This window comes from Vigna unguiculata, chromosome 1 (genome assembly GCF_037176805.1).
Source record: "Vigna unguiculata cultivar grain cowpea cultivar isolate G323 ecotype 2 chromosome 1, ASM3717680v1, whole genome shotgun sequence".
NCBI classification, from domain to species: Eukaryota; Viridiplantae; Streptophyta; class Magnoliopsida; order Fabales; family Fabaceae; genus Vigna; species Vigna unguiculata.
Window position 1 is genome coordinate 14,562,719 of NC_140792.1, and position 72,089 is coordinate 14,634,807.

Consider the following 72,089-nt stretch of genomic DNA (forward strand, 5'->3'; position numbering starts at 1 on the left):
CATATTTGTTTTCTATTTTTAATTTTAGTGAAAAATTTAAAAAAAAATTCAAAAATGTGTTTTTGTTTTTAGTTTTTATAAAAATAAAAATGTAAAAATAAAAAAAATGGTATAAGCTCATTTGTACTTTGTAGAATTAAAGAAAATAAATTTTGACATATGGCCAGATTGAGCCAGAAGTCACAAATTTTTTCATTTCCTCCCCAAAATAAGACAGTCAAGGACATTTTTTCGAAATAAGTGTGGGGGAGACAAATTGTAGGTAGGATTTTTCTTTTTTCTGTTTTTCAATTTTTTGTTTTTGTTTTCATTTAAAAAGAAAATTGTGAAAGTATTAACTTTATACTAAGTGATACTTTTAAACAATATGTATCATAATAAATCCACTAAAAATATTTCCCTACTTTCAATAAAACATATTGACAATGGATATCAGGATTTGATTCAATAATTGGGATGATCATAATTCTGGAAAAATAAAAGTCATGTTGATATGAGTGGATTGTTTCTATGATTTGCTAATTGAGTTGATTTGAGAATTTCTTGATTAAATCTTTTGTGAAAGAGTTTGACCTTGTGAGTCTTGAGCCTTAATACAAAGGATAGACTGCCATGTGCCAATCCTATTTTTTCTTGAGTGACTTGCTCATGTTTGTTTATACTCAAATGTTTAGCTTGACTCTTTTGTTTTGCATCTTAGGTGAATATGCATGATTTGATATGACTGAGGAATTTCTTGTTTTTAGTAACTTGGCCAAATAAGCCCACCTTGATATTAATCCATTGGTAGCCCCTTTTAGCTTTAAACCTTTTTTTCTTGCTTTAAGCCTATTGCATAACCTTGAAAAGAAAAAGACCATGTTCTAACTTAGGAAGAAAGAAGGGGCTAATGGATTGTGTTCAAGAATGGTTGAGGAATAAAGTGTGTGGGTGAGTACCTCACCCACAAATTAATAAAAATGGCAAAAGGAAAAATTGTTGATGAAAAAGTATTGAAACTATGCTCCATTTGTGAAAAATAGAATCTTTCCGTTTGTTTATGGATGGTAACTTGATTTCTAGAATATTGATTTGTCTCAAGTAAGGTTCATTCCTTTGATCCACTGTTGATGTGAAATAAAATACCTCAGAACAAGTTTTGAAATTACCCAAGAGTGCAAAAGGATAAGTGTGTGGTTATGATGAGTGCGTATTTTTGCCCTCATTTAATGTTTAATTTTGGGTATTTAATTGAATTTTTGTACTTAAAGATTGATTTAATTGGGATTTCCTATAATTGGGTTTATTGAGCATGAGATACAAAAACATGTTAAAAATAGCTTTTTAGTTGCATAAATGTTCTTTGGATATTTTGAGGTGTGCTAGTGCAGCTGCAGATAAGTTGAACTCATAGAGGTGTGGAAATAAATTGCTTAAAGCTTCATGACACCTTAAAGATAAATCCAAGAATAAGAAATTATCAAAATCACAAAAATCCAAGCCAAGCATTCCATGAAGACGACAAGAAAAGCTTGAAAAAGTGAAAAAGTTTGGCTAAGCCAAGAAGAGAGTAACAAAAAATTGGACCTTGCAGTTTTCTTTATCTTTATGATAGAAGATAATTTGGGAAAAATATATCTTAGATATTATATTTGATATTTTTAAATAATTATCTTGTTTAATTATATCATAAAATATTAAAAAATAATAACTACCAAATCTTTTTAAATGTGACAAGATCTTCTTGAATCTTTTTAGTTCCACAACAAACAAATATATCTTGAAAATATTGGATTATTTAGAAGATAATTTAAGGAGATTGCAAAGGGTTGATTTGGAAAAATTAATACAATATTAATTCGTGATAATTTATCATATATCTTTAATTAGTTAATTTAATTATATTAGATATTGATATTATCAACCAACTATATTTGTCAAATAGTCTATATCTCACCAAATATTTTTAAAAATTTATCTTTATCTTTATATTAAAATATATTTGAGAGGTTTTAGCAACAGAAAAGCCTAGTCCAAGTCAAAGGAATTTAGGAACCCTTAGGGGGCCTAATTTCTTTCTCTCTCCTTTCTTCTTCTATTTTTATTTTATTTTGTGTTTCATGGAGTGATAAACTTCTTGGGTTGATTCTACTGTAATTTCATTATGGATTCTAAGGTTAGAATGAAATAATTTCTTTGTTCTTTTTATTATTTTTGAGGTTTTCATTCATCTATGTCTTTTATCTTTGAATCATGTAAAAAGTAATGATTTTAAATGTATATGCATGTTGATCATATGAGTTCAAGGGTTTCTAAATTTAATTGAGACTTTACTTTGATTTTATTTAGAAACTTTCATGTGATTCAATGAGTTTTTACCAATAATTGAGACTTTACTTTGATTAAAGGTATTTAATCTAACTAAAATTAATTGAGACTTTACTTTGATTAATTAAGCTTTTTATTTGGTGAGAAGATAAAAGAATAGACATGATTAGACATAGTAAAATTTGATTGGGACTGTACTTTGATTGAATTTACTGTGGATAATCTAAAAGTTCTCACTTTTAATTGAAACTTTACTTTGGTTAAAAGTGAGAACGCCAACAAATTAATTGAGACTCTACATTGATTAATTTCCAATTCTACAACAATAATTAATTGAGCAATAATCATTAGATAACCGATGATAAATCTATTTTGAAAAAGCAAATGAATCAATCTATTTTCTTTACTATTGTTTTTATCTCTTTTTATCTTTTCTATTTTTTTCTTTTTTATCTCAATCCTCCCATATTTTTATTATTTTATTTGACTAACTGTTTTGTATAGATTTTATAAGAACTAATTTGTTAAAAATCAATTTCGTGTTCATTGGGAGACGAGTTTGGGTTACTTTACACTTTCTATTTTGTTGACTACTTTCTTAACAATACTGAAGTTGTAATAGATAAGTAGTATTAATTTGATCACATCAACGATAGCATTATCCAGGATGCTTCGCTGAATTGTTTTTGGTGACTTTTGGGTTGCCATAATTTCAGTTACAATCATCCATTAAGTAGTAGGATCGTTAATAGTTTTAAATGGGATGTAATTTCAATGTATGTGTCTTTTGTAATTCCAGTGGTTAAAGCTTCAATATAAGCTGAACCATTTGAACCAATGAAACAAGTAGAGTGTTTCAGAAAATATGGTTTTATCTCTTCTATTTTAGTGAGAGTGATTCTCCTAAGTTCTTGAGTTATTCAAGAATCCCTGAATTTTATCAAAGGTCTTTTTTTCCCTTTGTGTGTTTAAAATCTTAAGCTTATGTTCCATTCTTGGAAGTGTGACGTCTATAAATTTCCATTACACCTTCTTTTCTATTTCCATTTTCTCGTTTTAAATAATTTCCAAAATTTCTTGCTTATTAGTATTCCAACCTAGATAGATCCATAAAATGAATTCACTCCTCTGAATTCACATCGTTCGGTATTCAGAGCCTAGCTCACTAGATTTGGAATAGCAATGGAAGTTTATCATACAAGCTGTTTGATCGAAGGCAACCCATGTTTAGTTGCATTCGATTATAGAACCGACAACAATGTTGTGAGCCAAAGATTGGTGGAGAAACTCAAGTTACCAACAAGCTTTCATCCAAATCGAGCATGGATCAAATTCAGTACAGGGCAATGTGTGAAAGAAGTATTATGTGATATTGCTCCCATGGACTCTTCCCATCGTCTTTTGCGATAGGCATGGCTTCGTTTTAAAACGCTCAATCTTGATGAACGTTCCATTTATTTGAGGCATGAGGGAAATAAAATGAAGTTGAAATTTATGACACCAAGACAAGTCAGTAAGGATCAACATAGGCTGAAGGAGAAAATAGAAAAAGAAAGAATAGAAAAAAAAAAAGAAACTGTAGGAGCAAGGGAAAATGAAGAAAAGAAAAGGAAGTAGAGAAAAAGATGATGGAAAATTCATTTGTCAATGATTTTTCTTCAACAGTTTGTGATGTCATTTTTCAGGAACAAAAGGATAATCAAATGAATGAAACACACCAGCTTCCTTGTTTGAAAAGCAAGCTTGTTCACAATGCTTTATTATGCATTTGGTCTGCTGATGATAAGAAAAATAGTCCAACACAACGAATGGAATTATTTATTGTTACATATCAAGGGGGTAGTGTTGGCAAGAGAGGTGCTCCACGGATTGCGACCACTAGAAAGCAACAAATATGAATATATTAAAGTTGAATTTGATCCTGGAGCAAGAAAATTAGTTTCAAGTTGTTGAAAAGTAAAGTTCTTCACAAGATCATAAGAAACTTATATTAAAACTAGATAAAAAAATAAATCCTTAATATTCGGGATGAATCTTCTCGAAGAAGGAGAGTATGATATGAATCGCATCATAGCTCAAATGGAGAAGGACTAATGCACGACTTTGCTGTAGTTATTTTTTTTTTAAAGTAATTAGTTTTTTTTAAATATGTTCCAATTCATTGTAAAATTGGCCTACCAAATTATGTTTTCGTTTAATCAATTCATGGGCTCTTAGTTTTATTTCAATTAGTAATGATGAACCAATTGCAACTTAGTCATCAACCTTTGGGAGACTAAGAAGATGCTTGGCTGAACTGTTTTTGGTGACTTTTGGGTTGCCATAATTTCAGTTGCAATCAACCATTAAGTAGTAAGATCATTAATAGTTTTAAGTGGGACGTAATTTAAATTTATGTGTCATTTGTAATTTCAGTGGATAAAGCTTTTATATGAGCTAAACCATTTTGATCAATGAAACAGGGTGAGTTTTATTCAAAAAATATTAGAATTTTATCTCTTTTATCTTAGTGAGAGTGATGCTCCTAAGTTCTTGAGTGATTGAAGAATCCCTGAGTTTTAGCAAAGGTCATTTTGCCTTTGTGTGTTTCAACTCTTAGGCTTATCTTCCATTCTTGGAAGTGTGACATCTATGAATTTCCACTACATCTTCTTTTCTATTTCCATTTTCTCGTTTTAAATAATTTCTCAAATTTCTTGCTTATTAGCATTCCAACCTAGATAGATCCATAAAACGAATTCACCTTTTTGGATTCACATCATTTGGTATTCAGAGCCTAGCTCACCAGATTTGGAATAACAATAGAAATTTATTATACAAGGTGTTTAATCGAAGGTAAGCCATGTTTAGTTGCATTCGATTACATAAGCGACAACAATGTTGTGAGCCAAAAATTGATGGAGAAACTTAAGTTACCAACAAGCTTTCATCCGAACAGAGCATGGATCATTCAGTACAGGCCAATGTGTGAAAGAAGTATTATGTGATATTGCTCCCATGGACTCTTCCCATCGTCTTTTGGGGTGGGCATGACTTCGTTTTAAAATGCTCAATTTTGATGAACGTTCCCTTTATTTGAGGCATGAGGGACATAAAATGAAGTTGAAATTTATGACACCAAGACAATTCAGTAAGGATCAACATAGGCTGAAGGAGAAAATAGAAAAAAGAAAGAATAGAAAAAGAAGCAATAAAAACTACAGAAGGAAGCGAAAATGAAGAAAAAGAAAAGGAAGTAGAGAAAAAGATGATGGAAAATTTATTTGTCAATATTTTCTCTTCTACAGTTTGTGATGTCATTTTACTGGAATAAAATGATAAGCAAGTGAATGAAACATACTAGCTTCCATGTTTGAAAAGGAAGCTTGTTCACATTGCTTTTATTATGCATTTGGTCTGCTGATGAGAAGCAAATTTTTCAAACACAACGCATGGAATTATTTATTGTTAAATTTCAAGGTGGGGTAGTGTTGGCAAGATAAGTGCTCCACAGATTGCAACCACTGGAAAGGAACAAATATGAATATATTAAAGTTGAATTTGATTTTGGAGGAAGAGAATTAGTTTCAAGTTGTGGAAAAATAAAGTCCTTCACAATATCATAATAAATTTATATTAAAACTAGTAGAAAAATAAACCCTTAAGATTTAGGACGAATCTTCTCGAAGTAGGAGGGTATGATATGAATCGCATCATAGCTTAAATAGAGAAAGATTTTTATTTTTACTTTTTAACGTTATTAGTTTATTTAAATATGGTCCAATTCATTGTAAAATTGGCTTACCAAATTATGTTTTGGTTTAATCAATTAATGGTTTGTGGTTTAGTTTTATTTCAAGTTGTAATGATAACCCAATTGCAACTTAGTCATCAGCCTTTGGGAGACCATGAGGATGCTTGGCTGAATTGTTTTTGGTGACTTTTGGGATGCAATAATTTTAGTTACAATCAGCCATTAAGTAGTACGATAATTAATAGTTTTAAGTGGGATGTAATTTGAATTTATCTGTCTTTTCTAATTCCAGTGGTTAAAGGTTTTATAGAAGCTGAACCATTTTAATCAATGAAACAAGTTGGGTTTTATTCAGAAAATATTAGAGTTTTATCTCTTCTATCTTAGTGAGAGTGATTCTCCTAAGTTCTTTAGTGCTTCAAGAATCCCTGAATTTTATCAAAGGTCATTTTTTCCTTTGTGCCTTTAAACTCTTAGGCTCATATATTTCCATTTTCTCGTTTTAAATAATTTCTCACATATCTTGCTTATGAGCATTCCAACCTAGATAGATCTATAAAATGAATTCACCCCTCTAGATTCACATCACTTTGTATTCAGAGGAAAGCTCACGAGATTTGGAATTGCAATGGAGGTTTATTATACAAGGTGTTTAATCGAAGGCAACCTATGTTTATTTGCATTCGATTACAGAAGCGACAACAATGTTGTGAGCCAAAGATTGGTGGAGAAACTAAAGTTACCAAAAAGCTTTCAGCCGAATAAAGCATGGATCAATTTCAAAACAGGGCAATGTGTAAAAGACGTATTATGTAATATTGCTCCCATGGACTCTTTCCATCTTCTTTTGGGATGGACTTGGCTTCGTTTTAAAATACTCAATCTTGATGAACTCTCCATTTATTTGAGGTATGAGGGACATAAAATGAGGTTGAAATTTATGACACGAAGACAAGTCAGTAAAGATCAACATAGGCTGAAGGAGAAAATAGAAAAAGAAAGAATAGAAAAAGAAGAAATAGAAACTGAAGAAGGAATGGAAAATGAGGAAAAAGAAAAGGAAGTGGAGAAAAAGATGATGGAAAATTTATTTGCCAATGTTTGTTTTTCTGCGGTTTGTGATGTCATTTTGCAGGATCAAAAGGATAAGCAAATGGATGAAACACACCAGCTTCCATGTTTGAAGAGGAAGCTTGTTCACATTGCTTTTATTAAGCGTTTGGTCCACTGATAAGAAGCAAATTTGTCAAACACAACGCATGGAATTATTTATTGTTACAAATCGAGGTGGGGTAGTGTTGGCAAGATAGGTGCTCCATGGATTGCAACCACTAGAAAGGAACAAATATGAATATATTCAAGTTGAATTTGATCCTGGAGGAAGAGAATTAGTTTCAAGTTCTAGAAAAATAAAGTCATTCACAAGATCATAACAAACTTATATTAAAACTAGTATAAAAATAAAACGCTAAGATTCGGGACAAATCTTCTCAAAGAAGGAGGGTATCATATGAATCGCATTATAGCTCAAATGGAGCAGGACTAATGCACTAGTTTGCTGCAGTTATTTTTATTTTTATTTTTTAAAGTTATTAGTTTGTTTAAATATGGTCCAATTCATTATAAAATTGGCTTACCAAATTATGTTTTGGTTTAATCAATTAATGGGCTGTGGTTTAGTTTTATTTCAAGTTGTAATGATAACCCAATTGCAACTTAGTCATCAGCCTTTGGGATACCATGAGGATGCTTGGCTAAATTGTTTTTTCTAACTTTTGGGTTCCCATAATTTCAGTTACAATCAGCCATTAAGTAGTACGATCATAATAACTTTAAGTGGGATGTAATTTCAACATATGTGTCTTTTCTAATTCCAGTGGTGAAAGCTTTTATATAAGCTGAACCATTTTAATCAATGAAACAGGTTGGGTTTCATTCAGAAATTATTAGAGTTTTATCTCTTCTATCTTTGTGAAGAATCCCTAAGTTTTATCAAAGGTCTTTTTTCCCTTTGTGTGTTTAAATTCATAGGCTTGTCTTCCATTCTTGGAAGTGTGACGTCAATCAATTTCAACTACATCTTCTTATCTATTTCCATTTTCTCGTTTTAAATAATTTCTCACAAATCTTGCTTATTAGCATTCCAACCTAGATAGATCCATAAAACGAATCCACCCCTCTGGATTTACATCACTTTGTATTCAGGGCCAAGCTCACGAGATTTGGAATAGCAATGGAAGTTTATTATACAAGGTGTTTAATCGAAGGCAACCCATGTTTATTTGCATTCGATTACGGAAGCGACATCAATGTTGTGAGCCAAAGATTGGTGGAGAAACTAAAGTTACCAACAAGCTTTCATCTAAATTAAGCATGGATCAATTTCAATACAAGGCAATGTGTGAAAGAAGTATTATGTAATATTGCTCCAGTGGACTCTTTCCATCTTCTTTTGGGATGGGCATGGCTTCGTTTTAAAATACTCAATCTTGATGAACGTTCCCTTTATTTGAGGCATGAGGGACATAAAATGAAGTTGAAATTTATGACACCAAGACAAGTGATGAGTGCACATTTTTGCCCTCATTCAGTGTTTAATTTTGGGTATTTAATTGAATTTATGTGCTTAAAGAGTGATTTAATTGATAATTCTAATAGTTAGGCTATTTGAACTTGTGCGATTAAAATGTGCTAAAAAGTGATTTTTAGTTGCATAAATTATTTCTTAGATATTTTAATGTTTGTTGATGCATCTGAAGTTAAGATTAAGCTCATTCAAGGTGGGAAAATAAATTGATTGAAGTTACAAACCACCTTTAAAAGGCTGAAATTAGCAAGTTCTGAAAAAATTACTTCTGCACCCCTAGTTTTTACTTATACACTCCATTCTTTCTAAATTGGTCTCACCAAAAACATATTATGCACCCCCTAATATGTCTATTTACACCCCTCCTACCACTTAAACTAGATGCAACCAGATATTGCCATGTGGCAATCCTTAACTTTTAAAATTGGCCAACCAGAACAAACCACGTGGCATTAATCCTTGCAAACACCTATGCACTAATTAGACACTGCCATGTCATCATCTTCCTCCATCTCACACGTGAAACCCTAACCCTAATTTTTCTCTTCTCCCACCATCACCATGCCGGCAGTAGTAGCCGTCGCCCTTCCACCATCAGTCACATCGTCGGCCACCGTGAGTTCTTCTTCCTCGCGAACCATCATCGTTTGCGGGACCACTGAGAACTCCATCGTTTGGTCATCGTCAACCATGGATGCGCATCCTTCACGCACCTGCGCCTGTTCGAAGCATCCCACTGCCGTAAGCCACGCACTACGCCGTCAATGTCGAAACAGCACACCACCGTGACCAGTCACGACCATAACAGATCTGCGTCAGCCACCATAGTTTCATCTCCATCGTAGTAACCAATTCGGCCACGACAACCACCATCTTCATTGCTACAGATTTGCGCAAACTCCATTGCAGCACCGGTGACTCCAACCATGTCCACCATTGATGCACACAACAGCAGCGGAAGTGCCTCCACACCTTGCAGCACAACAGATCTGCATCTTCACGCTGCCACCACCATTAAAGCGAGCACGAACGATGGCAACACCGTGACAGCGAATCCACGAACCTGCACCAATCCCCGTCATGCAACACCGCTGGCAGGCACCACTTCATCTCCACGGTGCAAGCAGCCCTCTCACAGATCTGCACGAAGCACGAGCACCGTGAAGCCTCCACGCTGCGAAGTAACTCCACCTTCACCGGAAAACGCATCTGACCAACTTCCATGCCGTCACGCGCAGCCAAGGGAGGAAGGAGAAAGAGGAGTGAAACCCTAATTCTGGAGAGAGAAAATAACTTCCACATGTCAGCATCTGATAGGGCAGTCAATTTTATGAATAGGTCAACTGGTCAATGGAGTAGTCAACTCTAGTCAAATTCTGGTCAAAACTTCAAAAAATGGTCAAACAAGAGGGGCAGAATTAGAAATTGGACAGAAATTAAGTTGCTAATTAGTTAAATAAAAATAAAAGATTTTAGCAACCGACAAATAAAGCCCAAAGTCCAGTAGAAGCCTATATAAAGAGACCAAAGGGGAATCAGAGGAACAAGCTCGGGATTTCGGAGTTTTGGAACCCTTAGGGGTGCCTAATTTTGTTTCCTTTCTCTCTCTTTTCTTCTCTCTATTCTTCTTTTATTCTTATTTTGTATTCCATGGATTGTTAAACTTTTCTTGGGTTGATTCCATTGTAATTTCTTAATTGGATTCTGAGGTTAGATCAATTAATTTCTTTGTTCTTTTTATTGTTGAGGTTTTCATTCATCTATGTCTTTTATCTTTAAATCACGTAAAAAGTAATGATTTTAAATCTATATGCATGTTGGTCATACCAGTCCAAGGGTTTTTAAATTGAATTGAGACTTTACTTTGATTTTATTTAGAAACTTTCATATGATTAAATGAGTTTTTACCAATAATTGAGACTTTACTTTGGTTAAAGGTATTTACTCTAACTACAATTAATTGAGACTTTACTTTGATTAATTAAGCTTTTTATTTGGTGAAGAGATAAAAGAATAGAGATGATTAGGCATAGTAAAATTTGATTGAGACTGTACTTTTGTTGAATTTACTGTGGATAATCTAAAAGTTCTCACTTTTAATTAAGACTGTACTTTGATTAAAAGTGAGAACGCCAACAAATTAATTGAGACTTTACATTGATTAATTTGTAAATCTACAACAATAATTAATTGAGCAATAATCTTTAGATAACCGATGATGAATCTAGTTTGAAAAAGTAGTGGAATCAATCTATTTTCTTTACTATTGTTTCTATCTTATGTATCTTTTTATCTTAATCCTCCCATATTTTTATTATTTTATTTGATTAAGTCTTTTGTATAGTTTTATAAAAACTAATTTGTTAGAAACCAATTCCGTATTCGTTGGGAGACGACTTAGGGTTGACTTAACCCATACTAATCTTTTGACTACTTTCTTAACAATACTGAAGTTGTTATAGATAAGTAGTATTAATTTGATCGCTTGACGACAACGTTACCAACAAGTCAGTAACGATCAACATAGGCTGAAGGAAAAAATATAAAAAGATAGAATAGAAATAGAAGTAATAGAAACTGCAGAAGGAAGGGAAAATGAAGAAAAAGAAAAGGAAGGTGAGAAAAAGATGATGGAAAATTTATTTGTCAATGTTTTCTCTTCTACAGTTTGTGATGTAATTTTATAGGAACAAAAGGATAAGCAAGTGAATGACCCTCACCAGCTTACATGTTTGAAGAGGAAGCTTGTTCACAATGCTTTTGTTATGCATTTGGTTGCTGATGAGAAGCAAATTTGTCAAACACAACGCATGGAATTATTTATTATAACAAATCGAGGTGGGGTAGTGTTGGCTAGAGGTGTGCTCCATGGATTGCAACCACTGGAAAGGAACAAATATGAATATATTTAAGTTGAATTTGATCCTGGAGGAAGAGAATTAATTTCAAGTTGTGGAAAAATAAAGTCCTTCACAAGATCATAACAAACTTATATTAAAACTAGTAGAAAAATAAACCCTTAAGATTCGGGACGAATCTTCTCGAAGAAGGAGGGTATGATATGAATTGCATCATAGGTCAAATGGAGAAGGACTAATGCACCAGTTTGCTGCTGTTATTTTTATTTTTCTTTTTTAAAGTTATTAGTTTGTTTAAATATGGTCCAATTAATTGTAAAATTGGCTTAGCAAATTATGTTTTGGTTTAATCAATTAATGGGCTCCGCTTTAGTTTTATTTCAATTTGTAATGATAACCCAATTGCAAATTAGTCATCAGCCTTTGGGAGACCAAGAGGATTCTTGGCTGAATTGTTTTTGGTGACTTTTGGGTTCCCATAATTTCAGTTACAATCAGCCATTAAGTAGTACGATCATTAATAGCTTTAAGTGGGATGTAGTTTCAACATATGTGTCTTTTCTAATTCCAGTGGTGAAAGCTTATACATAAGCTGAACCATTTTAAACAATGAAACAAGTTGGGTTTCATTTAGAAAATATTAGAGTTTTATCTCTTCTATCTTTGTGAGAGTGATTCTCCTAAGTTCTTAAGTGATTCAAGAATCCCTGAGTTTTATCAAAGGTCTTTTTTCCCTTTGTGTGTTTAAATTCTTAGGCTTGTCTTCCATTCTTGGAAGTGTGACGTGAATTTCAACTGTATCTTCTTATCTATTTCGATTTTCTCATTTTAAATAATTTCTCACAAATCTTGCTTATTAGCATTCCAACCTAGATAGATGCATAAAACGAATCCACCCCTCTTGATTCACATTACTTGGATTTTGGGTGATATTGGCAAATTACTTCCATGCTTTAACTTGGTTATGATCTTTCTTGGTGTATGCATATTTTTAGGTATAATCTTGGCTTGTTCAAATGCTTTCCATAGAGTCTTTAAAAGTTTTTTTCATTGCTTTAGTCTTGTTCAAGTTTTGTCTTTAAATCAAAATTCCCTTAGAAGTTAAACTTTCTTATTTTTGTACTTTTCTTGCTTGTCACTAGGTGTTCTTTGTTGTGTCTTAGTAGTTTTCTTTTCTTAAAAATCTTGGGATGTTGTGGCCGAATCACTTGTCCTGCATTTGAAAGGTTTTGAACAAGTTTTTAAAAGTGTTTGCTTCACTCCTTTGGTGGATTTTGAGATCTAGCCTTGCCTTGTTACTTTGGGAGAGTGATATAAACACTTGGGTTACAATTTGGGTTGAATTTGGTCTCGGTTTTCATGTTGTCTAACCTCTAATCCATTTATTTTGTCTCGGATTTGAGTGTTTTTGTTGTAGGAATCATGGCAAGTTCATCAAATGCACCTACACCAAACAAAAACAATACATTGATGAGATTGCTTCGGGATTTGGAGTTGTCTAGGAAGGAGGCCTTTGAACAATTGAGAAAAGACAAGGAGCAAAGTGACCTAAGAATCCAAGAGCACATTCAAAGGCTTGAAGCTAAAGAGCAAGAAAGAGAGGCTAGGAAAAGAGGGCATTCTAGGCGCAACCCAACACAAGAGAAGCAAACTCCAAAGATTCCTAAGTTCTATGGTGGAAGTGATCCCAAAATCTTCCTTGATTGGGAAGCTAAAGTTGATCAAATTTTCAATGAAAATCATGTAAATGATCAAGCACAAGTTGATCTAGTTGTTTTAGGATTTTTGGAGTATGCCAATACTTGGTGGCATAAAGTTTGTAAGAATTATGACCAAGGGCCACTCGCGGCTTCTTGGATGGACATTAAAACTCTTGTGCGCGCTAGATTTGTTCCTCCCTCTTATAGGAAGGAACTTCTTTTGAAGCTCCAAAGGCTTCACTAAGGTCCTATGAGTGTGAGTGAGTACTTTAAACAATTAGAGTCTCAAATGCGTAGGGTTGAAATAAAAGAAACTAATAAAGAGAAAATAAAAAGATTTGTGAGTGGTCTTAGAAGAGACATAAAAGACCAAGTATAGTTGTATGAGTACTCCACTCTTGAAAATGTTTTCACACTTGCCCTTGGGATTGAAATTCAATTGAAAAGAAAAAGAAGGGCAAAGAAGAGTTACTCACCCAACCACTACTTTAGTCACTCATGGAAGGGAAAGGATAAAAAGAAACATGATAAGTTCCCTTCTAACTTTAATCAAGAACCACCAAGTAAAAGTAAGTCTCCAAGTGATCACATTCACCATTCCACTTCTTCAAGATCAAGTTCCATTAAATGTTTTAAATGTTTGGGTTATAATCACATTGCTTTAAATTGCCCAACCAAAAGGACCATGATCTTAAAGAAGAGTAATGATGTTGAAAGTGAACACTCATCTCCCCATGCTCTTTCAAAAGAATCTTCTTCCTCTAGTAAAACTAAAATTTTTGAGAAAGACCCAATGTTTTTAAGGTGCATGATAGGTCAAGATCAAAGTGAGCTTGCGCCAACTCAAAGAGAAAACATTTTTCAATCTAGATGCAAAATTAGAAAATGGGTTTGCTCTCTAATTATTGATGGAGGAAGTAGTACCAATGTAGCTAGCACAAGGTTGGTGGAAAAGCTTAGCTTAGAGAGCATTCCTCATGCTAAGCCCTACAAGCTTGCTTGGATAAGTAAAGAGGGAGAAATAGATGTCAATAAACAAGTCCTAATTAACTTCTCTATAGGAAGCTACAAAGATGAGGTGTTATGTGATGTTGTTCCCATTGAAGTCACACATATCTTACTAGGTAGGCCATGGCAATTTGATAAACAACCAATACATTTTCTTCATAAATGGGAAAAAGACAACTTTACAACCTTTATCACCTCAAGAAGTTAATAAGGATAGAAATATAATAAGAAAAGATAAAGAAGAAAAAGAAAAGGGGCAAGCTCTCACTAAGGTGACTTGCCTACAACAAAATTCTTCCAAAGCAAGATGTGCATCACCCTTCCTTCTCTTCTCAAGCCAAAAAGGAAGGCCCAAAGCACAAGCAAGAGAGGAAGAATACTCTAGAAAATAAAGATGGCCTAACCAACGCTAGGGGTAATATCCTTAGAAAGGATGGAACAAGAGCTCATAAAAGTGAGGCGCAAATCCTCCCCCAAATCAAGTCAAGCTCCATCTACAAAGGCTTAAAGAATTTGTGGTTAAATTCTCTCCAAGGAGGGGAGGATGATGAAGGATTGACCCCAACCAAGGATGGAGGCACATGCTTAAGAAGACTAAGCATGTTTAGAAAGGAAGTTCACTAATCCTTCATTCCTTTCATTTGTGTTTGTTATTTTTGATTCCCTAAGTTGACTTAGTTGAATCAACTTTAGTTGACTTGTTGACCTTTGACTAGGTTTGACTTGTTGACTATAGTTGACTTGACTTAAGCCAACATGCTAATCTATGTTTATTTGCTTTGTAGGTTAATTAGGAGTAAGAAAGAAATGCTAGGTGGCACATGGTGATTCGGGAGCAGAAATGATGTGGAGGAGAGAGTAAAGCAAAGGGCATAAAGCATAAAGTAAAAGGCATGAAGCAAGTGTACCTATGTACCTTTGGTCTCCTTTGTTTTTAGCACACTTTGGCCACTTTTTAGAGACATATGAGACACATTCTTTGTCTCCTTTTGTGCTAGAACGAAATCAGCCTTGCACACACCATAGTTGGCTCTTTTGTCTCTCATTTTTGTAACCTTATTTGACCTAGTTTCTAGAAGCTAGGGTTAGGTTTTTGTAGAGACATCCTTAGGTATCTTTTATTTGCTTAGAGGCCCCTAAACTCTTCTATATAAGGGGTGTTCCTAGACATGTAAAAGGGTTGACCATTTTGAAGTAAAAACACTCTTGTGTCTCAACCATTTGTGAGAGTTTCCTCCCTTGGGAGTGAATACTTTTAAGCCTTATCTTGCATAGCAAGTGGCGGCACACATCCACTCATCTTCAAGGTTGCCATGGCTTCTAGCCTAGCCTTGTAGTGGCGTGCTTCTCACATTTTTACCATTTCTTTCCTTTCCATTTTATGTTTTCTTCTTCCTTTAATTGTTCTTGGTTTTCTATGATTTATGTGCTTTCCATTTCCATTTCCTTTTTTCTATGATTTAATTGTTCAACTCACACCATATTCAATAATCTTAAAAAGAAACAAGATAATCCTTCATCACCCTGAGTTTTACCAAAGGTCTTTTTTCCCTTTTTGTGTTTAAATTCTAAGGCTTTTCTTCCATTCTTGGAAGTGTGACGTCAATCAATTTCAACTACATCTTCTTAGCTATTTCCATTTTCTAGTTTTAAATAATTTCTCACATATCTTGCTTATTAGCATTCCAACCTAGATAGATCCATAAAACGAATCCACCCATCTAGATTCACATCACTTTGTATTCAGAACCAAGCTCACGAGATTTGGAATAGCAATGGAAGTTTATTATACGAGGTGTTTAATCGAAGGCAACCCATGTTTATTTGCATTCGATTACGGAAGCGACAACAATGTTGTGAGCCAAAGATTGGCGGAGAAACTAAAGTTACCAATAAGCTTTCATCCGAATAAAGCATGGATGGATCAATTTCCATATAGGGAAATGTGTGAAAGAAGTATTATGTAATATTGCTCCCATGGTCTCTTTCCATTTTCTTTTGGGATGGGCATGACTTCGTTTTAAAATACTCAATGTTGATGAACGTTCCCTTTATTTGAGGCATGAGGGACATAAAATGAAGTTGAAATTTATGACACCAAGACAAGTCAGTAACGATCAACATGGGTTGAAGTAGAAAATGGAAAAAGAAAGAATAGAAAAAAAAAGAAATAGAAACTACAAAAGGAAGGGAAAATGAACAAAAAGAAAAGGAAGTGAAGAAAAAGATGATGGAAAATTTATTTCTCAATGTTTTCTCTTCTAAAGTTTGTGATGTAATTTTACGAGAACAAAAGGATAAGCAAGTGAATGAAACACACCAGCTTCAATGTTTGAAGAGGAAGCTTGTTCATAATGCTTTTATTATGCATTTGGTCCGCTGATGAGAAGCAAATTTGTCAAACACAACGCATGGAATTATTTATTGTTACAAATCGAGGTGGGGTAGTGATGGCAAGAGAGGTGCTCAATGGATTGCAACCACTGGAAAGGAACAAATATGAATATATTCAAGTTGAATTTGATCCTGGAGGAAGTGAATTAGTTTCAAGTTGTGGAAAATTAAAGTCCTTCACAAGATCATAACAAACTTATATTAAAATTAATAGAAATATAAACCCTTAAGATTCGGGACGAATCTTCTCGAAGAAGGAGGGTAGGATATGAATCGCATCATAGCTCAAATGGAGAAGGGCTAATGCACCAGTTTGCTGCAGTTATTTTTATTTTTTAAAGTTATTAGTTTGTTTAAATATGGTCCAATTCATTGTAAAATTGGCTTACCAAATTATGTTTTAGTTTAATCAATTAATGGGCTGTGGTTTAGTTTTATTTCAAGTTGTAATGATAACCCAATTGCAACTTAGTCATCAACCTTTGGGAGACCAAGAGGATGCTTGGCTGAATCTTTTTTTCTAACTTTTGGCTTCCCATAATTTCAGTTACAATCAGCCATTAAGTAGTACGATCATTAATAGTTTTTAGTGGGATGTAATTTCAACATATGTGTCTTTTCTAATTCCAGTGGTTAAAGCTTCTATATAAGCTGAACCATTTTAATCAATGAAATAGGTTGGGTTTCATTCAGAACATATTAGAGTTTTATCTCTTCTATCTTTGTGAGAGTGATTCTCCTAAGTTCTTAAGTGATTCAAGAATCCCTGAGTTTTATCAAAGGTCTTTTTTCCCTTTGTGGGTTTAAATTCTTAGGCTTGTCTTCCATTCTTGGAAGTGTGACGTCAATTAATTTCAACTACATCTTCTTATCTATTTCCATTTTCTCGTTTTAAATAATTTCTCACATATCTTGCTTATTAGCATTCCAGCCTAGATCCATAAAACGAATCCACCCCTCTGGATTCACATCACTTTGTATTCAAAGCCGAGCTCACGAGATTTGGAATAGCAATGGAAGTTTATTATACGTGGTGTTTAATCGAAGGCAACCCATGTTTATTTGCATTCGATTACGGAAGCGACAACAACGTTGTGAGCCAAAGATCGGTGGAGAGACTAAAGTTACCCACAAGCTTTCATCTGAATTAAGCATGGATCAATTTCAATACAGGGCAATGTGTGAAAGAAGTATTATGTAATATTGCTCCCATGGACTCGTTCCATCTTCATTTGGGATGGGCATGACTTCGTTTTAAAATACTCAATCTTGGTGAACATTCGCTTTATTTGAGGCATGAGTGATATAAAATGAAGTTGAAATTTATGAAACCAAGACAAGTTAGTAACGATCAACATAGGCTGAAGGAGAAAATAGAAAAATAAAGAATAGAAAAAGAAGAAATAGAAACTGCAAAAGGAAGGGAATGAAGAAAAAGAAAAGGAAGTGGAGAAAAAGATGATGCAAAATTTATTTGTCAATGTTTTCTCTTCTACAGTTTGTGATGTAATTTTACAGGAACAAAAGGATAAGCAAGTGAATGAAACACACCTGCTTCCATGTTTGAAGACGAAGCTTGTTGACAATGCTTTGTTGTGCATTTGGTCCACTGATGAGAAACAAATTCGGCAAACACAACACATGGAATTATTTATTGTTACATATCAAGGTGGGGTAGTGTTGGCAAGAGAGGTGCTGCACGGATTGCACCCACTGAAAATGAAAAAAATATTAATATATTCAAATTGACTTTGATCCTAGAGGAAGAGAATTAGTTTCAAGTTGTGGGAAAATAAAGTCCTAACAAGATCATAATAAACATAAATTATAACTAGTAGAAAAATAAAGCGTTAAAATTCAGGACGAATCTTCTCAGAGAAGGAGGGTATGATATGAATCGCATCATAACTTAAATGGAGAACGAATAAAGCACAACTTTGCCGCAATTATTTTTATTTTTATTTTTTAAAGGTATTAGTTTGTTTAAATATGGTTCAATTCATTGTAAAATTGGCTTACCAAATTATGTTTTGGTTTAATAAATAAATGGGCTCTAGTTTAGTTTTATTTCTAGTTGTAATGATGACCCAATTGTAACTTAGTCATCAACCTTTGGGAGACCGAGAGGATGCTTGGCTGACTTGTTTTTGGTAACTTTTGGGTTCCTATAATTTCAGTTACAATTATTCATTAAGTAGTTGGATCATTAATAGTTTTAAGTTAGATGTAATTTCAACATATGAGTCTTTTGTAATTCTAGTGATTAAAGCTTCTTTATAAGCTTAACCATTTTAGCCATTGAAACAGGTTGGGTTTCATTCAGAAAATATGAGTTTTATCTCATCTATCTTAGTGAGAGTGATTCTCCTAAGTTCTGGAGTGATTTAAGAATCTTGAGTTTTTATCAAAGCTCTTTTTTCCCTTTGTGTGTTTTTATTCTTAGGCTTGTCTTCCATTCTTGGAAGTGTGATGAGTACGTATTTTTGCCCTCATTTAATGTTTAATTCTGGGTATTTAATTGAATTTGTGTGCCTAAAGAGTGATTTAATTGATAATTCTGATAATTAGGTTGTTTGAGCTTGTGTGATAAAAATGTCTTAAAAAGTGATTTTTAGCTGCATAAATTATTTTTGGATATTTTAACGTTTGTTGATGCAGCTGAAGTTAAGTTTTAAGCTCATTTAGAGGTGTGGAAATAAATTGATTAAAGCTTCATGACACCTTAAAGATAAATCAAAGAATAAGAAATTATCAAAAGCACAAAAATTCAGGCCAAGCATTACATGAAGACGGCAAGAAAAGCTTGAAAAAGTGAAGAAGTTTGGCTAAACCAAGAAGAGAGGAAAGAAAAATTGGACCTTGCGGTTTTCTTTATCTTTATGATAGAAGATAATTTGGGAAAATATATCTTTAGATATTTTATTTGATATTTTTAAATAATTATCTTATTTAATTATATCATAAAATATTAAAAGATAATAACTACCAAATCTTTTTAAATATGACAAGATCTTCTTGAATCTTTTTAGTTCCACAACAAACAAATATATCTTGAAGATATTGGATTATTTAGAAGATAATTTAAGGAGATTACAAAGGGTTGATTTGGAAAATTAATACAAATATTAATTGGTGATAATTTATCATATATCTTTAAGTAATTAATTAATTTAATTATATTAGATATTGATATTATCAACCAATTATATTTGTCAAATAGTCTATATCTCTCCAAGTATTTTTAAATATTTATATTTATCTTTATTTCAAAAGATATTTGAGAGATTTTAGCAACAGAAAAGCCCAGTCCAATTCCTATATAAAGAGACCAAGGGAGAAGTAGAAAACAAGCTGGGGACTTCGAAGTTTTGGAACCCTTAGGGGTGCCTAATTTCGTTTCCTTTCTCTCTCTTTTCTTCTCTCTATTCTTCTTTTGTATTCCATGGATTGCTAAACTTCTTGGGTTGATTCCATTGTAATTTCATTATGGATTCTGAGGTTAGAATGAAATAATTTCTTTGTTCTTTTTATTATTGTTGAGGTTTTAATTTATCTATGTTTTTTATCTTTGAATCACATAAAAAGTAATGATTTTAAATCTATATGCATATTGATCATATGAGTCAAGGGTTTTTAAATTTAATTGAGACTTTACTTTGATTTTATTTAGAAACTTTCACATGATTAAATGAGTTTTTACCAATAATTGAGACTTTACTTTGGTTAAAGGTATTTACTCTAATGAAAATTAATCGAGACTTTACTTTGATTAATTAAGCTTTTTATTTGGTGAGGAGATAAAAGAATAGACATGATTAGACATAGTAAAATTTGATTGAGACTGTACTTTGATTGAATTTACTATGGATAATCTAAAAGTTCTCACTTTTAATTGAGACTGTACTTTGGTTAAAAGTGAGAACGCCAACAAATTAATTGAGACTTTACATTGATTAATTTGCAAATCTACAACAATAATTAATTGAGCAATAATCTTTAGATAACCGATGATGAATCTATTTTGAAAAAGCAATGGAATCAATCTATTTTCTTTACTATTGTTTATATCTTATTTTATCTTTTTATCTTTATCCCTCCTATTTTTATAATTTTATTTGACTAACACTTGTATAGTTTTATAAGAACTAATTTGTTAAAAATCAATTCCGTGTTCGTTGGGAGACGACTTTGGGTTACTTTACCATTACTATTTTGTTGACTACTTTCTTAACAATACTGAAGTTGTTATAAGATAAGTAGTATTAATTTGATCGCGTCAACGACAGCGTTATCAAAGTGTGACGTCAATCAATTTCAACTACATCTTTTTATCTATTTCCATTTTCTCGTTTTAAATAATTTCTCACATATCTTGCTTATTTGCATTCCAACCTAGATAGATCCATAAAACGAATCCAGCCCTATGGATTTTACATCACTTTGTATTCAGAGCCAAGCTCACGAGATTTGGAATAGCAATGGAAGTTTATTATACAAGGTGTTTAATCGAAGGCAACCCATGTTTATTTGCATTCGATTACGGAAGCGACAACAATGTTGTGAGCCAAAGAGTGGTGAAGAAACTAAAATTAGCAACAAGCTTTCATTCGAATTAAGCATTGATCAATTTCAATACAGGGCAATGTGTGAAAGAAGTATTATGTAATATTGCTCCCATGGAATCTTTCCATCTTCTTTTGGGATGGGCATGACTTCATTTTAAAATACTCATTCTTGATGAACGTTCCCTTTGTTTGAGGCATGAGGGACATAAAATGAAGTTGAAATTTATGACACCAAGACAAGTCAGTAACGATCAACATAGGCTGAAGGAGAAAATAGAAAAAGAAAGAATAGAAAAAGAAGAAATAGAAACTGCAGAAGGAAGGGAAAATGAAGAAAAAGAAAAGGAAGTGTAGAAACAGGTTATGGAAAATTTATTTGTCAAAGTTTTCTGTAACGTCCCAATTAAAAAAAAACCAAAAATAATAAAACATCGCATACTTAAGAAATTCAGTGTATACAGAGTCTGTGATGTGGGGCATATGGCACCCTATGCCCATTCATACCAAGAGGAAAGAGGCCACACTCGACCATAACAATAGTACAATAGCTAAAAGTAGCATAAAGTCCAATTCAACACAAGAGAATCTTAATCTAAAAATACTCCATCCGCCATGGGCTCCATAGTGAGCCCACTATCCTTCCATACCATCAAACTGCAACATTTCCATTACCGTTACCACTGCTAGGGGCTCTCACATCTGCTCACAGCAATAAGAATTGATGATCATCACAATGGAGGAAACCACACACAATCATACAAACAAGCAAAAGGGGTAAGTTAGAGTAAAAAGATTCTTAGATCATAATACTCATCATACAGTTCAAGGTCAAGCATAATTAGCACGCATCCACACAAATAATACCATACCACGTAAGACACAAAGACTTGACTATCCGGATACGCATAATGAGGCACCACCACACGATAGTGGAATTATGTTCTAGCAATAAGGCGTCACCACGAGGCCTTCACGGAATTATACCCTTACAAGAGGCGCAACCACGTGGCCTTCGTGAAATTACGTCCTGGCCTTGAGGCACCACCACGTTACCCTCATGGAATTACGTCCTGATCTTGACGCACCACCATTAACTCCCACCTCGAGGTTCATGGAATTAGGTCCAATAGTTGAGGCACCACCGTGGACTCCCCTTAAGAGGGCCCATGGAATTATGTCCATATGATGAGGCACCACCACAAGCCCCTACTACAAGGGTCATGGGATTACGTCCTACTCATACCCTGTTTATGCTTCATCAAATAATCAGATAATTTCCATGCATATCAATCTCATGCCACTATTGATGCAAACGACCAACTATTCAAGCATACATCATATTAATCTCATACCACGCACATCAACTTTCAGCCCTAATATAACATATGAAATATTAATAACGTCATAACCTGGACTGTCCAAAACACCCATCAACCAATCATATAAAACATACGCATATGCACTCAACTCTGCCAAACTCGCCTAGGCTAGAGAGCGTTCGCTCAGGCGAGGGATCATCTCGCTTAGGCGAGCCTCTCCTCGCCTAGGCGAGAACTCGAGTATTGGAACAGTGACTGATAATGTTGTCGTTGACGCGATCAAATTAATACTACTTATCTTTAACAACTTCAGTATTGTTAAGAAAGTAGTCAACAAAATAGAAAGGGTAAAGTAACCCAAAGTCGTCTCCCAATGAACACGGAATTGATTTTTAACAAGTTAGTTCTTATAAAACTATACAAATGAGTTAGTCAAATAAAATAAAAAAATATAGGGGATTAAGATGAACAAAGATAGAAATAGAAAAGATAACAAGAGATAAAAATATATGTAAAGAAAATAGATTGATTCCATTGCTTTTTCAAAATAGATTCATCATCGGTTATCTAAAGATTATTGCTCAATTAACTATTGTTGTAGATTTAGAAATTAATCAATGTAAAGTCTCAATTAATTTGTTGGCGTTCTCACTTTTAACCAAAGTACAGTCTCAATTAAAAGTGAGAACTTTTAGATTATCCATAGTAAATTCAACCAAAGTACAATCTCAATCAAATTTTACTATGCCCAATCATGTTTATTCTTTTATCTTCTCACCAAATAAAAAGCTTAATTAATCAAATTAAAGTCTCGATTAATTTTCGTTAGAGTAAATACCTTTAACCAAAGTAAAGTCTCAATTATTGGTAAAAACTCATTCAATCACATGAAAGTTTCTAAACAAAATCAAAGTAAAGTCTCAATTAGATTTAAAAACCCTTGAACTCATATGATCAACATGCATATAGATTTAAAATCATTACTTTTTACATGATTCAAAGATAAAAGACATAGATGAATTAAAACCTCAACAATAATAAAAAGAACAAAGAAATTAATTAATCTAACCTCAGAATCCAAATAAGAAATTACAATGGAATCAACCCAAGAAGTTTAGCAATCCATGGAATACAAAATAAAAATAAAAGAAGAATAGAGAGAAGAAAAGAGAGAGAAAGGAAACGAAATTAAGCCCCCCTAAGGGTTCCAAAACTCCGAAGTCCCGAGCTTGTTCTCTACTTCTCCCTTGGTCTCTTTATATAGGAATTAGACTAGGCTTTTCTGTTGCTAAAATCTCTCAAATATCTTTTAAAATAAAGATAAATATAAATATTTAAAAATATTTGGAGAGATATAGACTATTTGACAAATATAATTGGTTGATAATATCAATATCTAATATAATTAAATTAATTAATTAATTAAAGATATATGATAAATTATCACCAATTAGTATTTGTATTAATTTTCCAAATCAACGCTTTGCAATCACCTTAAATTATCTTCTAAATAATCCAATATCTTCAAGATATATTTGTTTGTTGTGGAACTAAAAAGATTCAAGAAGATCTTGTCATATTTGAAAAGATTTGGTAGTTATTATCTTTTAATATTTTATGATATAATTAAATAAGATAATTATTTAAAAATATCAAATAAAATATCAAAAGATATATTTTTCCCAAATTATCTTCTATCATAAAGATAAAGAAAATCGCAAGGTCCAATTTTTTTGTTCCTCTCTTCTTGGTTTAGCCAAACTTCTTCACTTTTTCAAGTTTTTCTTACCGTCTTCATGCAATGCTTGGCTTGAATTGTTGTGCTTTTGATAATTTCTTATTCTTGGATTTATCTTTAAGGTGTCATAAAGCTTTAATCAATTTATTTCCACACCTCCATAAGCTCAACTTAGCTGCAGCTGCACTAACACACTTCAAAATATCCAAAGAACATTTATGCAACTAAAAAACTACTTTTAACATGTTTTTGTATCTCATGCTCAATAAACCCAATAATAGGAAATCCCAATTAAATCAATATTTAAGCACACAAATTCAATTAAATACCTAGAATTAAACATTAAATGAGGGCAAAAATACACACTCATTAGTGACCTCTGCGGATTCTCGCTCAGGCGAGTTCCTTCTCGCCTAGGCGAGATCACACCTCGCTCAAAAACAAAAGTTAGTCGCCTTGGCGACATTTGTGTAGAAAGTCTTGGGCGAGCCCCTGTTTGCCTTGCCTAGACGAGACAAACTCGCTTGGGCGAGAAAACTAGTGCCCCCGACTGTTCTCGTGCGCAACAAATAAGCATTCAGGCCAAAAAGACATTCAAATGGTTTCCAATCAATTAAATCATCAATCAAGTCAAGGCATCATTAAATGAAAACAGAACAAGCAACAAATCAAACAATACAAGCAAACCCTAGCCTTCCTTACCTGGAATGAGCTAGCAAAAATACTTTGACACCTAAGCCACCACTGCAGCAGCTCCACAAGCAGATTTAAGAGCTGAAGATAGTGGCATAGAAAGAAGATTAGGTTTTCTACAGTGAACCCCAACATAGAACACGAAAACAACTTGGAAAGGGTTTAAGGTTAGGGAACAAACTTACGTGCAGGAGTTACGGGGTTGAACTAACTAGGACGGGACGGAGGAGCAAACCCTAGCAGAGCCTCTATGGAGAAAGAAAGAGAGAAAGAGAAGGAACTATTTGCCAATGAGAGCTGAATGAAGGCTCTTGGCTGCTTTAGGGGTCTTGATACCCTGTGGGCCAACCCTTAGGCCCAAATAGATCAAGGGGCAACCTTTAAAACATAAGGCAGAAATAAAATTGGGCCTTACATTTTCACTTCTACAGTTTGTGATGTCATTTTACAGGAACAAAAGGATAAGCAAGTGAATGAAACACACCAGCTTCCATCTTTGAAGAGGAAGCTTGTTCACAATGCTTCATTATGCATTTGGTCCACTAATGAGAAACAAATTTGTCAAACACAACGCATGGAATTATTTATTGTTACATATCAAGGTGGGGTAGTGTTGGCAAGAGAGGTGCTCCACAGATAGCAACCACTGGAAACGAACAAATATGAATATATTCAAGTTGAATTTGATCCTAGAGGAAGATAATTAGTTTCAAGTTATGGAAAAATAAAGTCTTTAACAATATCATAATAAACTTAAATTATAACTAGTTGAAAAATAAAACGTTAAGATTTTGGACGAATCTTCTCAAAGAAAGAGGGTATGATATGAATCGCATCATAACTCAAATGGAGAAGGACTAGTGCACAACTTTGCTGCAATTATTTTTATTTTTATTTTTTAAAGGTATTAGTTTATTTAAATATGGTTCAATTCATTGTAAAATTGGCTTACCAAATTATGTTTTGGTTTAATCAATAAATAGGCTCTAGTTTAGTTTTATTTCAAGTTGTAATGATGACCCAATTGCAACTTAGTCATCAGCCTTTGGGAGACAAGAGGATGTTTGGCTGACTTGTTTTTGGTGACTTTTGGGTTCCCATAATTTTAGTTTCAATCAGCCATTAAGTGGTTGGATAATTAATAGTTTTAAGTGGGATGTAATTTCAACATATGTGTCTTTTGTAATTCTAGTGGTTAAAGCTTCTTTATAAGCTGAACCAATTTAGCCAATGAAACAGGTTGGGTTTCATTCAGAAAATATTAGTTTTATCTCGTCTATCTTAGTGAGAGTGATTCTTGTCAGACTCGGGAAAAATTAAATAGTTAATTAAATAATTATTTAATAAATGCGGGTAAAATGAACCCTTAAGGTAATAAATGCGGAATGTTATGACGTGGAAAAGTACTAGCTCAAGTGGCTGAGAGTACTTTATTATGTGAGAGGACTTAGATTCAAGTCCTATGTATGCCTTTTTGTGTGTTATTAAATTAGTATTATTTTATATATGTACTATAAATTTTGTGGAGTGTTATAATCATTGAATCATATTGATTAATATGAAATCTGAATTGGTTGAATGCTTTGCCATTGGTTTGGTATGTGCATGGGTGTGGCTTCAAACCTTGGAGGACGTAAATGAAACTCTATTTTGGCCATTTTTAGTTTTGATTTGATGTTGAAGGGTTAAAGGGAACTGTAACAGACATAGCAGTCAAGGGTAGCTTGAAAATAATCTAATTAAGTGTGCTTGAATGGCCATTACACCACTTCTTAATGCAAATTTCGTTTTAGGGCCTTAAACCACCATTAAAACATCACTAAAAAGCTAATTGTGAGAGGGGAGAAAGGTTTCTGCAAAGGTTATTGTGAGCTAGGCAGAGGAGTGCGATTTTCAGTGAGAAATTGAGAGTGTGAGTGGATTCTTAGGGGCTGAATTGAGAGAAACCAAGGAAGGCCAGTTCAGAGTCAAAGGGAAGAAGTACAAGATTACTCAAGGAAAGCTTTAATCCAGGTTAGGGGAGTTTATTTTGCGTGTTATATATCATGTATATTTTTTTCGTGCTGTTTTGGATGTGTTGGAATGTGTAAATTGGAGACTCAGTACCTAGCCGCCAGGCGACACAAACTGTCTTGTTCAGTTTTCTCGGATTTTTGGATTTTTGTGTGATGTTGGAAAGTCTGGAGTAATCTTATGATTTGAGAATAATTGGTATGCTAAATTTGTGATCTGAAAATGCTTAATTGGTGGAAAATTGGGTGAACCCTCGCAGGAATTAGGGGTTTAGGGTTCATGAGATTGGGGTTGAAAAACATGGATGAGTTTGTATTTCAATTTTCACCAATGATCTACACTCAACCTAGCCAAATGAACTAATTTCTCTCTACAGCAAACAGAAGAATTCAAACTTGCGCTTAATCTTGGGCACTACTAAGCAAAAATAATGTATTTGATTTGCACCGAGAAGCCAACACAACGTGGTAATCCAAATTCACTGCACCACATCAAAATTTTCTTTGGAAACCAGAATGCCTCTCTCCACTTGGCCAACCTTTGTCGCGCTTGTCACAAGCAACTTCAATTTCACAATTTATCTCCGCTGAATCAATTTCACAAACACATGGGCTGCAACCAAATTTCACCAATTCAATTGATCCCAATATTCTCTAATCGCCACAGATCCAACTAGCACCTGTAATCTCAATTTCTCCTCCAAAGATTTGCATTTAACCGAACCAAGATGTTGCAACGCACTCGAATCGGTACTGGTGTGTGCCAACCAAAAGTTCAGTTGGGCCACTGATTATTGGTCATGCGGAAGGAGAAACAACAACTACCTTCTGCTTGATATGTTCTAAAAATCATTGAATCAATGCTCGAGAACAAACACGAGAATCCAGAATGCGAAATAACACAACAAGAAACGCATGACGACCCACTTTCGGAAGGGAAAAATTGAAAATACGAAACGGAACACAAAAGACTACGAACCTGGCTCTGATACCAGATGATGAAGGATCGTCTCAGATTTGGGGTGTAATTCATCTAGAATGAAAATGGGTATGAACCCTAGAACGAATGTGGAAAATGGAAGACGTCGATTTGGGGGTTTTCGGAACGGGAGGAATTCACGCCACTTGGAGAAGGTTCCCAGATAAGTGAGGAAGATCCGCCACTTTGAATCGAAGATTCAAAGATAAGGATTAGTGGTTCTGAGGAGAACCTCGAGACTTGAGAGAAAACTCAAATTTTCATATAAGTCAAATATGCCTACAAATGTGTCTCACAAGGGCTTATATACTATGGGCCGAAACACCAAAAGGCCCAACACAACAAAATGTCCAATAAAGTCCAAACAAAAACATTACAGAAATTATAAAAGAGTTCATATTCTACGATCTGAAGCTAATACGAGATCTCTTTGAAGGTCTTGGGCATTATTCCATCAACTGCTCTGAAATCCCTATGACGATCCTGAACTATGCCTCCATCATAAAGGAGTTTGAGCTAATTGAAAAACTCTGAGATATGAACTTGGGAATGCACTTTGGACAATGAGTCATACAATGTAGCATGTTGAAAGTTACTAATGACTTCTTGAATGAGATACGTGTGGCTCAGGGACATGATATGGAGTTACAACAATTTATAGAATGGTTGGGTATAGATAAAGGAAAGGATTACCAGATGGAAGAAGACGGTATTCTATGCTTCAAGGGTAGGGTGCGCGTGCCTGGAGGACCCCTGTTCAGGAGGCAAATTCTGAAGGAAGGTCACCAGAGTCGTCTTAGCATACACCCTGGTATGACTAAGATGTACAAGGATTTGAAGGAGTCCTTCTGGTGGAACGGGATGAAATCAGATGTGGCCGACTTTATTGCTCAATGTTTGGTATGTCAAAAGGCCAAAATTGAACATCAAAGGCCGGGAGGTACCCTGCAACCATTGGAAATACCTCAGTGGAAGTGGGACAGTATCTCCATGGATTTTGTGACACACTTGTTGAAATTGACAAGAGGGCATGACTCAGTCTGGGTAATTGTAGATAGATTGACTAACTGTGCGCACTTCTTACCTATAAATCAGAAATGGTCAATGGATAAACTAGTAGAAACTTACATACGTGAGGTAGTGAGGTTACATGGGGTGCCAGAAAGCATAGTGTCAGACCGGGATTCGAGATTCACCTCACGTTTTTGGCAATCCTTGCAAGCAGCCTTGGGAACTCAATTGAGGATGAGTTCAGCTTATCATCCTCAGACAGATGGTCAATCCAAGCATACTATACAATCCTTGGAAGACTTGTTGCGGTCTTGTGTGTTGGACCATTCGGGAAACTGGAATGATGTGTTACCCTTGGTGGAATTCACATACAATAATAGCTATCATGCTAGTATTGGAATGGCACCTTACAAAGCATTATATGGCCGAAGATGTAAAACACCGCTGTGTTGGCATCAGAATGGTGAAACCCTTGTGCTTGGTCTTGAGTTTTTGCAGCAAACAACTGGAAAAGTTAAATTAATCCAGGATCGAATGAGAGCCACACAGAGTCGACAAAAGTCCTATGCTGCTAGAACAAAATTAGCCTTGCACACACCATAGTTGGCTCTTTTGTCATTCATTTTTGTAACCTTATTTGACCTAGTTTCTAGAAGCTAGGGTTAGGTTTTTGTAGAGACATCCTTTGGTATCTTTTATTTGCTTAGAGGCCCATAAAATCTTCTATATAAGGGGTGCTCCTAGACATGTAAAAGGGTTGAACATTTTGAAGTAAAAACACTCTTGTGTCTCAACCATTTGTGAGAGTTTCCTCCTTAGAGAGTGAATACTTTTAAGCCTTATCTTGCATAGCAAGTGGCGGCACACATCCACTCATCTTCAAGGTTGCCATGGCTTCTAGCCTAGCCTTGTAGTGGCGTGCTTCTCACATTTTTACCATTTCTTTCTTTTCCATTTTGTGTTTTTTCTTCCTTTAATTGTTCTTGGTTTTCTATGGTTTATGTGTTTTCCATTTCCTTTTCCTTTTGAATCAATCCATCATCTTCTTATCTTGAGCTTTGTGAAAGGAACCTTCACATCTAGATAGCTTACTATCTTAATGTCCAGTGGGGATTTCACTTAGCTTTCTTAATCAACTCACACCATATTCAATAATCATAAAGGAAACAAGATAATCCTTCATCAATTAGGAGAATAAACAACAATGCTTATGAGTTAGACTTACCCCCAAGCTACAACATAAGTAACTCATTTAATGTTTGTGACCTTTCTCCTTTTGATGTAGGGTTTAAGAATTCGTGGTCGAATTCTCTCCAAGAAGGGGAGGATGATGAAGGCATGACCACCTCCTTAGAAGCTCCATCAAGAAGGATCACTAGAATCATGTCTAGAGGGGAGTCTTCTATTCCATTCCCTTTATCTTTGTTTTGCATTACTTTAGTTTGAATTCCCTAAGTTGGTTTCTAGTTGATTTATTTTGGTTGACTTGTTGACTTTGATCCAAAGTTGACCTTTGACCAAGATTAGATTAACTTAAACCAACATGCTAATCCTTGTTTGTCTTGTTTTGTAGGTAATTAAGAGAAAGTAGAGCATGGCTAGGTGGCACTTGGTGATTGGAGCACTTGGATGAAGTGGAAGAGAGAGGAAAGCAAAAAGCATAAAGCAAAAGCAAAAGTAGACATGTACCTTGTCTCCTTTTGCCTTTGTGGTTTATGCCTTAGAAGGTCACTTGGTCTCCTTCCTCTTTTGGCCTAGAATCCTCATGGGAATGCCTCCACCAATCATCTCCCTTCACTTGGCCAAGACTCACTCTCACATTAGGTTTAGGGTTTGCTAGTTAATCCTTTTTCATGTTTTTGTATTTGCTAAAGGACCCCTATGAACTCCTATTTAAAGGGTGCTCCTTGTCTTGTAAAAGGCGTTGATCATTTGGTTTCTAAACTATTGTGTTTCAACCTTTAAATTTTCGTGAGCTCTCCTTCCTAGAAGTGAACTCACCTTTGCCTTATCTTGCTTGCAAGTGGCGGCACCATCACTCATCTCTAGGGCTTGGTTGGCTTAGATCCCCCCCTATGAGTGGCGTGCTTCTTCCATTCTTCATCTTCTATGCTTTCCATTTTTATTGTTTCTTCTTTCATTTTGATCTTTAGTGTTGTTATTGCCGTGTGTGTTTAAGCTTGAATCCAACTCTCTTCTTCCTTTCATGAGCTTGAGAAATGAACCTTCACATCTAGATAGCATGCTATCTTAATGTCCAGTGGGAATTTTCAAAAAGCTTTCTTAAACAACTTCACCATATTCATAACTCTAAAAGGGAACAAGATTATCCTTCATCAGATATACATTTCTCCTTTATCCACCGTCATCTTCTTCCCAAGGTCAAAAATATCCTTTTTGGATCTCACTCTCATCACCCTTCATTAACGATCATTCTAGAACAACTCATACTAAGAGATCACACACCACGATACTAAACACAGAGAAAAAGACCTGAAAAATACTTCTTGGAGGGGCAAAGCCACCAAAACACGGAGCTTTGATAAGATAAGAGAAATACACTTGCAAACATTGTTTTTGATTTTGAAAAGCAAAAATCTTCAAACAGGTGTGAAAATCCAGGTTTTTCTTTCTCCTTTTATATTTACTTGTGATATTTATTATGAGATCATAGCACCAAACATATTGATTGTTTTTTTTTCTCTATTTTCCTTCTCTTACACTGAAGCTTGCACTCATCATGGCATCGTATGTATATGTTCTAATTGTCATTTCTTTTATGAAATTGTCTCTTGTAATGTGGTTTTGTTATGTCAAAAGAAATGGTTGGTTGTGTAATATATGAAATTTGGGATGGGTTTTATTGCCGTTAATATTAGATTAAAGTTGCATATGTGTGTTGGCATAAAAAGTGTCAAAGAAACATAAACCTTATATGTATATGTGAATCATTAGTGTTGATTAAAATCTTTTTTCTTTTGGTACATTTAGTTTATTAATTAAAATCTTTTATACTTTTTCCTTAATTTCCTTTATCAGAATGCGAGTGTTGGTTTTAATGGCTAATATAATATGTTGTTTGTGACGTCCCATTTTAATATATTAAACTACTAAATAAAATATCACACAGTTATAATAACGAGAAGCATTCAGATGAACATACAATGTAGGGGAGATAACTATTACAGTCATCCAGAAAATACTGCGAAAACGGATTTAGGCATGCCACCATACCATAAACAGAAACAAATCTAAAGTTTAACAGTTGGGCAAAAGAAATGCTCTAAGAGCATGGTATTACAAGGCACTAGGGCCATGGAACTTCTTCGAAAGCCACCTCAACGGGCCCACTAGGCTGCACTGCTACCACCATCAGGCCTACCTCCAAAAGTATTCCCATCTGCTCCCACCAACGGTGATCATCGCAAAAGAGAAGACACAACGGAAACATACATAAAGTGCAAGGGTAAGCTAGTGTAACTTGAAACTTATCATATTGTAAAGGGATAAGTGCATAAACATTCACAGGCATACAACACAGAGACATACAAGTCATGTTATGGCAAACAAGCAAGACACTATGACTCTATTATCCGGATACATATACTAAGATCGGATTCACTGGACGCTTGCACTTGTGATGGCCTCTACTGCTCTGCAGAGCCATTGCCAATGGATTTCACCCTACCACACACAAGGTTAGCCTTTAAACGTCTAAGGCCATTATCCTGCCAAAGACTAGGGCCTCCCGCTACTCTCACCACTTGGGTCAGTTTGCTCTACTTGAGACTCACTGACCCTTTAGAGTTTCGGGATGCAATCCTTACTTGAATCCTTATCTTAATATATACACTACACGCCACCATAAAGTCTCCCCACGAGACTCATGGAATTATGCCTATTTCACACCAACCTCATGGCTCATATCACATAACCACCACTTGCAACCTCAACATTTATTTCTCATGCTCATTATCAACCATCCAAACACAACTTCATACATTACTCATGCTATCATTCATCTCATACTTTATAAATGCATACCAAGACATACATATATCACAAAATAGTATTCATCCCAAATAAATGTGTGCCAAAATTTAAGTACCTGCAATTCCATACAATCAAGCATAATCCACAACCATAACTCTTACACCAAAATTCCAAAGAAAATTTATTATCATAAAACCAAAATCATTGCAGTAATGCGTGACACATTTCTCAAGCTACAGATATCTAATTGATGATCCAACCGGTCAAACCATAAAATAGCATGTTGTGAACCAAATGTCAAAATTTGAGCTCAATCCAACGGTTAATGAGTCAGAAAATTCAATTTTACTAAAACTGCGCATATCAGAAAAATACCCAGTCGCCCAGCGAGTCAAGGAACTCGCCCAGCGACTGTGCGACGCATCAGAATACGAAAAAAAGACGTCAAACATCACAGTTTCATGAATATTTGAACCCCTAACTCAGAAATATACCAAAACTAACATTTTCCAATCATTTAAGCATAAAACATAAACGAAAACAAACCACATATTTCAAAAACGCGAAAAGAACCTAGCTTCCCTTACCTCGAGTAAACGGAGCTGAGGGAAAAAGGGCACACAAAGAGAGAACGGAGCAGCTATAAGGAACTGTAAACATCGTAGATCAAACGTAGGACGAGATTAGGGGCAGAACCAACTTAAGACCAACTTAGTGCATTAAAAGGGACAACGAAAGAGCTTGAGTTTCGATCTGTACTTACAAGGAAGCGGTTCGATTCACTTTGAGGGGAAACGGACTTTGCCCTAGCAGAGCTCCTGCTTTTCTTAGAGAAGTTGAGAGGGGAAGGCTGCCTTTCTGAAACAGAGATGAAGTGAAACTGTGAGGGGCTGTTAGGGTAGGGTGTCCTACTGAAGGGCTGGCCTTGGGCCTCCGAAAAGGCCAGGCCCAAACTCTATATACTGAAAAAGGGGCTTACAACATCTCCCCAACAACAAAAATTTTTCGTCCTCGAAAAATTAGACTTACCAGAACAGATGTGGGTATGAACTCCTCATGTCCTCCTCAAGCTCCCAAGTACAGTCACCTGTCCTCCGGTCCTAGATGACCTTCATGAGACTAGTGGCTCTTCCTTTGCGCTCCTTAACTTGGCGATCCTCTATAGCCACGGGCTGTACCACTACTTTGGGTCAAACACGTACTTCCGTAGCTGTGAAACATGAAAGACTGGGTGTAGATTAGCCAACTGGGGTGGCAATGCAACCTCATAAGCCACGGGCCCTATCCTCCTCAAGATCTGATACGGACCCAAGAACTTAGGTGACAACTTCCTTGAGCGGATAGCCCTCCCCACACCAGTGGTTCGGGTCACCCTCAAGAACACGTGCTCCCTAGCCTCAAACTCTAAGGGTCTCCTTCTTCGGTCTGCATATGCCTTCTGCCTACTCTGAGATGCTTGCAACCTGTCTCTCACCAACTGCACCTTCTCTGTGGTTTGTTGCAACAACTCTGGTCCAACCAAAACTGACTCACCGTCCTGGTACCAACACAAGGGAGTCCTACATCTCCTCCCATACAAAGCCTCATAAGGCGCCATCCTTATACTTGCTTGGTAACTGTTGTTGTAGGTGAACTCCACCAGCGGTAACACTTCATCCCAACTGCCAAGGTGGTCCAAGATACATGTCCTCAACAAGTCCTCCAAGGACTGAATTACCCTCTCTGACTGGCCATCCGTCTGAGGATGATAAGCAGAACTCATCCTCAACTTGCTACCTATCGCCTCCTGCAGTGCCTGCCAGAACCTGGAAGTGAACCGGGGGTCTCTGTCAGACACTATGCTACTAGGCACTCCATGAAGTCTCACTATCTCTCGGATGTAGAGCTGGGCCAATTTGGTCATAGACATTCTAAGATTCACTGCCAAAAAGTGAGCACTCTTCGTCAAACGATCCACCACCACCCATATAGCATCATGTCCTCTCACGGTGCGAGGTAAGTGGGTAACAAAATCCATGGCTATGCTATCCCACTTCCATACCGGAATATCCAAAGGTTGAAGCGTTCCACTAGGTTTCTGATGCTCTACCTTAGCCTTTTGACAAGTCAAACAGGCCGATACAAACTGTGCAACCTCCTTTTTCATGCCCTGCCACCAAAAGTTCTCCTTGAGGTCTTGGTACATCTTAGTCATGCCAGGGTGCAGACTAAGACGACTCTTGTGTCCTTCCTCAAGGATCAACTTCCTCAACTCGACATCCTCTGGTACACAAACCCTGCCTCTGAACCTCAACACACCATCGCTGCCCAAGGCAAACTCCTTGGCCTGATCCGATCCCAGTAGTTCTCTCACCTTTTGTAGACTAACATCACTTGCTTGCCTCTCCCTGATTAAACCCATAAAGTCACTAGATATGACCAAGGTGCTACACCTGATGAATTTCGGCTCCAACTCAAACTGTAGCTTCAAGTCTCTGAAGCTCTCTAGCAACTCCATCTCTTTTATCATCAAGTGTGCCACATGCACTGCCTTCCTACTCAACGCGTCTGCCACCACATTTGCTTTCCCTGGATGGTAGAGAAGCTCGAAGTCGTAGTCCTTCAAAAACTCTATCCACCGCCTCTGCCTCATATTTAACTCTTTCTGATCGAAGAGATACTTCAAGCTCTTGTGGTCACTAAACACACGGAACTGTGCACCATACAAGTAGTGCCTCCATATCTTCAAAGCAAAAACCACCGCTGCTAACTCTAGGTCATGAGTGGGGTAGTTCTTCTCATGAACTTTCAACTGCCTTGAAGCATAAGCCACCACCTTCCTCTCCTGCATCAAGACACACCCAAGGCCCTGATGAGAGGCATCACAGTAAACCTCAAAAGGTTTACTCACATCTGGGATTATCAGAACTGGAGCACTCGTCAGCCTCTGCTTAAGCTCCCTGAAGCTCTCTTCACATCTATCAGTCCATGCAAACGGTTGATCCTTTCGGGTTAACTGTGTCAAGGGTGCTACTATCTTGGAGAACCCCTCTATAAATCTCCTGTAGTAGCCAGCCAAACCCACGAAGCTCCGAATCTCAGTCACTGATTTGGGACACTCCCACTGTATCACGGCCTCTACCTTAGCTGGATCCACAGCTATACCCTGAGCTGATATCACGTGCCCCAAAAACTGCACCTCTCTCATCCAGAAGTCGCACTTCGACAACTTGGCAAATAGTTGTTTCTCCCGCAAGATACCAAGCACTATCCTCAGATGCTCGGCATGTTCCTCATGCGTCCTGGAGTAGATGAGAATGTCGTCTATGAAGACCACGACAAACTTATCTAAAAACGGACAGAAGATCCGGTTCATGTAATCCATGAACAAAGCTGGAGCATTAGTCACACCGAATGGCATGATAACATACTCATAGTGCCCATATCTGGATCTGAAAGCAGTCTTCTCAACATCTTCTGCCTTCACCAAAATCTGATGATAACCTGACCGAAGATCAATCTTGGAGAACACCGACGCCCCATGTAGCTGGTCCATCAAATCATCTATTCTCGGCAAGGGGTACTTATTCTTGATAGTCAGCTTGTTCAGCTACCTATAGTCCACACACAACCTTGAGCCACCGTCCTTCTTCTTCACAAGCAAAACAGGCGCTCCCCACGGCGAAGCACTCGGCCGTATAAACCGTTTCTCAAGCAATTCCTCTATCTGCTTCTTTAACTCTACTAACTCTGCTGGGACCATGCGGTAAGGAGCTATCGATACAGGTCCGGCTCCTGGTACCAAGTCTATGGAGAACTCCACTTCTCTTCTTGGGGGCAAACCCGGTACCTCTTTGGGGAACACATCCTCAAAGTCCCTGACCACTGGTATCGCGGTGATCCTCTCCTCCTTCTCGACTTCTATCCTGGCAAAGACCATATAACACTGCGCGCCGCTCTGAATTTCCTTCATTACCCCATGGAAAGACAACAACTCGGGCTCCTCTGAGTTGGAGAACAACAGCTTCTTCTCTCGACAGTCTATGAGAACACGGTTGGCAGAGAGCCAATCCATTCCCAAGATCACATCTAGTCCTTGCAGAGGGAGACATATGAGGTTGACTTTGTATACGCGTCCCTCTACCTCAACTGGACATCTAGCACACACCGAAGAAGTCCTAACCAACCCAGATGCCGGAGTAGATACCACGAGATCAAACTGTAGCTCACACACCGGCAGACTCAACTCCCGCACACAAGACTCTGACACAAAAGAGTGTGTCGCCCCGGAATCAAAAAGCACACAACAAGACTTGCTAGATATTACACAACAACCAATAACAAGGTTACCTGAACCTGCTGCCTCTGACCCGGTCATCGCAAAGACCCTGCCTGTAGCCTGAGGCCTGCTGCCTCCTCCTCTCTGCTGAGTCTGGCCTGAACTCTGACTCGGAGTGTGTGGTGAAGGTCGTGCAACTGTCCTCCTCAGAGTGGGGCAATCCCTACCAAAGTGGCCCTCTCTGCCACAATGGTTGCACCTGCGGAAACCTGATAGATGCGGGCAGAAATTCTTCCCATGTGGCCCTCCGCAATGATAGCACTGAATCCTGCTGGGCGGGGAAGAAAAGCCTCTAGACCCTTGTGGCTGTGGATGAGGCCTAGCATAAGGCTTCCTCTTCTCTTCAACCCTCGGCCTGGACCCAGATGGTCCACTGACTCTCTGCTGTGGCTGTTGCTGAGCTTTCACCTCTACCTTCATTCACTCAATGACCCTGGCCTTTTCCACCAAGGCCGCAAAGTCCTTAATGGACAGTGGAGCTATCATCAGGCGGATATCTCCTCTGAGACCATTCTCAAACTTCCTGCAACGCCACTCCTCATCGAGCGGCATGGTGTAAAAACGCCCCAGATGCTTGAACCTCTCGGCGTTCTCAGCTACTGACTTGTTCCCCTGCGTCAGCTGGAGGAACTCAACCTCCTTAGCGTACCTCACGCTATCAGGGAAGTACTCTGAAAGAAACCTCCTCTTGAAGGCTTCCCATGTGATATCCTCATGCTTCTCTTCCATCACCAGCTTCATGCTAGCCCACCAATGCTCAGCCTCTCCAGTGAGCATGTAGACAGTGAAAGCCAGTCTGCTCTCATCGGGGCACCTCTTGGCATCAAAGATGCGCTCCATATCTTTCATCCATTGGTCCGCCTGATCGGGACTCTTCTTGCCATCAAACTTGGCAGGTTGGTGCTTCAAAAAGTCTTCCAAACTCCATTCAGGGGGTGGAGGTTGGGGATGAGGACCATACATCTGAGCACCAGCAGCATTCTCCCCTAACTGACGGAGAGCATCCACGTGCTGCCTCTGAGCATCCTCTGCAGCCTGCCTAGCAGCTTCCATCTGCTGCATCATGAAGTTCTGCTGCTCGAGAGAGGCTTCCTGGCGCTGCATCGCCGCCTCATGCTGTTGCATCATGGCATTGCTTTGCTGAGTCAAAGCCGCAGCCATGGCCTCGATCGCCCTGGCCAGATCTTGTCCGTCGCCCTGAGGGGGTGGAGTAGGAGCGATACGCGGGGGTGCCATATCACTGGACACACAGAAAGCACCATCAGAACTTGGTTAGATTGGAAACTCATCGAAACATGACAGGAAGACACAACGAAAGCTAAGCAAACACATAGCCCACAGACACTTAGGAACGAAGGCTCTGATACCATAAAAGTGTGACGTCCCACCATAAAAGTGTGACGTCCCATTTTAATAGATTACACTACTAAATAAAGCATCACACAATTATAATAATGAGAAGCACTCAGATGAGCATAAACGTAGAAAGGTAACTGTTACAGTCATCCGGAATTTCTTAAAAGGAAACTTAGGCATACAACCATGCCATAAGAAAACACAATTTAAAAGTTTAACAGTCTTGCAAAAAGGTTGTCCTTAAGGCAGTTAATACAAAAGGCCTCATGGCCATGAAACTAATCCTAAGGGCTCCTAGGTAAAAATCTAGACTGCACCGCTGTTGCCCCCAGATCCATCCCGAACATCCCTTCCATCTGCTCCCACCAATAAGGTGATCATCGCAAAAGAGAAAACATAGCAGAAACAATACAAAGTGCAAGGGTAAGCTAGTGTAACATGAAACTTATCATAGTGTAAAAGAATAAGTGCATAATCATTCCTTAACATGCAACACAACAGGCACAGGACGTCATGTTATAGCAAACAAGCAGGACACTATGACTCAATTATCCGGATACATATATTAAGATCGGATTCACTGGACGCTTGCACTTGTGGTGGCCTCTACTGCTCTGCAGAGCCATTGCCAATGGGTTTCACCCTACCACACACAAGGTTAGCCTTTAAACGTCTAAGGCCATTATCCTGCCAAAGACTAGGGCCTCCCGCTACTCTCACCACTTGGGTCAGTTTGCTCTACTTGAGACTCACTGACCCTTTAGAGTTTCGGGATGCAATCCTTACTTGAATCCTTATCTTAATATATACACTACACGCCACCATAAAGTCTCCCCACGAGACTCATGGAATTACGCCTATTTCACACCAACCTCATGGCTCATATCACATAACCACCACTTGCAACCACAACATTTATTTCTCATGCTCATTATCAACCATCCAAACACAACTTCATACATTACTCATGCTATCATTCATCTCATACTTTATAAATGCATACCAAGACATACATATATCACAAAATAGTATTCATCCCAAATAAACGTGTGCCAAAATTTAAGTACCTGCAATTCCATACAATCAAGCATAACCCACAACCATAACTCTTACACCAAAATTCCAAAGAAAATTTATTATCATAAAACCAAAATCATTGCAGTAATGCGTGACACATTTCTCAAGCTACAGATATCTAATTGACGGTCCAACCCGTCAAACCATAAAATAGCATGTTGTGAACCAAATGTCAAAATTTGAGCTCAATCCAACGGTTAATGAGTCAGAAAATTCAATTTTACTAAAACTGCGCATATCAGAAAAATACCCAGTCGCCCAGCGAGTCAAGGAACTCGCCCAGCGACTGTGTGACGCATCAGAATACGAAAAAAGACGTCAGACATCACAGTTTCATGAATATTTGAACCCCTAACTCAGAAATATACCAAAACTAACATTTTCCAATCATTTAAGCATAAAACATAAACGAAAACAAACCACATATTTCACACCAAGATCAACCGTTTGCATGGACAGATAGATGTGAAGAGAGCTTTAGGGAGCTTAAGCAGAGGTTGACGAGTGCTCCAGTTCTGATAATCCCAGATGTGAGTAAACCTTTTGAGGTTTACTGTGATGCCTCTCATCAGGGCCTTGGGTGTGTCTTGATGCAGGAGAGGAAGGTGGTGGCTTATGCTTCAAGGCAGTTGAAAGTTCATGAGAAGAACTACCCCACTCATGACCTAGAGTTAGCAGCGGTGGTTTTTGCTTTGAAGATATGGAGGCACTACTTGTATGGTGCACAGTTCCGTGTGTTTAGTGACCACAAGAGCTTGAAGTATCTCTTCGATCAGAAAGAGTTAAATATGAGGCAGAGGCGGTGGATAGAGTTTTTGAAGGACTACGACTTCGAGCTTCTCTACCATCCAGGGAAAGCAAATGTGGTGGCAGACGCGTTGAGTAGGAAGGCAGTGCATGTGGCACACTTGATGATAAAAGAGATGGAGTTGCTAGAGAGCTTCAGAGACTTGAAGCTACAGTTTGAGTTGGAGCCGAAATTCATCAGGTGTAGCACCTTGGTCATATCTAGTGACTTTATGGGTTTAATCAGGGAGAGGCAAGCAAGTGATGTTAGTCTACAAAAGGTGAGAGAACTACTGGGATCGGATCAGGCCAAGGAGTTTGCCTTGGGCAGCGATGGTGTGTTGAGGTTCAGAGGCAGGGTTTGTGTACCAGAGGATGTCGAGTTGAGGAAGTTGATCCTTGAGGAAGGACACAAGAGTCGTCTTAGTCTGCACCCTGGCATGACTAAGATGTACCAAGACCTCAAGGAGAACTTTTGGTGGCAGGGCATGAAAAAGGAGGTTGCACAGTTTGTATCGGCCTGTTTGACTTGTCAAAAGGCTAAGGTAGAGCATCAGAAACCTGGTGGAACGCTTCAACCTTTGGATATTCCGGTATGGAAGTGGGATAGCATAGCCATGGATTTTGTTACCCACTTACCTCGCACCGTGAGAGGACATGATGCTATATGGGTGGTGGTGGATCGTTTGACGAAGAGTGCTCACTTTTTGGCAGTGAATCTTAGAATGTCTATGACCAAATTGGCCCAGCTCTACATCCGAGAGATAGTGAGACTTCATGGAGTGCCTAGTAGCATAGTGTCTGACAGAGACCCCCGGTTCACTTCCAGGTTCTGGCAGGCACTGCAGGAGGCGATAGGTAGCAAGTTGAGGATGAGTTCTGCTTATCATCCTCAGACGGATGGCCAGTCAGAGAGGGTAATTCAGTCCTTGGAGGACTTGTTGAGGACATGTATCTTGGACCACCTTGGCAGTTGGGATGAAGTGTTACCGCTGGTGGAGTTCACCTACAACAACAGTTACCAAGCAAGTATAAGGATGGCGCCTTATGAGGCTTTGTATGGGAGGAGATGTAGGACTCCCTTGTGTTGGTACCAGGACGGTGAGTCAGTTTTGGTTGGACCAGAGTTGTTGCAACAAACCACAGAGAAGGTGCAGTTGGTGAGAGACAGGTTGCAAGCATCTCAGAGTAGGCAGAAGGCATATGCAGACCGAAGAAGGAGACCCTTAGAGTTTGAGGCTAGGGAGCACGTGTTCTTGAGGGTGACCCGAACCACTGGTGTGGGGAGGGCTATCCGCTCAAGGAAGTTGTCACCTAAGTTCTTGGGTCCGTATCAGATCTTGAGGAGGATAGGGCCCGTGGCTTATGAGGTTGCATTGCCACCCCAGTTGGCTAATCTACACCCAGTCTTTCATGTTTCACAGCTACGGAAGTACGTGTTTGACCCAAAGTAGTGGTACAGCCCGTGGCTATAGAGGATCGCCAAGTTAAGGAGCGCAAAGGAAGAGCCACTAGTCTCATGAAGGTCATCTAGGACCGGAGGACAGGTGACTGTACTTGGGAGCTTGAGGAGGACATGAGGAGTTCATACCCACATCTGTTCTGGTAAGTCTAATTTTTCGAGGACGAAAAATTTTTGTTGTTGGGGAGATGTTGTAAGCCCCTTTTTCAGTATATAGAGTTTGGGCCTGGCCTTTTCGGAGGCCCAAGGCCAGCCCTTCAGTAGGACACCCTACCCTAACAGCCCCTCACAGTTTCACTTCATCTCTGTTTCAGAAAGGCAGCCTTCCCCTCTCAACTTCTCTAAGAAAAGCAGGAGCTCTGCTAGGGCAAAGTCCGTTTCCCCTCAAAGTGAATCGAACCGCTTCCTTGTAAGTACAGATCGAAACTCAAGCTCTTTCGTTGTCCCTTTTAATGCACTAAGTTGGTCTTAAGTTGGTTCTGCCCCTAATCTCGTCCTACGTTTGATCTACGATGTTTACAGTTCCTTATAGCTGCTCCGTTCTCTCTTTGTGTGCCCTTTTTCCCTCAGCTCCGTTTACTCGAGGTAAGGGAAGCTAGGTTCTTTTCGCGTTTTTGAAATATGTGGTTTGTTTTCGTTTATGTTTTATGCTTAAATGATTGGAAAATGTTAGTTTTGGTATATTTCTGAGTTAGGGGTTCAAATATTCATGAAACTGTGATGTTTGACGTCTTTTTTTCGTATTCTGATGCGTCGCACAGTCGCTGGGCGAGTTCCTTGACTCGCTGGGCGACTGGGTATTTTTCTGATATGCGCAGTTTTAGTAAAATTGAATTTTCTGACTCATTAACCGTTGGATTGAGCTCAAATTTTGACATTTGGTTCACAACATGCTATTTTATGGTTTGACCGGTTGGATCATCAATTAGATATCTGTAGCTTGAGAAATGTGTCACGCATTACTGCAATGATTTTGGTTTTATGATAATAAATTTTCTTTGGAATTTTGGTGTAAGAGTTATGGTTGTGGATTATGCTTGATTGTATGGAATTGCAGGTACTTAAATTTTGGCACACATTTATTTGGGATGAATACTATTTTGTGATATATGTATGTCTTGGTATGCATTTATAAAGTATGAGATGAATGATAGCATGAGTAATGTATGAAGTTGTGTTTGGATGGTTGATAATGAGCATGAGAAATAAATGTTGAGGTTGCAAGTGGTGGTTATGTGATATGAGCCATGAGGTTGGTGTGAAATAGGCATAATTCCATGAGTCTCGTGGGGAGACTTTATGGTGGCGTGTAGTGTATATATTAAGATAAGGATTCAAGTAAGGATTGCATCCCGAAACTCTAAAGGGTCAGTGAGTCTCAAGTAGAGCAAACTGACCCAAGTGGTGAGAGTAGCGGGAGGCCCTAGTCTTTGGCAGGATAATGGCCTTAGACGTTTAAAGGCTAACCTTGTGTGTGGTAGGGTGAAATCCATTGGCAATGGCTCTGCAGAGCAGTAGAGGCCATCACAAGTGCAAGCGTCCAGTGAATCCGATCTTAGTATATGTATCCGGATAATAGAGTCATAGTGTCTTGCTTGTTTGCCATAACATGACTTGTATGTCTCTGTGTTGTATGCCTGTGAATGTTTATGCACTTATCCCTTTACAATATGATAAGTTTCAAGTTACACTAGCTTACCCTTGCACTTTATGTATGTTTCCGTTGTGTCTTCTCTTTTGCGATGATCACCGTTGGTGGGAGCAGATGGGAATACTTCTGGAGGTAGGCCTGATGGTGGTAGCAGTGCAGCCTAGTGGGCCTGTTGAGGTGGCTTTCGAAGAAGTTCCATGGCCCTAGTGCCTTGTAATACCATGCTCTTAGAGCATTTCTTTTGCCCAACTGTTAAACTTTAGATTTGTTTCTGTTTATGGTATGGTGGCATGCCTAAATCCGTTTTCGCAGTATTTTCTGGATGACTGTAATAGTTATCTCCCCTACATTGTATGTTCATCTGAATGCTTCTCGTTATTATAACTGTGTGATATTTTATTTAGTAGTTTAATCTATTAAAATGGGACGTCACATTGTTTATATTGGATGTTTCAAAATAACGCATAAGATACACACTAAACATGAATATTAGAATAAAGAATTTTGAGATAGCTATTTAATAATAAATATGTCTAGGCATTAATTGAGAAAATTTTATTTTTGTTTTGTGATATTCTTTTCTAAAAGAGATATATAATATTTTAAAAAAAGTATCAATTATTTATATTATTTTTTTATATATATCGCATAACATTAATTATCATGTTGAGCCTCAAATTTGCTTGATAATTAAAATTTCAAAATTCTCATTAATTATCATGTTGAGTCAAGTGAATAAAAAATAATAGTGTAAATGAACTAATAATTGATTAAGCTGAACTAGTAATATATAAAATAAAATAAAGAAAAAAACGTTAGGTGTAAGAAAAAAGACCCATGTTTGTTTCTATTTGCATTGCTCTTTTTGAACCTCTTTTCTGATATTTGCAGCTTTAAGCTTCATATGACCAAATTACTTTGCACACCCTTGTTTCTTATGTTTTGCACCTTCATTATTTTACTTTGTGCGCCCTCTATTTTAGTATTTGCACTCCTCTAATAATCATAAAAAATTTAGGTCCTTCTCACCCGTGTTAGAGTATTCATGCCTCTACTTTCATTTTACTTGATAATTCATTTCTTTTGTATAAAATCATTATCTCCTTTCACGTCAAAATTTTTAAAAATTTTAGATTATTAATTATCATGTTAAGTCTCAAACTTACTTGATGATTATAATTTTCATTCGATTTGAATAAACTTTAATTATCATGTCAGGTCCCGGACTTGCTTGATAATCATTATTTTTTATAACTTTAATTATCATGTCGAGTCCCGGACTCGTTTGATAATAATTATTTTTCATAATTTTAATTACCATGTCGAGTCCCGAACTTGCTTGATAATCATTTTTCATGACTTTAATTATCATGTCGAGTCTCAGACTTGCTTGATAATGATTATTTTTCATAATTTTAATTAACATGTCGAGTCCCAGACTTGCTTGATAATCATTTTCCATAACTTTAATTATCATGTCGAGTCCCGGACTCGCTTGATAATAACTATTTTCCATAATTTAAATTATCATGTCAAGTCCCAAACTTGCTTGATAATCATTTTTCATAACTTAAATTATCATGTCGAGTCTCGGACTTGCTTGATAATCATTTTCCATAACTTTAATTATCATGTCGAGTCCATGACTCGCTTGATAATAACTATTTTTCATAATTTAAATTATCATGTCAAGTCCCAGACTTGCTTGATAATCATTTGTCATAACTTAAATTATCATGTCGAGTCTCGGACTGACTTAATAATCATTATTTTTCATAACATTAATTATCATGTCGAGTCCCAGACTTGCTTGATAACCATTATTTCCATAACATTAATTATCATGTCGAGTCTCATACTCGCTTGATAATCATTAGTTTTTATACTTTTTAATTATCTTTTTAGGTCCCTGACTAGCTTGATAACTACCTTTTACAACATACAAAAAGAAGGATTGACCCCAACCAAAGATGGAGGCACATGCTTAAGAAGACTAAGCATGTTTAGAAAGGCAGTTCACTAATCCTTCATCCCTTTCATTTGTGTTTGTTATTTTTTATTCCCAAAGTTGACTTAGTTGAATCAACTTTAGTTGACTTGATGACCTTTGACTAGGTTTGACTTGTTGACTATAGTTGACTTGACTTAAGCCAACATGCTAATCTATCTTTATTTGCTTTGTAGGTTAATTTGGAGTAATAAAGCAATGCTAGGTGGTGCATTGTGATTGGGGAGCATAAATGATGTGGAGGAGAGAGTAAAGCAAAGGCATAAAGCATAAAGTAAAAGGCATGAAGCAAGTATACCTATATACCTTTCGTCTCCTTTGTTTTTAGCACACTTTGGCCACTTTTTGGAGACATATGAGACACCTTCTTTGTATCCTTTTGTGCTAGAACGAAATTAGCGTTGCACACACCATAAGTCTTTTGTCTCTCATTTTTGTTAGGGTTAAGTTTTTGTAGAGACATCCTTAGGTATCTTTTATTTGCTTAGAGGACCCTAAACTCTTCTATATAAGGGGTGCTCCTAGACATGTAAAAGCATTGAACATTTTGAAGTAAAAACACTCTTGTGTCTCAACCATTTGTGAGAGTTTCCTCCCTTGGGAGTGAATACTTTTAAGCCTTATCTTGCATAGCAAGTGACGACACACATCCACTCATCTTCAAGGTTGCCATGGCTTCTAGCCTAGCCTTGTAGTGGCGTGCTTTTCACATTTTTTACCATTTCTTTCCTTTCCATTTTATGTTTTCTTCTTGCTTTAATTATTCTTGGTTTTCTATGGTTTATGTGCTTTCCATTTCCTTTTTGTTTTGAATCAATCCATCATCTTCTTCTCTTGAGCTTGTGAAAGGAAGCTTCACATCTAGATAGCTTGCTATCTTAATGTCCAGTGCGGATTTCACTTAGCTTTCTTAATCAACTCACACCATATTCAATAATCTTAAAAAGGAACAAGATAATCCTTCATCATTTGGTATCTAGAGGCTAGGTTATCTTGAATATGGTGTTTTTCATGTGCTAACCTTGTCTTGTTGTAGATATCTTAGTATGGTTCAAATCCACTTCCATGACACACAAAAATAGTGCTGGCAGAAAACGTGACGATTTTAAAACATTAAACTGAACCAGCTTAGTGGTCCAAAATTTACGTTTTGGGTGTCCAAAGAAAGCTCTTTGAGTCTAGTTTCCAGAAAAAAAAAAAGAACCAACGCATTTGGAGTTCAATGGAGAAAGTTATGATCACATTAGTGAGCAAAGGTTCGATCTGCCAAGAATACGTGAATTAGCGTTTTCAGGTTTTGTTGTGGCAGTTTGGAAACGGTTTTTGTACCTCTTTGAGCTCCTAAATGTGGTTGGATAACATGTCTTTGGATGCTTAGTCTTTGAGCCTCAAATCCATGAATTTAAATGCATGATAACTACATGTTTGTGTCTTTGTGTATGTCATGTTGAGTCTTTAAATGTGCCTAACTTTTGCTTGAGTCATATGTCATATGTTAACTTGAAGTTTTCTTATTCTTGTTTTTCCAAGTATTTGAATATTGCTTTCAATTTATGTCTTGCTTGATGTAAGCTCCATGAAATTGATTTTGGCCTAAAACTTGAGGAACTAAGTGTCCAAGCCACCTAAAACTCTTTCTCACCATTTTATGAAACTAGTTGTGAAAGAAGAAAATTTTGCACCAATTTTTGCCTAAAAACTGAGAGCAACCTTGCTCCTTGGTGAACTAAAAGTGTGTTTTTCACTAGGTGTTATGCTACTAGTTTTCATACTTGAGAATTGGGTGATATTGGCTAATTAGTTCCATGCTTTAACTTGGTTATGATCTTTCTTGGTGTATGCATGATTTAAGACTTGAAGATGCTTGTCAAGTACTTTCCATAGAGTCTTTAAAATGTGCTTTTCTTGTTTTAATCTTCTTAAAAGTTGTCTCAAACTTTTCTTCTTTAAAGTTTATCTTTCCTTGTTTTTGTGCTTTTCTTGCTTGTTACTAGGTGTTCTTTATTTTGTCTTAGTCGTTTTCTTTTCTTGAAACTCTTGGGGTGTTGTGGCCGAATCACTTGTCTTGCATTTGAAAGGTTTTGAACAAGTTTTTAAAAGTGTTTGCTTCATTCCTTTGGTGGATTTTGAGTGCTAGCTTTGCCTTGTTACTTTCGGAGAGTGATCTAAACACTTGGATTACATTTTGGGTTGGATTTGGTCTCGGTTTTCATGTTGTCTAACCTCTAATCCATATATTTTGTCTCGGATTTGAGTGTTTTTGTTGTAGGAATCATGGCAAGTTCATCAAATGCACCTAAACCAAACAAAAACAATACATTTTTGACATTGCTTCAGGATTTGGAGTTGTCTAGGAAGGAGACCTTTGAACAATTGAGAAAAGACAAAGAGAAAAGTGACCTAAGAATCCAAGAGCACATTCAAAGGCTTGAAGCTAGGGAGCAAGAAAGAGAGGCTAGGAAAAGAGGACATTCTAGGCACAACCCATCACAAGAGAAGCAAACTCCAAAGATTCCTATGTTCAAAGGAGAAAATGAGCCAAACATCTACATTGAGTGGGAACAAAAAGTGGACTAAATTTTTACCATTCATGTAGTTAGTGATCAAAAGCAAGTAGAATTGGTAGTCTTAGAGTTTGAGGATTATGCCATGACTTGGTGGCATCGATTATGTATGGACAATATGATGGAGGCGTGGTTCGGGACTGTCAAGGGATTAGAAAACAGATGATGGAATCATGCCTAGGATCTTCAAAGAGATCTCAAATTAGCTTCAGATCGTAGAATATGAACTCTTTTATATTTTTTTTGTAATGTTTTTGTTTGGGCCTTTTCGGACCTTAAGTTATCTTGGGCCTTTTTGTGTTTCGGCCCATAGTATATAAGCCCTTGTGAGACACATTTGTTTTCAGATTTGAGTTTTATGAAACAATGAGTTTTCTCTCAAGTCTCGAGGTTCTCCTCAGAACCACTGATCCTTATCTTTGAATCTCCGATTCAAAGTGGCAGATCTTCCTCACTTATCTTGGAATCTCCTCTAAGTGGCGTGAATTCCTCCCGTTCCGAAACCTCCCCCCCAAATCGACGTCCTCCATTTTCCCCATTCGTTCTAAGGTTCATACCCATTTTCGTTCTAGACGAATTTCACCCTAAAATCCGAGACGATCCTTCATCATCTGGTAATTAGAGCTCAATTGTTTCTCTTTCGAATTCATTTCGGATTTTCGTGCTCAATTTCTTCGCATTTTGGGTTCTGTTGTGTTTTTCTTATTCCTTGATTTGGTTTTGTCGTGGTTCGTTTGTGCACGTCTCTAAAGGTCGAAGAAGGGGATTTCACGAGTTGTGTGCTTTGCTAATCCTTGGTAATTTTAGTGTCTACCTCATCCCTTCGCAAATTCGAAGAGTTTAACACCAGGAAAGTTCTATCACGAGCAATTGCAAAAGCGACAACAATAGTAGATGTTTCGATTCCAATGGCTTTAGTTAATCCATGGAATTCGTAATCGTAAAGTTGCACAGCTTAAAACTTGATCAGAACAGCAAAAGGAAGTTTTGTTACTACCAACTACGCTAGCTTGTGCCTTTAGTATGAAGCGGCCCAAGTGTTTGTCAAAATGACTCAATGAAGGGTCCATTAACAAAAGTCAGTAGAACTAAGGGAGGCGGAGTTGTACTTTGCCTTGGTTCAATTATGAGTTACTTATAGGTTGGTCCACTCCCCCCTTTTGTGAGCTAGTGAAGTGCAGCAAACGTCAAGCTTGAGGTGTTGTTACTTGAAGTGGTGGAACAATCTTCACAACATGCATCGTTGGTGAACTTTGGATGATTTATCATGTGTTTTTGGTGCAGCAAGCATGTGTTGAAGCTAGAACTGATTCATTTAAGCGGAGCAGTTTTTGGTGAAATTTTAAGAAGACTAAGCATGTTTAGAAAGGAAGTTCACTGATGGAGGAAATCACGCCACTTGGAGGAGGTTCCAAGTAAGTGAGGCACACCTGCCACTTTGAATCGAAGACTCAAAGATAAGGATCGGTGGTTCTGAGGAGAACCTCGAGACTTTACAGAAAACTCAAATTTTCATATAACTCAAATCTGAATACAAATGTGTCTCACAAGGGCTTATATAATATGGACAGAAACACAAAAAGGCCCAACATAACTAAAGGTCTGAAAATGCCCAAACAAAAACATTACAAAAAAAATATTAAAGAGTTCCTATTCTACATTCTTAAGCTAATTTGAGATCTCTTTGAAGATCCTGGGCATGATTTCATCTTCTGTTTTCTAATCCCTTGACGGTCTCGAACCACGCCTCCATCATTCACTAATCCTTCCTCCCTTTCATTTGTGTTTGTTATTTTTGATTCCCAAAGTTAACTTAGTTGAATCAACTTTAGTTGACTTGTTGACCTTTGACTAGGTTTGACTTGTTGACTATAGTTGACTTGACTTAAGCCAACATGCTAATCTATGCTTATTTGCTTTGTAGGTTAATTAGGAGTAAGAAAGCAATGCTAGGTGGCGCATGGTAATTAGGGAGCATAAATGATGTGGAGGAAAGAGTAAAGCAAAGGCATAAAGCATAAAGTAAAAGGCATGAATCAAGTGTACCTATGTACCTTTGGTCTCCTTTGTTTTTAGCACACTTTGGCCACTTTTTGGAGACATATAAGACACATTCTTTGTCTCCTTTTATGCTAGAACGAAATTAGCCTTGCACACACCATAGGTCTTTTGTCTCTCATTTTTGTAACCTTATTTGACCTAGTTTCTAGAAGCTAGGGTTAGACTTTTGTAGAGACATCCTTAGGTATCTTTTATTTTCTTAGAGGCCCCTAAACTCTTCTATATAAGGGGTGCTCGTAGACATGTAAAAGGGTTGAACATTTTGAAATAAAAACACTCTTGTGTCTCAACCATTTGTGAGAGTTTCCTCCCTTGGGAGTGAATACTTTTAAGCCTTATCTTGCATAGCAAGTGGCGGCACACATCCACTCATCTTCAAGGTTGCCATGGCTTCTAGCCTAGCATTGTAGTGGCGTGCTTCTCACATATTTTACCATATCTTTCCTTTTCATTTTATGTTTTCTTCTTGCTAATTATTATTGGTTTTTTATGGTTTATGTGCTTTCCATTTCCTTTTTGTTTTGAATCAATCCATCATCTTATTCTCTTGAGCTTTTGAAAGGAACCTTCACATCTAGATAACTTACTATCTTAATGTCCAATGGGGATTTCACTTAGCTTTCTTAATCAACTCACACCATATTCAATAATCTTAAAAAGGAACAAGACAATCCTTCATCAAAACCCTTCCATCTTTTTCAAACGTTTTTTTATTCTATTCTAAAACTACGTAATCCCTGATTTTCCATTCTAAATGGAAATACGTAGGAGCAAGGCCAAGTCTTTGTGGGGTTCGCCTTAAAAAAATTAAAATATTTTCAAAATCATTTTCTGTAGTCTTTTATTTAGAACTACGTGATCCCTGATTTTCCATTCTAAATGGAAATACGTAGGAGCAAGCCCAAGTCTTTGTCGGGTTTGTCTTAAAAAAAATTAAAAATATTTTCAAAATCATTTTTCGTACTCCTTTAAACTACGTGATCCCTGATTTTCCATTCTGAATGGAAATACATAGGAGCGAGGCGAAGTTCTTGTCGGGTTCAATTCCTAAAAATTTAAAATCTTTATAAAGAACTACGTAACCCTGATTCTCCATTGCGAATGGAGATACGTAGGAGCAAGGTTAATCCTTGGCAGGCCCAAATAAAAATTTCAATATTATTTTCTTTAATATTTGGTATTTTTTTTGATTTGTTTGATTTGTTTGATTTTTTTAATTTTATTTATTTATTTTATTTTATTTTATTTTATTTTTTGCGGGAAACCAAATATTTTAAAAAATTGCATTAATTTTGCACACTTAATTAAAAGGAACCGTCTTTGGATGGGCGTTGTGGAGTGGTAATACCTTCTCCACACGTAACCAACTGTCGAACCCAAACTTGGTTTCGAAGACTATTTCTTTTTAAAGTTTTTCTATAGTTTTCCTTAATAAATTATGGTGGCAACTCCTCTGTATTTTAAAATAATTTTTTCGTTGTTCCATCGTGACCCCGGTTGCGACAGATGGCAACTCCATTGGGGACTGTTCTAGAGAGTCAATCCTAATTAATTAAGCGTGCAAAATATATGTTTATACATATTTGTTTTCCCCTTTTTACTTTTTTCTCCTTTGTATACATTTATTTTCATTTGGTTTGATGTGATTTATATTTGCTTTAATGTTGTGATTTATTATATTGTGAAATTATTAAACCCTAGTGTAGATGAAAATTTCTATATTTGTCTATATCTTCTTGGGAAGTTTTCTAGTTGTTTTGAAGGTGGGGGATTTGGTAATTTTAGGTTGCTCCCTTCACACATTATACTTTTTAGGCTAATTCTGTCGTTGTGATATTGAGGCCCTATACCCGGTTCTGAGTGAGCCATAGGGAGTGGAGGTCCAACGATTGTCATGTTAGATCTCGGATCTACTTGGCTATTGTGAAGACTTCATCTAGAGTTTGCTTCCTCTTGACATGTCACATTTGTTAGGTCGCCTGCCATTGTGGATTATGTCTGGACGTTGACTTCGACTCTAGAGACCTGTGAGATTATTTAGAGCTACCCAAAAAATTAAAAAGCCTATAGACCAGAAAATAAGTTTTATCTACACCGTTAGGACACAATGGGTGCATTGATGGACGTCCTTGGTGTAAGAGAGGAAGGAAATCCATAGAAGACAACAAAAAGAAGATGAAATGCAGCGGAAATGAAGATAAGAGCAAGAAGAGCTTTAGGCAATGGAGGTTTTTGGTGAAGATGAAGAGTAGAAGTGGAGCTATGGTATGGAAGGTGGCTAGAAGAGATGAAGGAGAAGGTTAGCCATGTGTGCTCTCAAAATAATAGAAGAGTAGAGTGATCTCAACACAAACATTCTATTAGAAATTTCAAGAGTTAAAATGTATAAATGGTCGACTTTTGGCTTTTATATGTGAGCCTCAAAGCTAGACTAATTCTTGGCCCTTAGATCAAGCTTGGAGGAGAAGCTTTAATCATCACCCTTGGATGGTGGCTTGGAGAGGAGGCATTTTCCTAGCCTTTGGATGAAGACTTGGAAAAGAAGACACTCTCTTAGCCCTTGGATGAAGGAGGCACATGGGTGGAGTGTGGACTTGGCTCCATGGGATGCATGATCCATGAGGTGTAGGATAGAATGTTGACTTCCACTTAGTCCACCTTTGACCTTTGGTAGCTCATGGCCAAATCTCCTATTGGGCTTAGTCAAGCCCAATTGTATCAATTCAACTACACATTGTTTGACTTATTATTCTAGAAAAACAAGGCCTAAACAATGGCCCAATTTAAATCTATACTACTTCCTTCATAAATCATTTCATATTTTATAGATTTCTTTAGCCCATGTGAATAATGTAAAAAGCCCATGATTGACTTGATCATCTTGTGAGAGGCCCATGTGAATCTTTCTCATCATGCTTCTAGTGATTGGGCCTTGATGTGGGCTTGGGCTTGTTGATGCAGTTGACCTTGGGCTTGTTGGGGTCACATCATCCCCTCCCCCTTGAAGAGGATTTTCCCTCAAATCTTGGTGGTCACCCTCTTCATCAAAAATACCTACAAAAGGAACCAAATCAGTAATGTTGAAAGTAGGATGCACACCATATTCCAGAGGAAGATTCCATTGATAAACATTATTATTGATCTTCTTGATGATTTGGAATGGACCATCACCTCGGGGACTAAGTTTGGATTTTCTTATATTAGGAAATCTTTACTTTCTTAAGTGCAACAAAGCTAAATCTCCTTCATTAAAAGATCGAACTCTCTTGCCTTTGTTTTTAGAATGAGCAATCTTTTCAACTTGGGCTTGAATTTGGTGTTTAACTTTCTCATGAAAATCTTTTATGAACTTGGACTTAGAAACCCCTTCTTTATGAACAAAATCAAAACAAGTTGGAAGAGATAATAAGTCCAATGGTGTGAGAGGGTTAAAACCATAAACTACCTCAAAGGGTGAGAGTTTGGTGGTGCTATGGACCACTCTATTTAAGCAAATTCAATGTAGGGAAGATATTCATCCCAAGATTTATGATTCCCCTTAAGCAAAACCCTAAGCAATGTGGAAAGGGATATATTGACTACCTCGGTTTGCCCATCAGTTTGTGGGTGATAAGAGGTAGAGAAAGAAAGTTTTGTTCCTAGCCTAGACCACAAGGTCCTCCAAAAATGGATTAGGAATTTAGCATCCCTATCTGATGTGATCCCAACAAGGCTTATAGCTTGGGTCAACGCCTAGGCCCAAATCATGTTGAAGCCCTAATACATGGCCCACATGCACCTTCAAGCCCAAGCCCATCAAGAGGCCCAATAACAAGGAGCATGCTCAAAAAGATCCAATTGAGCTTCATTCAAGATGGCCCAAAAACCCACATGGGCTTCTCATACTCTTCACATGGGCCAAAAAAGATGTGAAGATTTGAAGAGGTGTCTCAAAGAGCAATAGAATAACAATAATATTTGCCCATTGTTTAGGCTTTGCTTTCTAGAATAATAAGTCAAACAATGAGTAGTTCAATTGATAAAATTGGGCTTCACTAAGCCCAATAGGAGATATGGCCATGAGCTATCAAAAGAGCCAAGGTGGACTAACTGGAAGTCAACACTTCTTCCTACACCTCATGGATCCAAAGCATCCAAGGGTTAGGAATGCTTTCTCCTTTTCCAAGGCATCATCCAATGGCCAAGATCAAGCCTCCTTATCCAAGCTTGATCTAAGGGCCAAGATCAAGGCCCACTCCATCCAATGGCTCTCCTTTCTCATGTGTAAATGGCTTCATATAAAAGCCAAAATTTCAATCATTTGTAGACACTCTTGAAATTTTAAGCAATAGATGCAACTTAAGTTGAGAGCACTCCTCCCTCTATTGCCTTTGAGAGTCACCACTTTCTAGAGATTTCCTCTCTCTACCTCTAGCCACCTTCCTTAGGCTAGCATAGATTAGGAAATCCTATCACCTCTCTCACCTTTCATTGCTTGCAAGTGCCTTCCAACTTGCCTCTATTCCTTCATCCAATTTCCGCTGCACATGGAACTCTTCATGCACCTTTGGAGCTCCACCATAATGGTATCAAGAGCCATCAAACCATGGTCTCTCAAGGTTTGGTAAGGTTCTAAGTGCTTTCTCACCTTACATTAGGCCGCATAGTTTAGATTCATGTTTTCACGTTGCATAGTGGCTTGATTTTTGAGACCAAAGTCTCTAAAATTTTGCCAATTAGGGGTCTGTTTTTAGTGTTAAATTTATTTGAGTCTTGTTTGCTTGTTTTGTGCTTAGTGACTGAAGTGATTGTATTTAATTAACACTTAGACACTTGTGTGATCTTTGAAACCTCTTACAAGTGTATCTTGGCAAGGATTGGCCTTGGTATTTAAGAAGTCTTAAAGACTCACCTCGCCTAACCTGGAGTTCCACTTGTGATTGATTTCCTCTACCACACTTTGTTTAAGTTGCATAAGTTCATTCAATCACCATGAGTACATATTCTACATATAGTCCTAGGTTGCATAAGCATGGTAGTCATGAGTTGCATCATACATTTCATAGTGACATTCCATTCTTTGGGGAGGATATAGAACCAATATCATTTAGAGATATGATGTGGGATACAGAGAAATTGGTGCAACCATTCTTTAGTAAATATAGTCAATTTGACATTCTTAGGCATGTTACTTCTAGGTTTATAGGACGTGCATCTGAGTGGTGGCAAAAGAGATAGTATAAAGTGAAAAAGGGGAGAAAATCATGCATGTGGAAACATTTCATTCCCCCTTCATTTAGGATAACTAAAGAGCAACAGTCTAAGATAGAAAACTTCATTGACATAGGTGATGCATTCATCCAAAATCTTGCTAAGTTTTCTAGACTAGAAAAGGATTTTAAGACCAATTTGGACTTGCTCTTTAGTGAATAAAAAGAGAGAGAAAAACAAAAGAGAGCACGAGAGAAGCTTGAAAAGCTTTGAGAGTTTGAGATGCAAAGAGAAAAGCTTGAGAAGCTTCATGCTAAAAGAGAACAAGAGGAAAAAGAGATAAAAGAGCAGAAGAAAAGATATGAGGAAGAAAAGGCAAAAGAGGAGAATATTAGAAAAGCCAAAGAAGAGAATGAGAGAAAAGACTTTGAAGCAAGAGAGAAATTAAAAAAAGAGAGTGACTTTGAAAGAAAATCAAAAGTGGTAGAGTTAAAGAGTAATTCAACTTTAAGGGAACTCATTGTTAGGGATTTGGTGTGTAATCCTTCACCAATTCCTTTCATGAAGACCCAAGTTCCAAAGGGAGTTTTCCCATCTTTAAACTCTTCTCACTTTTTCATTAAATCTCTTGTTTTGTTTCCTTCTCAAATTTTTTTTCTTTATCTCATTCCCTTATTTCATCCTCTTCAAAATATAGTGCCAAAAAACACTTTCACTTTAAAATTCTTTTCAAAAATCATCCAAGTCAAAGTGTGAAACACTCTTTTTGTGAAATGGGCCTAATCCCAACTTTTTCCAAATTTATAAGCCCACTTTCACACATTGCCCAATCAATTATATTGCATGGACTTCATGATTTTATTCCAATTCTGTTTGATGACTGTTGCAGATATGTTTTTGATCCTGGTGGAACCCAGCTTTAGTTGCTGTGAGCATTAAATGACCCTCTTGATCTGAGGTCAGATCCTCTTCAAGTGGGAGGGGATGATGTGATCCCAACAAGGCTTATAGCTTGGGTCAACGCCTAGGCCTAAATCATGCTGAAGGCCTAATACATGGCCCACATGCACCTTCAAACCCAAGCCCATCAAGAGGCCCAATAACAAGGAGCATGCTCAAAAAGATCCAATTGAGCTTCATTCAAGATGGCCCAAACCCACATGGGCTTCTCATACTCTTCACATGGGCCAAAAAAGATGTGAAGATTTGAAGAGGTGTCTCAAAGAGCAATAGAATAACAATAATATTGGCCCATTGTTTAGCCTTTGCTTTCTAGAATAATAAGTCAAACAATAAGTAGTTCAATTGATAAAATTGGGCTTGACTAAGCCCAATAGGAGATTTGGCCATGAGCTATCAAAAGAGCTAAGGTGGACTAAGGGGAAGTCAACACTTCTTCCTACACCTCATGGATCCAAAGCATCCAAGGGTTAGGAATGCTTCCTCCTTTTCCAAGGCATCATCCAATGGCCAAGATCAAGCCTCCTTATCCAAGTTTGATCTAAGGGCCAAGATCAATGCCCACTCCATCCAATGGCTCTCCTTTCTCATGTGTAAATGGCTTCATATAAAAGCCAAAATTTCAATCATTTGTAGACACTCTTGAAATTTTAAGCAATAGATGCAACTTGAGTTGAGAGCACTCCTCCCTCTACTGCCTTTGAGAGTCACCACTTTCTAGAGATTTCCTCTCTCTACCTCTAGCCACCTTCCTTAGGCTAGCATAGATTAGGAAATCCTATCACCTCTCTCACCTTCCATTGCTTGCAAGTGCCTTCCAACTTGCCTCCTTTCCTTCATCCAATTTTCGCTGCACATGGAGCTCTTCACGCACCTTTGGAGCTCCACCACTATCATACACAATTGTTTTGGGTAAACCATGGAGGCGAACCACTTCTCTAAAGAACAACCTTGCTATGTTGCTAGCATCATCTACTTTGTGGCATGGTATAAAATGTGCCATTTTAGAAAAATGATCCACTACCACAAATATAGAGTCAACACCCCTAGAAGTCCTTGGAAGCCCTAGGACAAAATCTATACTTATATCCTCCCAAGGGGTGGAAGCAACAGGCAAAGGAGTATACATCCTTGCAGGCATTGCGCTAGACTTAGCATGTAAACAATTCAAATAACTAGCGCAATAGTTTTGTATTTCCCTTTTCATATGGGGCCAAAAGAATTTCTCTTTAAGCATGGCCAATGTTTTGGCGACCCCTGATGAAGGACTATCTTGTTCCTTTTTAATATTATTGAATATGGTGTGAGTTGATTAAGAAAGCTAAGTGAAATCCCCACTGGACATTAAGATAGCAAGCTATCTAGATGTGAAGGTTCCTTTCAAAAAGCTCAAGAGAAGAAGATGATGGATTGATTCAAAACAAAAAGGAAATGGAAAGCACATAAACCATATAAAACCAAGAACAATTAAAGGAAGAAGAAAACATAAAATGGAAAGGAAAGAAATGGTAAAAATGTGAGAAGCACGCCACTACAAGGCTAGGCTAGAAGCCATGGCAACCTTGAAGATGAGTGGATGTGTGCCGCCACTTGCTATGCAAGATAAGGCTTAAAAGTATTCACTCCCAAGGGAGGAAACTCTCACAAATGGTTGAGACACAAGAGGGTTTTTACTTCAAAATGTTCAACCCTTTTACATGTCTAGGAGCACCCCTTATATAGAAGAGTTTAGGGGCCTCTAAGCAAATAAAAGATACCTAAGGATGTCTCTACAAAAACCTAACCTTAGCTTCTAGAAACTAGGTCAAATAAGGTTACAAAAATGAGAGACAAAAAGCTAACTATGGTGTGTGCAAGGCTAATTTCGTTCTAGCACAAAAGGAGACAAAGAATGTGTCACATATGTCTCCAAAAAGTGGCCAAAGGGTGCTAAAAACAAATTAGACCAAAGGTACATAGGTACACTTGTTTTATGCCTTTTACTTTATGCTTTATGCCTTTGCTTTACTCTCTCATCCACATCATTTATGCTCCCTAATCACCATGCGCCACCTAGCATTGCTTTCTTACTCCTAATTAACCTACAAAGCAAATAAACATAGATTAGCATGTTGGCTTAAGTCAAGTCAACTATAGTCAACAAGTCAAACCTAGTCAAAGGTTAACAAGTCAACTAAAGTTGATTCAACTAAGTCAACTTAGGGAATCAAAAATAACAAACACAAATGAAAGGGATGAAGGATTAGTGAACTTCCTTTCTAAACATGCTTAGTCTTCTTAAGCATGCGCCTTCATCCTTGGTTGGGGTCAATCCTTCATCATCCTCCCCTTCTTGGAGAGAATTTGACCACAAATTCTTGAAGCCTTTGTGGATGGAACTTGACTTGATTTGGGGGAGGATTTGCGCCTCCCTTTTTTGAGCTTTTGTTCCATCCTTTGTAAGGGTATTACCCCTAGCTTTGGTTAGGCCATCTTTATTTTCTAGACTACTCTTCCTCTCTTGCTTAGGCTTTGGGCCTTCCTTTTTGGCTTGGGAAGAGAAGGAAGAGTGATGCACATCTTGCTTTGGAAGAATTTTTTTGTAGGCAAGTAAAACCTTGGTGAAAGCTTGCCCCTTTTCTTTTTCTTCTTTATCTTTTCTTATTATATTTCTATCCTTATTAACTTCTTGAGGTGATAGAGGTAGTAAAGTTGTCTTTTTCCCATTTTTGAAGAAAATGTATTGGTTGGTATAGCCATCATGTAAAGTTTGTTTATCAAATTGCCATGGCCTACCTAGTAAGATATGTGTGACTTCCATGGGAACAACATCACATAGCACCTCATCTTTGTAGCTTCCTATAGAGAAGTTAATTAGGACTTGTTTATTGACATCTATTTCTCCCTCTTTACTTATCCAAGCAAGCTTGTAGGGTTTAGCATGAGGAATGGTCTCTAAGCTAAGCTTTTCGACCAACCTTGTGCTAGCTACATTGGTACTACTTCCTCCATCAATAATTAGAGAGCAAACCCATTTGTTAATTTTGCACCTAGATTGAAAAATGTTTTCTCTTTGAGTTGGCTCAAGCTCATTTTGATCTTGACCTATCATGCGCCTTAATAACATAGGGTCTTTCTCAAAAATTTTAGTTTTACTAGAGGAAGAAGATTCTTTTGAAAGAGAATGGGGAGATGAGTGTTCACTTTCAACATCATTACTCTTCTTTAAGATCATGGTCCTTTTGGTTGGGCAATTTAAAGCAATGTGATTATAACCCAAACATTTAAAACATTTAATGGAACTTGATCTTTGAGAAGTGGAATGGTGAATGTGATCACTTGGTGACTTACTTTTACTTGGTGGTTCTTGATGAGAGTTAGAAGGGAACTTATCATGTTTCTTTTTATCCTTTCCCTTCCATGAGTGACTAAAGTAGTGGTTGGGTGAGTAACTCTTCCTTGCCCTTCTTTTTCTTTTCAATTGAATTTCAATCCCAAGGGCAAGTGTGAAAATATTTTCAAGAGTGGAGTACTCATACAACTCTACTTGGTCTTGTATGTCTCTCCTAAGACCACTCACAAATCTTTTTATTTTCTCTTTGTTAGTCTCTTTTATTTCAACCCTACGCATTTGAGACTCTAATTCTTTAAAGTACTCACTCACACTCATAGAACCTTGGTGAAGCCTTTGGAGCTTCAAAAGAAGTTCCTTCCTATAGGAGGGAGGAACAAATCTAGCGCGCATAAGAGTTTTAATGTCCATCCAAGAAGCCGCGGGTGGCCCTTGGTCATAATTCTTACAAACTTTATGCCACCAAGTATTGGCATACTCCAAAAATCCTAAAACTACTAGATCAACTTGTGTTTGATTCTTTACATGATTTTCATTGAAAATTTGATCAACTTTAGCTTCCCAATCAAGGAAGACTTTGGGATCACTTCCTCCATAGAACTTAGGAATCTTTGGAGTTTGCTTCTCTTGTGATGGGTTGCGCCTAGAATGCCCTCTTTTCCTAGCCTCTCTTTCTTGCTCTTTAGCTTCAAGCCTTTGAATGTGCTCTTGGATTCTTAGGTCACTTTGCTCCTTGTCTTTTCTTAATTGTTCAAAGGCCTCCTTCCTAGACAACTCCAAATCCTGAAGCAATCTCATCAATGTATTGTTTTTGTTTGGTGTAGGTGCATTTGATGAACTTGCCATCATTCCTACAACAAAAACACTCAAATCCGAGACAAAATAAATGGATTAGAGGTTAGACAACATGAAAACCGAGACCAAATCCAACCCAAAATGTAACCCAAGTGTTTAGATCACTCTCCCAAAGTAACAAGGCAAGGCTAGCACTCAAAATCCACCAAAGGAGTGAAGCAAACACTTTTAAAAACTTGTTCAAAACCTTTCAAATGCAAGACAAGTGATTCGGCCACAACATCCCAAGAGTTTCAAGAAAAGAAAACTACTAAGACAAAACAAAGAACATCTATTGACAAGCAAGAAAAGCACAAAAACAAGGAAAGCTAAACTCTAAAGAAGAAAAGTTTGAGACAAAACTTTAAACAAGACTAAAACAAGAAAAGCACATTTTAAAGACTCTATGGAAAGCACTTGACAAGCATCTTCAAGTCTTAAATCATGCATACACCAAGAAAGATCATAACCAAGTTAAAGCATGGAACTAATTTGCCAATATCACCCACTTCTCAAGCATGAAAACTAGTAGCATAACACCTAGTGAAAAACACACTTTTAGTTCACCAAGGAGCAAGGTTGCTCTTGGTTTTTAGGCAAAAATTGGTGCAAATTTTTCTTCTTTCACAACTAGTTTCATAAAATGGTGAGAAAGAGTTTTAGGTGGCTTGGACACTTAGTTCCTCAGGTTTTAAGCCAAAATCAATTTCATGGAGCATACATCAAGCAAGACATAAAGTGAAAGCAAGATTCAAATACTTGGAAAAACAAGAATAAGAAAACTTCAAGTTAACATATGACATATGACTCAAGCAAAAGTTAGGCACATTTAAAGACTCAAACATGTAGCTATCATGCATTTAAACTTTTGGAGTAAGAAGAGTAACAAAAACAGTAGCCAAAACTGCCTAACATAACCTGAAAAACGTTGATTCGCGGTGATCTCGGCAGCTCTGACCTTTGCTTACTATTTCAATCATAACTCTCTCCACAGAACTCCAAATGCATTGGTTCTTTTTTTGTTCAAACTAGACTAACAGAGCTTTCTTTGGACATCAAGAACGTAATTTTTGGACCACTGAGCAGGTGCAGTTTAATCTTTTAAAATCGTGAACAGTTTCTGCCAGCATTGTTTTTATGTGGACCATTCAGAGATAGCTACACAAGACAAGGTTAGAACATGAAAACACCATATTCAAGGACAACCAAAGCTCTAGATACCAAATGATGAAGGACTATCTTGTTCCTTTTTAATATTATTGAATATGGTGTGAGTTGATTAAGAAAGCTAAGCGAAATCCCCACTGGACATTAAGATAGCAAGCTATCTAGATGTGAAGGTTCCTTTCACAAAGCTCAAGAGAAGAAGATGATGGATTGATTCAAAACAAAAAGGAAATGGAAAGCACATAAACCATAGAAAACCAAGAACAATTAAAGGAAGAAGAAAACATAAAATGGAAAGGAAAGAAATGGTAAAAATGTGAGAAGCACGCCACTACAAGGCTAGGCTAGAAGCCATGGCAACCTTGAAGATGAGTGGATGTGTGCCGCCACTTGCTATGCAAGATAAGGCTTAAAAGTATTCACTCCCAAGGGAGGAAACTCTCACAAATGGTTGAGACACAAGAGTGTTTTTACTTCAAAATGTTCAACCCTTTTACATGTCTAGGAGCACCCCTTATATAGAAGAGTTTAGGGGCCTCTAAGCAAATAAAAGATACCTAAGGATGTCTCTACAAAAACCTAACCTTAGCTTCTAGAAACTAGGTCAAATAAGGTTACAAAAATGGAGACAAAAGAGCTAACTATGGTGTGTGCAAGGCTAATTTCGTTCTAGCACAAAAGGAGACAAAGAATGTGTCACATATGTCTCCAAAAAGTGGCCAAAGTGTGCTAAAAACAAAGGAGACCAAAGGTACATAGGTACACTTGTTTTATGCCTTTTACTTTATGCTTTATGCCTTTGCTTTACTCTCTCATCCACATCATTTATGCTCCCTAATCACCATGCGCCACCTAGCATTGCTTTCTTACTCCTAATTAACCTACAAAGCAAATAAACATAGATTAGCATGTTGGCTTAAGTCAAGTCAACTATAGTCAACAAGTCAAACCTAGTCAAAGGTCAACAAGTCAACTAAAGTTGATTCAACTAAGTCAACTTAGGGAATCAAAAATAACAAAAACAAATGAAAGGGATGAAGGATTAGTGAACTTCCTTTCTAAACATGCTTATTCTTCTTAAGCATGCGCCTTCATCCTTGGTTGGGGTCAATCCTTCATCATCCCCAAAGTGACCCATAAGTCCCCCCTTATGCATTTCTTTGATCAAAAGTTTTCTATGAGTACCTAGAGGAATACATAGGCGGCCTTCTTTGAAAAGATATCCATTTGAGAGATAAAAGCCGCCTTGGGACTTAGTGAGACAATCATGATAAACGGTAGCAAAGAAGGGATCATGAGTATACAATTCACATATGTTGTCAAATCCAAGAATTTGGGACCCAAGCTTGGCTAAGAGAGTATATCTCCTTGATAGTGCATCAGCCACCACATTAGCTTTCCCTTTCTTGTGCTTGATAACATAAGGGAATTGTTCCAAGTACTCAACCCACTTTGCATGCCTTTTATTCAATTTGTGTTGGCTCTTTAAATACTTGAGAGTTTCATGATCACTATGGATAATAAACTCTTTTGTCACAAGATAATGTTCCCAAGTTTGAAGAGCTCGCACAAGAGCATATAGCTCTTTGTCATAGGTGGGATAGTTACGAGAAGGACCATTTAGTTTTTAACTAAAATAGGCAATTGAATGGCCTTCTTGTAACAAAATCGCTCTTATTCCCACCCCAGAAGCATCACATTCTAGCTCAAAAGTTTTCTCAAAGTTTGGAAGAGCATGAATGCGAGCTTGGGTGAGCCTAGTCTTGATATCATCAAAAGCCTTTTGTTGTCTTTCACCCCATTCAAAAGATATGTTTTTCTTAACAAGTTCATTGAGGGGTGAAGCAATGGTGGAGAAGTTGGGGACAAATCTTCTATAAAAACTTGCTAATCCATGAAAACTTCTAATGTCCCCAACATTCTTTGGCACAGGCCATTCTTGGATGGCCTTGATTTTTGTAGGGTCAACATGCAACCAACTCTTATTGACCAAAAATCCCAAAAAGATGACACTCTCTACACAGAAAGTGCACTTGTCAATGTTAGCATATAGTTGGTGGTCTCGGAGAAGAGATAACACAACTCTAAGATGACCCACATGAAGCTTAGAGCTTGTACTATACACCAAGATGTCATCAAAATAGACAACAACAAACTTGCCTATACAATCTCGCAAGACATGATTCATTAGGCACATGAATGTACTAAGAGCATTGGTTAGACCAAAGGGCATGACTAATCATTGATATAGACCAAATTTTGTTTTAAGAGCAGTTTTCCACTCATCACCTTTTTGAATACGAATTTGGTGATAACCACTTTTGAGGTCTATTTTTGAAAATATTTGTGCTCCATGTAATTCATCCAACATATCATCTAGTCTTGGGATTGGGTGCCTATATTTTATGGTGATGTTGTTGATAGCCCTACAATCACAGCACAAACGCCACTTTCCATCTTTCTTGGACACCAACAACACAGGCACAACACAAAGACTTAAAATTTTTTGAACCCATCCCTTGTCTAGCAACTCATTCACTTGAGTTTCTATCTCCTTGGTCTCAATTTGGTTTGTCCTATAGGCGGGTCTATTAGGAAGACTTGCCCCTGGGACAAAATCAATTTGGTGCTCAATCCCTCTAAAAGGTGGGAGACCATGAGGGTCATCCTTTGGAAAAATATCTTGAAATTCATGAAGGAGAGCACGAATGGAAGGAGGTATATCCTTAAGAGAAGGATGTTCAAGACAAGTATGGATTGCTTGACAAAGTAAGAGGAAGAGGAAGGGAGGTTGCTCATTATGAAGAGTGTGCAAAAGAGTTTTATGAGTTAAAAGAACTTCATGAGCAACATCCTTAGAAGAAGAAACTTCCTCTACCTTTGTCTTGTCCTTAGAATCTTTAGAAGCATTAGAGTTCTTAGAACTCTCTTCCTCTCTCCTAGCTCGCATTTGAACTTGATCACTAGCAACTTGGCTAGGAGTGAGGGGATGCAACACAAAAGTTTTTGAATGATGTTGGAGGGTGATCTCATTGGTGTGGCCATTGTGTAAGGTTTTATGATCAAATTGCCAAGGCCTTCCCAAGAGAATATGGCAAGCTTCCATTGGGATTACATCACATAAAACTTTATCTTTAAATTTCCCAATGGAAAACTTGACTTTTACTTGATGTTCAACTTTGAGATCCCCATCTTCATTAAGCCAATGAAGTTTGTAAGGTTTGGGATGGGGTAACAAAGTCAAATTCAACTTCTCAACCAATCTTGTGCTACAACAATTGCAACAAGACCCACTATCAATGATCAAAGAACAAGTGTTTTTCAAAACCTCACATCTTGTGTGGAAAATATTTTCTCTTTGATCATTGAGAGGAATGCTAGGTTGGTTATTGAGAAGCCTCCTAATCATCAAAAGTTTCCCTTCATTTGGATATGAATGTTCTTGAGAATCACTAGAATGAGAAGTGTCGGAGTCACTTGAAGATGACTCATCTTGGCTAGTGTAGAGGTCTTTGCCGTTAAGCACAATGGTGCGTTTGGTAGGGCATTGAGCGGCCACATGACCTCTACCTAGACACTTGAAACATTTGATGTCACTACCTCTTTTGTTGGTGGAGGATTCACCCTTATCACTTACCTTTGTAAGACTCTTATGAGTGGACTCTTTTTCTTTTGAAAAATCTTTCTTTTGAAAATCACTTTTAGAAAAAGAGGGAGAATCCTTGCGAGAAGGACGTCTCAAAAGTTGTTGCTCCACCTTGATGCTCATTTGAACAAGATCATTAAAATTGTGGTAGGGGAGCAACTCAACTTTATCTCTTATGTTATAATTGAGTCCACTTAAGAACCTAGCAATGGTAAGTTCCTCTTCTTCTTCAATTCCGGCTCTCATGATGTAGAGCTCCATCTTTTGTCTCTACTCTTGTATAGACATAGATCTTTGTTGGAGCCTTTGGAGCTTGTCCAAGAGCTCTCTTTTGTAGTAGGAGGGAACATGGCGGGCATGAAGGGCTTCCTTAAGATCATTCCAATACTCAATATCATGTAGACCTTTTCTCCTTCTTTGGAGGACTAAGGAAGTCCACCAATTAAGAGCATGCCCTTGAAAGCTAAGAGTAGCTAGAGACACACACCTCTCTTCCTCCACAACATGACTCTCAAACAATTGTTCTACTTTGGCAACCCAATCAAGAAAAACATCAACATTATCCTTTCCATAGAAATGAGGCAAATCAATTTTGACTTCCTTTGGGTGAGGAGGTATGCGCCTTTGCCTTCTTACACGAGGCGATTGTCTAAGGTTAATGCGCTCATCTTCCTCCTCTTCAAAATCATACTCATGCCTTGAAGGGGCACGAGAAACCCTAGGAGAGGCACGGGTATTATGGTTGGGAGGGGTAAGTTGATTGGCAATTAATTGAAGATTGGCTTGCATGGAAGCCATTTGAATTTTAAGGTCCCTAACCTCTTGAGAGAGATTATTTAGGACTCTAGGATCAACCTCAACCTCCTCATCACCACTTGTGTGGAGGTTGTTTTCATCATGTTGTTGATGTTGGGTACTAGCACGAGTAGCCCTTCTAGTGCTCATGGTGATTGAAAGAACTTAGAACTTTAACAAAATGGTGAAAGAAGAAACCAAGCACAAGTAGACCTCCAGGTTAGGCGAGGTGAGTCTAAAAGACTTCTTAAGTACCAAGGCCAATCCTTGACAATATGTACTTGCAAAAGGTTTCAAATATCACACAATTGTTTAAGGCTAAGTAAATAGAATCACTTGAGACACTAAGCACTAACAAACACTAACAAGACTCAAAGAAAAGGAAAGACTAACACTAAAAATGGACCCCTAAATGGCAAAAATTTTAGAGACTTTGGTCTCACAAATTTAAACCACTAAGCGTCTAACTATGCGGCCTAAAAGCAAGGTGAGATAGCACTTAGAACTTTCAACACACTCACTTGCTAAAAAGTTGCACTATAATATGAAAAAGGTTCTACTTAGGAGATGGGATTGAACACCTTTGGTTCCCCAAGACACCTAAGTAGGCCATGGATACAATTGAGAACTTGAAAGCAATTTTGGTTCACTAATTTGGTACTCAAAATGAAGCAACCTCAAGCCACTTAATATCTTAAATTTTAATGCTCAAAAGATGCAATTTCACAATCAAGGAGGCTTCAAAATGGTACCAAATAAAATGTGCCAAAAAGAAGTACAAAGTACAAAGAAATAAAGCTAAAAAAATAAGAAACAATGCAACTCCAAATGTGTTGCCAAACTGCTGCGAATTTGCACAAAATCAAGAGCCAAGAGCTTGGCTTGTAGCCTCCTTTTGATTTGAACAAAGACCACCACCAAGTAAGGCACTTGTAAGCACCTTAAGCCACCAAAAGGAAGTGCAAAACAACAATTATAGCCTTGTTTTTAAGGCCAAAACAGCCACCAAACCTGCACCAAAAAACCAAAACAATGAATAGGTCCAAAACTCTCAATAGGTGAGGAAAAGGATAAGCACACAAGCTAAAATTCTACTTCAATATCCACCACCTAAGATGCTACCATATCATACAAACCATTCTAAACTTCATAACATCATCAATCACAACCAATAACCAAGAGTCAAGTATATGAACCCAAACAAAGGAGAAAGGAAGAAAAGCTAATTAGAAATGTTAAACCAAAAGAGAATTGAAATGAAACATGACTAGAAGGAGATTCAAGAAGTGACAAGCAAGAAATTAAAGGCTGGAAAGAAAGGAAAGCACCACAAAATGGAACCTAGAAATACACTAGAATAGATGAAAAAAAATTGAAAACAAAGAAGAAAAAAGTGCTCAGAAACAGCCACTATACTCATTGCAATTTTGTGCCAAATTGAGGGAATAAATTCCACTTCTATTGAAGGCAAACTCAAGCCAATATAGAGTACACAATCAAGTAATCAATTAGAATAACAAAGAGCACTTAAAATCACCACAAAACGCACAAAACAGCAGTAAAACATAAAATTCCCGAGACCACTGCGCCAGAAAACGTGAAAATTTACCTTAACTTCGCCGTTTTTTCATTTTTTTTGTACTCAACATTTTTGAATGATTCTGTTTTTTTATTTTTCGTCTGGATGTTAGCTAAATGAGGAAAAATTCAGATTAAAATTTGGACCAGGAAGTGAGTCATGAAAAATCTCAAATAGTAAGTGTGCGTGCAGTGAAATTTGGAAAAACACACTAGAGTAGAATTGCTCATGGAAATTGAAAGATGTTCTATGAAAATTCAAGATGAATGAACTTGATTATGATCTAAAATCAAGTATAAATCATAGAAGAACATCTTAAACACTCAAAAGCACAATCCAATCGGTGAAATGGACGAAAAACAGTGAGACCATTGCCTTACACATCCACAAGCATCACTTGAAGTTCATAACTCATTTTGTGTTATGTAGGACTTGGTTCTCATTAAGCATGTGCAGAATTCAGCCATATAAATGAAAATTAAGATGAATTAAAGTGCTAAAACATGACTTAAGACAAAACACAACATAAGGAACTGAAAATTGAAAGATGCACCGATTAAAATGAAGAAAAACAGCAAGGAAGAAAAGAACAAGTGCTGGAAAACGAAAATGGAACCTAAAACAGATTTGCACCAATGAAGCAAGGAGTACTACAAGATGAATCAATGGAGATTCATGTAGCCTCAATGTCAAACGGTCGATAGCAACAAGAACATGAAAAAAACAACAGCAAAAGTGAAGAAAACAGTGGAGAAGAGAGACAAAACGGAAATAAAAACAAGAGACAAGTATGGACCAAGAACCTTACCCAAAACAAGAGGATGGATGCACCAAAGGCTTGGATGGCTCTAGATACCAATTGATGGACGTCCTGGGTGTAGGAGAGGAAGGAGATCCATGCAAGACACCAAAAAGAAGATGAAATGCAGCGGAAATGAAGATAAGAGCAAGAAGAGCTCTAGGCAATGGAGGTTTTTGGTGAAGATGAAGAGTAGAAGTGGAGCTATGGTATGGAAGGTGGCTAGAGGAAATGAAGGAGAAGGTTAGCCATGTGTGCTCTCAAAATAATAGAAGAGTGGAGTGATCTCAACACAAACATTCTATTAGAAATTTCAAGAGTTAAAATGTACAAATGGTCTACTTTTGGCTTTTATATGTGAGCCTAAAAGCTAAACTAATTCTTGGCCCTTAGATCAAGCTTGGAGGAGAAACTTTAATCATCATCCTTGGATGGTGGCTTGGAGAACGAGGCATTTTCCTAGCCTTTGGATGAAGACTTGAAAAAGAAGACACTCTCTTAGCCCTTGGATGAAGGAGGCACATGGGTGGAGTGTGGACTTGGCTCCATGGGATGCATGATCAATGAGGTGTAGGAAGGAATGTTGACTTCCACTTAGTCCACCTTTGACCTTTGGTAGCTCATGGCCAAATCTCCTATTGGGCTTAGTCAAGCCCAATTTTATCAATTCAACTACACATTGTTTGACTTATTATTCTAAAAAAACAAGGCCTAAACAATGGCCCAATTTAAATCTATACTACTTCCTTCATGAATCATCTCATATTTTAGAGATTTCTTTAGCCCATGTGAATAATGTAAAAAGCCCATGATTGACTTGATCATCTTGTGAGAGGCCCATGTGAATCTTTCTCATCATGCTTCTAGTGATTGGGCCTTGATGTGGGCTTGGGCTTATTGATGCACTTGAGCTTGGGCTTGTTGGGGTCACATCATGCATGCTTTATACCTGCACATTCATGATATCGTATAATTAATTTTCAAATTCGTCATGATTGTATCATCATATTGTATAAATAAACACCTGTTGAGGTGCAAACATCCATTGCATTTTACATTTGACTTAAGCATGTCATTTACGTTGCATATCATTCTTGTTTTTTATTGAGTGCATGACCATTTTACCATCACGTGATATAAATAAATACACCTCTTGAGGTGTAAAAAAGCACCTCATTAGATCAAATAATTATATTCCATGCATGTTTTTTAGTGTATCACAATTTTAGTAACGTATCATGTAAATAAATACCTCTTAAGGCGAGCATCTCATTGCATCAGTTAATTGCATGTCATATAAACCACTTTCATAATGTGTCACATTCACATAAACATTAGGTGAATAAGTGCCTCTTAAGGCACAAACATGCATTACACATCTTGTCTTCATTCATGAATAATACTTTGTACATACCTTTTCATATTTATAACACCTTGCTTTCACATTTCACATTCCATAATGTTTACCATGCATTCATATAGGTGGCCCTTTGCATTGGCATAATTTCTAAATTCATAATAGCATCTTGCATTCTCATGTTTTCTTACATAATGCCTAATATTTATCCACCATACACATGTATATAGGTAGTTTTCAAGTTTATAACATCTTGAAGTTTCATATCACTTTGCATTCATTTTTTTTCCTCTTCATATCCTGAGATAAAGATAAAAACAGAAAAATAACGACAAAATCATCTTTTTTTTCCTTCATATTCTAATATAAAAATAAAAAACTGAAAATAAAGCCAAAACCACCACGACACCCTTGCAAGACTCGTGCTAACCAAAAGATCATGGAAGATTGGAAAAAGGATCAAGCAGCAATAAAGGCTGATATAAACCAATTAAAAGACCAAGTGAATCAAATTTTGGAGATCTTAAAAAATATGAGGACCATGAATAAAACTTTCCCCTCTCAAAGCAAAAAGCAAACCTTTTCTTATCCTCCAAGATTCTATCCTATAACTCATGCTAACCCTTTGGTATGTATGGCAAAACATAGTGTACACCAACAACGATGAGGAATCTAAGCACAACCCTTGAACTCATGATCAACATGCATATAGATTTAAAATCATTACTTGTTACGTGATTCAAAGATAAAAGACATAGATGAATTAAAACCTCAACAATAATAAAAAGAACAAAGAAATTATTTCATTCTAACCTCAGAATCCATAATGAAATTACAATGGAATCAACCCAAGAAGTTTAGCAATCCATGAAATACAAAATAAGAATAAAAGAAGAATAAAGAGAAGAAAATACAGAGAAAGAAATTAGGTCCCCCTAAGGGTTCCTAAATTCCGAAGTGCCAAGCTTGTTTTTCTGCTTCTCCCTTGGTCTCTTTATATAGGAATTGGACTGGGCTTTTCTGTTGCTTAAACCTCTCAAATATCTTTTAAAATAAAGATAAAGATAAATATTCAAAGATATTTGGAGAGATATAGACTATTTAACAAATATAGTTGGTTAATAATTTATGATATAATTAAATAAATAAATTATTTAAAGATATATAATAAATTATCACCAAATAATATTTGTATTAATTTTCTAAATAGCTCATTTTCAATCCTATAGTCCAATTTTGCACAGATATCCAAAAATATCAATATTTGCAGTCAAACCCCTCTCCTTTGACCAGTCTTTGACTGTTTGACCAGCTTTGACCAGATTTGACAAACTTTGACTATTCAGTGTCCATTGAGAGGATGACACGTGGCAGCTCCTTCTCTCTCCCAAATTAGGGTTTCCGCTTCCTCCTTTGGTTGCGGAGAAGTGCAAGGTTCGTGTGGAAGCTGCTGCGTGATGTAAGAAGAAGATGGAACGTAGCTCACGGTGGTGCTACTGCAACAGCGTGGAGGATGGTATGGAGGATGCAGGCGTGATGGAAGCTCGCGCAGTGGTGGCTATGGCAGCGGTGACGTTCCTGCATGGTGACTGGTGCGTTCATGGTGTAGTTACTGGTTCTCACAGTGCAGTTCGTGAATGAAGATGGTGAAGGTGTGTTGCAGATTCGTGTGGAGATGGTGCGGTGCAGATCTGCGTTGATGTTGCAATGGAGGTTCTACAGATTCGCGTTTCTATCTCCTCACACTCGTGGAAGCTCGCAGCAGTGGTGGAGAGAAGGTTCACTGCTGTTGCGGTGTGCGTGATGACCGTGCTCCATGGATGCGGTGCAGATGTTGGCACGGTGGAAGCTCGCTGGTGAGAAGGTGGAAACGTTGTTGCGTTGGTGGCTCGCATTTCAGGTTCTTGCTCTCGGCAACGTAGCTCTTCTACTGCTGCAACGGTGCAGATGGCGCGAGAAGATGAAGAATGGAGGGGAGCTGCCATGGCTGCTGGTGTGGGAAGAAGAAGACTGAACTGTGGTGGCCATACTTGATGTAGGCGGCGGCCACTGGTGGTGCTGGTGCTCCCGGCGGCGGCGGAAACATGGTGAAGATGGAGGCTAGGGTTTTTGGTTGTGTGGAGATGAAGATGATGACGTGGAAAAATGTTATTGGCTCAAATTCTTTAGTGGAGATTAAGCCCACGTGGCATGTGTTGGTTGGCCAATTTTAAGAGTTGAGGATTGCCACATGGCAGCATCTGATTGAGTT

The 72,089-nt window shown here is 37.3% G+C and overlaps 2 long non-coding RNA genes across 2 annotated transcripts; one reads left to right on the forward strand and one right to left on the reverse strand.

The window, feature by feature from the left end:
* Positions 1-32,012: 32,012 nt before the first annotated feature.
* LOC114194789 (uncharacterized) lies at positions 32,013-33,968 on the reverse strand. The gene is made up of 3 exons (XR_003606443.2): positions 33,661-33,968; positions 33,485-33,547; positions 32,013-32,304 (listed from the first exon to the last, which is right to left on the reverse strand). It is a non-coding gene; the product is annotated as an uncharacterized LOC114194789 (long non-coding RNA).
* Positions 33,969-42,067: 8,099 nt separating this feature from the next.
* LOC114163497 (uncharacterized) lies at positions 42,068-43,953 on the forward strand. Its single transcript, XR_003599419.2, has 3 exons — positions 42,068-42,305; positions 42,419-42,481; positions 43,662-43,953. It is a non-coding gene; the product is annotated as an uncharacterized LOC114163497 (long non-coding RNA).
* Positions 43,954-72,089: the final 28,136 nt, after the last annotated feature.